At 40.3% G+C, this 72089-nt stretch overlaps 1 protein-coding gene across 1 annotated transcript; it reads left to right on the top strand.

The window, feature by feature from the left end:
- Window positions 1-19305: 19305 nt before the first annotated feature.
- LOC134620313 (zinc finger protein GLI2-like) lies at window positions 19306-48576 on the top strand. Its single transcript, XM_063466416.1, has 11 exons — window positions 19306-19402; window positions 21836-22018; window positions 31472-31673; window positions 32094-32286; window positions 34503-34613; window positions 36470-36610; window positions 40104-40253; window positions 40828-40992; window positions 41774-42052; window positions 45232-45583; window positions 46547-48576. The coding sequence occupies exons 1-11, from the start codon at window positions 19321-19323 to the stop codon at window positions 48574-48576; spliced, it is 3888 nt and encodes a 1295-aa protein (XP_063322486.1). The 5' UTR covers window positions 19306-19320.
- Window positions 48577-72089: the final 23513 nt, after the last annotated feature.

Genomic DNA, 72089 nt, shown 5'->3' with positions numbered 1-72089 from the left:
TATACCGGAGCGAGCCAAATTACAGCCAGGGATGTCTGGGACAGTCAGAGAGGGCGGTCACAGAAAGCAGGGAGACGAGGAGGGAGAGAAATAGTAAAGAAAAAGTAGAATAAAGATGAGAAAGGCAAAGCAGAAGTCCACAGAAAAATTGGAGGAATTTCTCTCTGAATTGTGACAGAAATACATTTATATAAAGAAATAACAGTACAGATAGAGACGGGAAAGGAAAGGTGTCGACACAGAGATGGCTATAGAGGTGTAGGACTTATAGAGAGAGACAGAAATAGAGAAAGAGAGCAGAGAGGAAGGGAGAGCTCTGGAGGCAGATAGGAGAAATACAGAAATAGAGACATAAACAAAAATAAACAAGTTTACAGGTAACATAAAGACAAGAAAATTAAATACAGTAATGATTAAGGTGACAAGAAAAGGCAACAAAGTGACAGACTGACACATGAACAGATAATACAGATTGTAATAGAAAAAATCAATGAAAGAAGGAAAACCCAGTGAGAGAAATAAAAATACAATCAAGAAATAGAGACAAATGCAGGGAGAAATGTGGGTCGGAATACCAGAGATAGGAAAAGACAGCATAGCAATGTAAACATTATCTGAGGTTACAGCATAAGGGAGGAAAATGCAGGACACACAGAGACAGATAAAGATTAAAATAGGAATAGAGAGAGAAAAAATGATAACAGAGGAAGATATATAAATATTTCAAAATAAATGTTCAGGCAGATGTTAGGATTTATGTGAGGAGCTGACTATAGAAACAAGTAAGAGTTTAAGGCATTTACAGATAGGAAGGCTGGGATATATAAAGGCACAGCAGGTTGTATTGAGAGCTATGCAGAGCCATCGAGGTAGATAATAAGTGACAGAAAATAAAGAATTAAAAGAGAAATTAGGTCAAGAAATAAAAATGGATTCAAATGTTACAAGTCAGAATAGAGATAAATGGCACTAACAGCAGGATGGATGTAATAGAAATAAACACTAATGTGTGTGTGTATATATATATATATATATATATATATAGATAGATAGATAGATAGATAGATATGTAAAATATCAACAAAGTCAAAGAAACAAAAGATACAGTTATAGGAATTAATCTGATTAAGTAAAGAGGAAAGACATGACAGAGCAGGACTGATGGGAACATGTAAAACAATAAAGAACAGAGATCATCATGAGAGAGGGAGAAAGCTGTGAAGTTAATAACAGAAGTGGAGATAAAAAGACAAATAAGATAAATTAGTATCAGCATCTGTTTATAACAAAGAGGAGGAAGATACTGAAAGCAATAGAAAAATGCATAGAAACAGGGCTGATGGATTAAAAAAAAATAATTACAGATGAAACAGACAAATTTGTCAGAGAGACTGATGTCACAGAGATGGATGGAGTGATTCAGGACTCCATTTTTAGAACTGACTTTTGAAAAGTCAAATCAAATTCTCTGATTAATATACATCTGAGGATTTGGAGAGTTATTTATCTCTTTTTTGTGTGCGATAGAAATAGAAAAGTAGAGATGGGGTTAGGGAGAGGTGGAGACGTAGCTGTGGAGATGCATAACAGGAAGGAGATAAACAAATAAAACAGGCCGAGGTGAACAGAGACATAACAGAAAACTTAGCCAGGAAAATTAAACTTCAGCCGGATGGATAGAAGAAGAAAGAAGAGAGATGTGACAGAGAGTTTTACAGAGAGAACAGATTAGAAATAGAGACTGAAATGGAGCTAAACGAGATTAGAAGGGACATGAAGAATATAAAATTAATATATCATCAAACTGGCAATATGAACAGAGATAATGGAAGGATAAAATGATGTTAATTAAAGACTAAATAGAGATAAATACAGGAAGAGGGGTGTCCCTAAATAACAACGATCTAATGAGACATCATTAGATAATATAACAGAAATAGAAGAAGATGATTACCACAGGAATGGAAGACTGGGTTATGTTGACAGGAGGTAGACAAATAAAAATAAAGGATCAAAAAAAGAAGAGTTTATAATGTCGTGAACGGAGATAAAAATGACAAGAAAAGAGATAACCTGTGATTGAAAAACTGATACAGAGGAATTGTAGAGATACAAAGACATAAGAGAAGGCCAAATGAAAAAGAAGAAAATGAAATAAATAAACATGGAGATATATTTGGATATAGAGATGGCTGGAAATAGCTGTAGAGTCAAGATATAGAGCGAGTTAAACAGCGACATAAATAACAACAGCAGATGGAAGTAAATTTAGGCAGAAGGATGATTAAAGAAGTTGATTAGGGGCTGTGGTGGCTGCAAATGGTAACAGAAAATAGAAACAGAAATTCAAAACAGACATAAGACTTAAAAACATAAATACAGATAACATTTGTGGAAGGATTTCAGTGTTTTTGAAGAGCTCCAGAGTTCCTTTAAATAGAGATCAGTAGAAATCAATAAAGGTATCGATAAAGCATGAACAAAGACACTGACAGTTTCCTCTCCGCTCCACCACGTGCTGCCAGGGATCGGTCTATTCACTGGTGTAACCTCTCTGCAGCACTTCGCTGCTCGTCCTCTTCACAGCTGCTGCTGTCTGACTTTTGAATGTCACGTTTGGAGCCTTTAATTAATGTGAAGCACTCCAATAAAAACACGCGACCGCGGGGCTTTTTCCACGACAAACAGCGAGGAAGAGGAGGGGGCGGCTTCGCCCTTAGCACGAGTCAGTCATGACTGGAACTCACAGGAACAGAGACAAGCGTCTTCACTGCTAACCACAGATCAGTTTCACCCATTTAAAGACATTTTTTGTTTTGCAGATTTGGTGCTAAAATGATCCAAAAGGAAAGCAGGACAGATTCTAATGAGAAGAATATTTGAGAAATGTGGATTTCTATTTGATAAAGTATAAATCCTGTCCACTTCTTCTTATTTTCTAGCAAAATCCAACTTTTAAACCAATCAATAAAAAACTAATAACCATCAGAACTTTTTCAGAAGAGGAGGAAAAGTAGGACTCTCCCACCTGTAGTTCATTAGATTTGGCTTGTTTGTTGAGCTCTGCTTCATCTTCATCATCACATGAAATATTAGGTAAACACAGGTGTTACTGACCACATTATCAAACTGCACTTAAATCCCACAGAAACATCTTTAACACTGTGAGTAAAACCTGTTTGTCTATTTCATGCCACACTGAAGCAGAACTTTGTTCCTGATGTTCCTTCATCTTCTCTGGTGTATATCATAAAGACCTCGGTCTTGTTTGGTCACACTCTCTCTTTGTTAATAAAAGGTAGGAACAGTCAGTGCCTCGCCATGTTGGAGTTTCACATAATGCTGTTTTATTTCTTTTCACTTCAAAATGCCCGTTTAGTGTCTATGCCTCCATGTGCACCACAGATACGGGTCCTAGACCTCCAAAGTCTGTGTTAGGGGGTTGGTAGGACAGCAGTGGTATATGTTGGATTGTAGCTCCTGGTTGGGTTTAGAAACTAAGATGTCTTTATTAAATTTGTGTTCGGTAGGTTTAGGCAATATAAATGAGTTTGGCTAGGTTTCGGCATGGAAAACTACCAGTTTGATTTAGGAAGAAGTCTTGGTTTGAGTAATTAAGGATGGGAATTGATAAGAATTCAGAAAATACGGTTCCATTATTGATATCACTTATCGATTTGATTCCTCATTAAATTGGAAAACATTTTTCCGTCCATTACTGTCTCATACTCCAGAAATATGATACCTTAAGTTTTAAAAATGTTTTAAAAATGTTAAAATATTCAAGTTTGCTTGTTCTGTTTATAAAAGCTTATATGACCTTGCCCCGCACACATTGGGTGAGTTCATCATGTTTAAATCCAATATCAGTAGAAGAGTAACCACAGCTTCTAATACACTGTAAATTCTAATAAAAAAACAAAGTAAAGCTTATTTAAGATAACCACGTTAGGACAACTTATTCATTGCAAGCACACAGTACTAAGAATAAGTTGATTTTTCTGAGTGAGCAATACTAATTGTTTACCCACTGACAAACATTTCAATTTCTACTAAATTAAAAAAAGATTTGTGGTAACTTATTATTTTTAATTTTGCTTACATAGGAATTGAATGCAACTAAATCACTTTATGTTTTATCATCCTTCAACTTGAGAGATTTCTAGTGCAAAACTTAATATAAACACTGTATGTGAGTGTGATTCACAAAGAATAATAATAAAAAGCCTCTGGTAATGGAGTTCAAATCAGAAAATTGCTGCTTTCGATTCATTCCTCTTCACTGCCATTTGAGTCTCTTTGGTTTTTGGTCTCTTGGTTGAACAAAGAGGCATCACCTCAGATTTTGGATAGTTGTGGTGGACTTTATTTTGCTGTATTTTGTCGTATCAGAGACTAAACCAGCTCTCCTCTGAGTTTTGAAGCCAGCGTTTGATTAAACTCTCTGTGTTTATAATGTCTCAGCTCAGCTGATGGTTTATACTGGTACATGCTGTCATTTTTGTGGCATTTGCATTTATTAATACCAGATGTGTTTGTCAATGTCAGGAAGCAGGGTTTAGTCTTCCGTGATGACTACAACAGAGTTTAAATGAAAGAGAAATGCTTTCTTGTTTTTTTCTGCGCTGTTTTATCGTAATGAGACACTGCTGAACTAAAAGCTGCTCTTCGAGAACCCTGGGACTCGATTAAGGGAATAAAGAAAAGTTATTTGCCAGAAAACCATATTCCAAAGTTTAATGTTGCTCCTCCATGATTCACGTCCAGGAGATGGATTTGAATCAGAGTTTCAGTCGCATGAAGCCATATCACAGTCCACCTCCTTCTCACCATATAACCAGAGTTCACACTCGCCTAAATCAACTGAACTGAGTTTATTTAAACCCAACAAACGGGTCAGTTGCGAAAGCACCAAAAAAAAACATTTAGCGTCTTTCTTAATTCCCCCTCCTGCTCTGATGAGTGACAGCGATGACCCAAGCACTTCATTCAGAGACATTTCCACACTGACAAAGTGAAAGTGGTCACTCGTTCCAACTGTCGGCGACAGGAAACCGGCTCCCTCCTCAGCAGAGCCTCTGAATCGCGTCTTCCTCCAAAGCAAACACAGCCCAGACGATGGTGTGACAAGGCTGAGCTGGTCGCCTGAAGGAATCCAGCCCCCGTCCCAACGGGCCCCCCGCGGCTGGCCCAAAATGAAGTAAAGTGGGCTATTTCTGCAGGCGTTCAGGGACCCGGGCTGTCCGTCACGCTGTCAGGGGCAGAGTGAGAGGAATGGACCTGGAATGCTGACTCACTCAGGTCTGAGGCCCCCAGAGGCCCCAGGAGGCCACGTTATCCCCTCCCGCCGCTCGGTGGAGAGCAGATAATGATCCGTGGCCCTGACCCCGCCGCTCCCAAATCCCAGGTCACCCTGAGAGATTCCCGCAAGAGCACCCGCGCGTGTGTGTGTGTGTGTGTGTCTGACACAGGAAGAATTTTAATGCAATCCAGAGATCAGCTGGCTCACCTCCTCCTCGCTCTCTGTCTTCTTCGTCTCTGATCAGGCAGCCCGGAGTCGAGACACACCAGGATGCAATTAGCAGGACGTGAAAACTGCAGCGAGGACGAGCGAGGAGACGATGAGAGAACCATGTAGAGAGAGAGTCAGGCAATGCCCTCGTGGAGCTTTTCCAGATTAAAAACCTGAGAAAAATGTTAACAAGAAACATAACTCCATAAAGCTGAGCGAGCCGCCCCCAAAAGGCTCTGTTTATGTGGTGGTAAAATGAAGACACGACATCTTCTGTGGTTTCGTGTTATCGCAACAGCTAATTAGTTCTGATGTTTTGGGTAAACTTCCCAGATCCGAGAAGAACCCATGAAAGGAAAACAGCGCCTTAATGAAAAATAAAAAGGGCCATTAAAAGGATGCTCAGAGCTTGTAAAAACAGACGGCTGGGTAAATGAGAAGCAGGAATGCACCTTTATTAAACACAACCTGGGCTTTGTCTTCATGCTTATCTGACACAAACAGTTTTTATCTAATGTAAGAGGAATCTGAGTTTACAGGAAAAAGTTAGATGCGTTTGGAAATTCTGCTTGTATTAAAACAAAACGACATCTGTTGCTACAGTTATTAGCTTAGCGTTGCATAAAGGCTGGAAATGTGGAACCATTAGCATGGCTCTGCTAGAATGCAACTAAACACCAATCAGCAGCTGGTTTGTAACTTATCTTTTGTGGGCAAAGTCAACATTTTGTGACTTTCTGTGACATCAAAATTAGATTTTCTGTTAGCTAGTCATTGTTTGTAGCTTAGCTACAATTGTGGATAGCTTTAGAGATTTTAGCTAATGCCTTTCTTTGTTCTTTCACAGCCAAAGCTTGCTACAAAATGACTTTGTCAGCTCAGGCTGTCTTGCTTACTAACAGTTTCAAATCTCTCCTGAATCCTTTAGCTTTAAAAAAAAAAATACCTCTAACTCACAGCTGTATCTTTCTGTGATAGGTATAGGTTGTTACTTTTAATTGTGCAACACTTTGGTCAACGTCCATTGTACTTAAATGTGATATAAAAACAGACTGACCTGGCTTTGTGTTGTGAGAAAATGATAGCAAAAAACAAAAACAAATTATGAATAAAGGTTGTGAAAGAAACCAGAACTATGTTTTTCAAAGTGAACAGCAATTACACAGAGAGCTAAAATAATCCTGACGTAGTGAAATATGTTTTTATCTCCTCTTTCCTCTGATGACCCCTCCCCTAAGCCTGGATAGAGCAAATATGAGTTCTTCCTCACCACAATCAGCAAATGCTCCTTCGAGGGGATTGTTTGATTGTTCAAGTATTGTAGGGTCTTTATCTTCACTTTAAAGGGCGCATTATAGCAACGATAGCACATGCTTAAAGTGACGTCACATTAGCTGGCCCAAGTCACACTTTGGTGTTGTTTCGGCATTCACTTCTCAATTTTTTCAACCTCAAGCATGCAGCATGGCCAGGTTGAAGACACCAGTCTATTGTCATTTTAATGATAAACCAGTGGAATGATACAGAGGTCCTTAGATTATACAAAGGGAGATGTTGCAAGAGCTTGAGAAACAGGTTTTGTCTTAATGGCAACTACTGTCATTCAGGTTGGTTTCTCGCACTGGACCATGAAAGATGATCAGGAAACTGCAGGAGTACAACATTTATTGTATTGCAGTTTGAAGTGAGATGGGTGGGTTGGATTTGTGGCTGAGATGAGGATGTTTCATCACTTTGTGTTGTTGCACAATTTAGCATGTTCACTCAGGTGTCTTCCCATATGGACAGCTGAATGTTGTTTCCTTTCCCTGGATGATAGCAGGTATTCATCCATCATGTACTATAGAATCAAGGGCCCCAAAGCTTTAATTGCATTATGGGAAATGTAGGATCCAGCGTTTTTGAAGCTTGACTCATGCCTTGGATGAAAAAAAGTCCAGATACTCTGGTCTTTGTTGTTTTAAGTTTTTGGAATTACACCTCAGTAATTTATCCCAACACTGAGCCGACAAACACAGATCAGGAACCATGCATCTGGCTCTTCAATCCCAGAAACAGAAAGCACAGTCACACAATTTCCTCCTCCAGTAATTATGTCCTGAAAAACAACCAATAATCAGTCAGACACATGCGCTTGTGTTTACACCCGACACAGGGGGAGTGTGTGGACTCTGTGTTGAGTCAGTTAAGGGCTTTAGCTGTGTTTTATGAGCCTGTTTGGAGCTCCAGAGGAGACTCAGGCTGTTTGGATGGAAAGAGCGTGAGCAGAAGAAAGCATTTTCCCAGCGCTGTCAGTCCCAGTTTGAGTCGGGGCTGCAGCTTCCCTCCACACAGTCCATCATCCCGTCTAGTTCAAAGACCGTCTAGCTGCAGGTCTTTGTCAAAAGCCCAGTTGGATATCTTTTATGTTCAAGATGTAGGATTTCTTAGGACAACTTTGATTATTTATTTATTCCACTTCTCTTGTGTGATAGTGCCAATACTTTACACGAAAGTGCTCAGCTTGCTCTGAAATTCATGTTGCTTTATTGTAGCCCTTTTGCCTTTGAAATTTCTCTCTTCTTTTTTTGAAGTCTCCTCTCTCCCTCTCTGCCTTCCTCGGCTAACTCTCTTCTTCTTCTTTGCCTCTCTGTTGTTGCAGCCCCCCACCACATCTTCCCAACCTTCCACACGCCGATCCCAATTGACATGCGCCATCACGAGGGGCGATACCACTACGAGCCTCATGCACTCCACACCATGCACAGGTAAGTGACCGCCTTCTTCTTCTTCTTTCTGGGTAATTATCTCCAAAGAGGCTTCTTCACTAAACTGGCTTCAAGTCATCAGATCTTCTTGATGCAAATAGTTATTTCATATTCAGTTACTCCAGAACAGTACAGAGGTTGTTTTTTCTTTTTTTTAACTCTGGAGGATTTGCTGTGATAGCACGCTAGCTGATGAGAGCTGAACGTTTGCCAAGTTCAATATCAAAAGCAGATGACAACATGCTGACTTCCAAAGTGAATAATCAATGCTAGTTCCTAAATTTCCCCTCTACAGCCCTTGTTTCCGATACAGTTTGATTATGTGGGCAAGCTTTGCTCTTCTGGCTCCAGCCGTCTGGGGATGAAACACTCTGATGCTTGAGAAGTCTGAAGTTCAGCTGCTCGGATCCAAACTGGTAAAAATCTCACTGAGAAGAGAGGAAAATATTCTCCTTTAATAGCTGAGGTGCCACTAAGCAAGGCATTTTACCAGCAGGAGGAAGATTTCCAGCTTTAACTGAAGTTCCCTGTTTTCAGTGGTGTTGAAAGTATTAAAGTTTTACTACACTGGAAGTTTATGTCCTCAGTTTGGTACAAGATTTACGGACTTCTTATGTAAATGCAAAGCTCTTTAAAGATTGTTGTTTTCCTTTTAAGAAGTAAGTTATATCAGATCAGGTCTACCAGTGAAAAATAAGAATAAATAAGCCCACAGTGTCTGAGTGGATATACTAGTTACATTTATGGCTACTACTAGCTATATTTATTTCCCTTTCTGTTTCTGACTAAGTGAAAAGTTAAATAAAATAAGTTGGATGGTATCAATCTGCAGCTCGCTCCATTAGCAGCAATAGGCAGGGCCGGATCCATCACTGATGACATAATACACCCCACCTCCGCCCAGCACCTCTTTATATTCATTAATGGCTTGTTGTGGAGCTAATCTGTGTGGTGCAGGCCGTGTTGCCCCCGAGCTAGCACCGTAATTAAACTCCTGGAGTATAGAGGTCACAAAACAGGCTTCAGTGCTGGTGGTGAGTCCGACTTCTGGGTTGCAGTGAGGTTCAGTCACAGATGAAATCCCATTTATTTTCTCTAGGGAAATTCACTTTGTTGAGAAAACACAGTGTCGGTTTTGTTCTTGCTTTTATTTAAAAGTCAAACCAGAATTTTTCCCCTGAATTCTCCAAAACCTATAACCGTGCAACAGACTGAATGAGACTTTGGTTTCACTTCATTTCACAGTTTGAAAGACTCTGAAAATGTGTCTGGTTTAAAGTTGGTTCTCAAAACAGCGGTTAGGAAAGTCACTCCTTACGTTTTCAACTTTTATGGAGAGCTTTTGATCAAAATACATGAGTTTCATCAGCAGCTGGAGTCATTTGCAAGGTCAGGAATGAACTTCACAACAGCCTTGCAAACTCAATCTGCTGATGAGGTCCATTTAGCACAATTCAAAACTCCAAAAAGACTTCTAAAGAAACTTTACAATAAAGCCATTATCCCACAGGAACTGGAGCCATGAATTTTATCGGAATCTTAAACCTCCCAGCTATTTGGGAAAAGTCATTGAGATGTCAGGTTAACCCCAATGGGGAACAGAACTCTTTCAAGTGGTGAAGTCTACCATCATCCATGTCCAAACCGCCTTTGACTCAACATACTTTATATGTAGATACATACTTCACTGATCTAGGTTTTAGCTTTGTTTCTGTTTCTGATTTTTATTAGATTTTCCTCTAAAAGGATGATGGGTCCACAAGAGGGTTGGACCATGTGGCTAACATGTTCCATTGATTCTGTCCATAGATGTCTTGGTCTGTTGAGGTGGTTGTGGTCTGTTGAAGTGATATCTGATTAGGATGCTTCTAGGTGAGGGATTTTGGGTATGTCCTCCTGGGCAGACCCTGGAAATGCTGGAGAGACTATATCTCTTGCCTGGCTTGGGGATGGAGAGAGGGAGGTCTGGGCTTCTCTGCTTAGACTGCTATCCCTGTATCTTGACCCAGATAAGTGTACTTGGATGGATGGATTTTTATTTGTTAAAATTAAATTCACTTTTATTTATTTAACATCAATTCACAACAACAGTCATTTCCAGGTACTCTAGTATCTAGTATAGTAAGGTAGAGAGAAAACCCCACCGACCATAAGATCATCTGTAAGCAACACTATGATGATTCACTCTTATTGGTAATTACTTTAATTGCTGGATTTGAAGTTTAACTCGGGACCTGCCCACTACCCTTTAGGAAGGGTCTGGTGATAGATGGCAATATCTGAGATTAGTGACATTCAGGTGGTTCTGCAGGTTGTTTCCCCATTATTGCATTAAATTTCATAATTATTGGAAGATTTATGTTTGATTTAATCCATCACTATAATTTCATGTTGGTCTCTTCGAATGAATTTGTATGTAAGGAGCAGCTACACTGGCAATCCTAATTAAAACAAGAGAGAAACCAGGAGGAGGGTATTTGTTTTATTGACTTTAAACTAGAGCAGAAACATTATGCACAGTCTATGGGACAATCTTGAAACACTAAAGATGGTTTTCCTACCCCTGCCCCCAAAGAGCTAATAAAAAAGCCAAAATCCGAAACCAATCCTGAAACATTAGAGGTTTACACTTGTTGCAGAAGTAGCTGTAATGTGGAGCTGTGCGCATGAACAAAAGTATAACACGTAGGGTTGAAAAGCACTTCATGGAAGATAAATTTCTCTGTATGTCTCTTTTTACTGTGTAACACTTCTGAGAACACATGCACACAGTGTATATTACACAGGGTGGACATCGCTGCCTTCTCAAGAGCGTGGCAGCAAAGGTTTCCGTTATTGGCGACCTCACAGGGAAATGATCAGACTGCAATGAAGATCACCCAACACTACCACAATCAGAAGGAAAAAAAGCATAAACTACAGAATAGAAACAAAAGTTAATCATCAATGGGCTGATCAGTTATTGGATTGTTTAGTAACAAAAACTCTGTAGCTCTCATTTGGTTGCTCTCAATTTCATTGGGGCACTGTTATTATACGGTTCTTATTAGCCATGTCAATTTTTTTTTACTTGTTTGAACGTGTTTTCTGTTTTATGGGTGTGTGTTTTCTTTATTGTATTTAGTTTTAATTATTGGATGTTGAATCATTTTAAATTTCACTGATCTGCATGAAACATGCTAAAGAAACAGAGTTTGATTATTGATTACTTGACTGGTTTGTGCTGCCTCTTGAAGACTGAAGTGGAGTATTCCTGCTGTGTCCCATATTAGAATAAGGACAAATGTCTTCTCCCAAAAAAATACATCATTAGCAGGAGTGAAGGCCTGCCAGTGTTAGAAAACTTGTAGTGAAATAATAAAACTTAAAGTATTTTAACAAAAACAGCAAACAGAAACTGCACATCTTAATTGTAAACTCTTAAAAAAGTGAGCTATATAAAATCAGGCAGAGGGCTGCCGCATTCGTGGCACACTTTGAACAACGAGAAGACTTCAGAGTTACTTTATCACCGAAGAAAAACTGGCGGCGGGACAAAAAAAGTCAATAGAATCCTCCAAATAGTACTCTTACATTTAAATTCACAGATTTGATGGTGATGCATACTTCGCGCCTGGCGGAAGCAGGGCTATTCATCACGCCGGCTGGGAGAAGGGAGGGAGGGGGTAGGGAGGGGATGGCTGTCCGCGGACTCGGCCACCTTGATTAATGTGATTTGATCTTGACAGTGGACCCCTAATTCATCAAGACCTTGATCTAGCTGTCGCTCCCCCCTGCCTGTGCCAAATTCACCTAATTACAGGAACATTGCGCAGCAAATTAAGTGCGGTGTCATTTGTCGCCTGCCGCGGCACTTTATTACACACTCGTGGCAGCGTGTCAGAGGTCCCCTCCTTGATTGTCTAACATGACATCTCGCCGCCATCCCCTTTATCATTGTTTGCATATACCGTAATGAGAGGGCTGGTTATTTTGTCAGGCCTGTCATAAAAAGCAGCCGAGGGAAAGCTTCTTCTTTTTTTCCCTCCACCGGATGCACAGGACGCTTTTTCTTCCCTCGCCGTTGCCGGCAGATGACAGTAAGGCAAGAAGGTTGCAGATGAGGAACACTTCCTCCTCCGTGATGGTGTCTCTGCGGACGGAGCGAGTCTGCAAACAGCATCATGTATAAGGCAGGGATCAGATCTACATATTGAAACTTTTAGTGGAACGAAGTAACTTTTCTGAGAAGACATTTTTAGTTCTGTAGATGGGGCAATGAAGGACACTTTCCTCCTGCTTTACAGTTTACCTGCTTGTGCGGCACTTTGACAAGTCCACATTACAAAGTGATTCACAGGGGCAAGAAAATAAAAATCAAGAAAGATATAACAAAGACTAAAACTCAAGCAAAATCAGGAAAGTCTTTACCCTAGAAGTTGCTCTTAAGATCAACTTTCCTTTAACTTTAAAGTAAGTTATTGATACTACCAATCAGAGTTCGTGGAGATCGTTCCAGACGTTAGGGTCCTGTTAGTTTTCTGCTGGTCTCTTGAATCAAACTACAAACCTCTCAGAGATGTAGCTAGAAAACAGCCCATTTAAGGCCTTAGAAATAATTAACATCTTGCCATTTCCAGACCATCCAGGCTAAAGATGGGACTTTTTTCCAGTTTAAATGAAGAAAATCTCCACTTGATGGACATGCATCAGTATGTATGAGACTGGACAAATGAAAAGCCTTCTTCAGGGGAGCCAAAGTAAAAGAAGGGGAAATTGATCTCAGACAACTTGGAAAAAAAGAACAGAATTCTTGTTCCAAGACATTCGTTAATAGATTTTTTCTGCAGTAATGGAGAGTAATGACAGTGTTGTAAAATCCTAAACTCAGTTCTTTCTGTCCTGGTTAAAAGCCCAGCATCTCAGTTCTGTTCGATTAGATGTTTTTTTTAGATGTGTTTGTGTCTGTAGATGCTAAACTCATGATGTGCTGGACAAAACTGAAGTTAATATTGAAGCTGATACCAAGATTTCCAAAAGTCATAATTTTATCAGAGAACCAGCTAATGACAGAAATTTTCAAGTTAGGACCCAACATGAAATTTCACTTCTATACCTTATACATTGGAAAAAGATAAGCGAGGAGTTACAGCAGCTCATGAGTCATGGACTTTGTGTTAACTTAAGCTAAATGCTTCCTGTTGCTTTTAGTGTCTTCTTGATGAGCTAACAGTATGTTTGTGTTAAAATTTTGACTCAGATTTTTTCCCCTTCATTTATGATCAGTTGTAGTGAGGTAATAGCCTGCTCTTTGCTAAGCTAGTAGTACCATTGTTCCAACAGATACTTGTTGAAAACCTTTCACCATCTGAGATAACAGTTTGTAATTAGTAGTTAAACCCAGTATTTTTTAGCAAGTTTCAGCTAGTTTCAGGTGACTTATTTCATTTTGATGATTCAGTCGGTTCATTTGGAAAAAAAATACTGTCCATCCAGCTTAGAACTTCATAAAGGCAGCCGCTTAGAGTGTGAGATGATCTAAAGAGTGAGTATATTATGGGCTCAAATTGTAGTCATAAATATTTTGTACTTGTAAATCAAATGTGTAGTTATGAACTGAGTTTTGTAAATTTGTCAAATTTGTGATTGACATGACATTGACCAATCAGCTGAGAGGAAGAAAAATTGGGTCAAAATTCGTACTCATAAGTTGAAACTCACACACAGCCAGGGAAGCGCAGAATAGTTTTTTGCTTTGTCTGTAACAAGACCTTAACAAAAAAAAATTGTAACTTGTGCAAATATTTTTCACAAACAAATCTTTTTTACACACACACAAATTCTCATCTATAGATGCACAAACATAAAATTTTCAGATATTTTGGTTTACAAGGTTACAAAACTCAGTTCACAACTAAGCATTTGATTTACAAGTACAAAATATTTATGACCACAATTTGAGCCCAAATTATATCAGTGTGTCTTCAGCAGTAACTCAAATTACTTGAAAGCACAACATATATAAAGAAAATAAATGTGGCCCAAAAACAGACTCCTGTGGCACACCATAACTAACAGATACCTAAGAGACACACACAGTTTCACAGCTATATGACAAAAATGAATACAATGTTCATGTTAAAACAGTACCTCTGTCCATACAATTTTTCAGCTCAGAAAAAACCTTCTCAAAGTTTTTTTTTTTTCAATTTCAATTTAAAGCTAGGCTTACATCTGCTTGTTAATATGGATTTCTATTATTTATTTGTCATTGCCTGACATGTCAAATGGAAAACACAGTTTTATATTAATATTTAATAGAAAGGCATCCAGAAAGATGTTATTTAACAATAAACACAACTTCTACACATCAGTGTGTAGACTGAATTTCTAAACTTATCCATACTTCATTAAAATTCCATACTTCATTTTAAAATTTGACGCTCATAAATAAAATAAATCTCCTCAAAGCTTTAAAGAGAAAACAAACTGAGGATGAAATGATGAATTGACTTCTGAAGCAGGCCATGATTTGCAGCCCCATCTTCTGTTTGTTTGTATCTAGGTCATTTCTTTTACCTCATGAGGCGTTTGGGGGTTTCAGGTTGGCGATGGTGGAGGAGGTGGAGGGGGCGTTGTTGCCTGTTAAGTTTGAGAGGTCTGCTTCATGCAGCAGACTCATAAACCTACAGTGGAAGTTTATTCAGTGGCGCGCTGCTGCACGGCGTGATTTATCTAAATCAGAGAGCTCGCCGGGCCCGACACCAGAGACGAGAGTCACTGTCACACTGTAATTCATCTCTGGTGTCATCCATGTATATGTGCACGCACACACTCACAAATAAAACAAAAATAAACAGAAGGATGCAGAAGAGTCCATATAGCTCAGATGCAACTTTTACTGCACAGGAGTTTTTGAGGACCAAAAGACAAGACATGAAGGTATGCTGTTCATGTGGAGGTTTAACTGCGAAAAATCAAGCAGATTTGAGTCATAATAGCATTAGAGATCAACTCAGTGAAACTGCTGTTTCAGAGTCTGTCTGCCAGTCTGTTACCTCCGGTTTAAAAGCTTTGTAAAACACAGGAACAATCACGGCTTGGCTGTTTTTTATTGTCTAACTTCATGATCCATCAGCAGCACTAACAACTTGGGAACCAGACGAATCCAAGTACTTATGTACAGAATGCCTCTGGCCCTCCTCTTGTTCAAACCGGGCCAATCACAGCCGTTTATCTAATATAGAGTAGGCCTAAAAAACAACCAAGATGGCTGCTGCTGATATGGAACGGCCTTTTGAATTTGCCGTTGTCCGGTAAAAGAACTTGTTGGTAGATTTCCTCTAAGAGAGCATTTAAATGGACCTGATGTCTTTGTTGATAAGAAAAACATGCTGGTTGCACTGTGTCCTACATCCTGCTATACTTCTGTTCTTTAGCTAGGTAAGGATTAATGTGTATAATAATGCATAATAGTGCACTGTAGGCTAAAAAGAAAGCAGAAGGGGTGATATTCAGAGAAAAAGTCATTAATTTGTACTAAAAGTAAAATTAGATTATTTTTACATAGAAAGCATTAGATTTGCAAAAACAGTCTCAGAAATCATCAGACATAAAAGTCAAATTTATGAACTTTGCCAGGTTAAAATAACACTGCACTGTATTTTGCCTGCAGTTAATAGCCTGATTGCTTCTACTGTGAAATTTAGCATTTTAATATGGGAGTCTGTGAGCACTGACTTACCTTTAAAGCCGGTTTCAAGTGGCCATTAGAGGAACTGCACTTCTTTGCAGTGCTGCAATTTTCAGTAAAAGAAGTTGCCGCTTTATTGTGTGCAGTGATGTAAAAACTTTTGAAAGTTCAGAAATGTGTGTTGTACATTTAAGTTGCATTAGATCAGATTTGAATGCTTGCAGATAGAAAAGCAGCTGTAAAAGAAGTAACAGTAGATGGAAAAAAGTCTCCCGATGCATAAAACAAATTGTGCTCATTATAATTTGAAGAACTGAGATGTATACCATAAGATTACATTTTTTTCTCAAGAGACAGAAGACAGGGTTCCTCTTTGTAACCACCACCTATTTCCGCCTCTCCCGGGCGGCTCCTTCCTGTCTCAGCCTGCTGCATGGCGCCAAACCAGGACACGCTTCGAAGGTCGAGCATTGTGCTCAACCTGCAGCCTGCTGGCACCTTCTGAACATCTGAATATTACATGACTAGCTCTTAGTGTACTTAAACAAAGCTTTCAGGTTAGATTTAAAGAGAGAAATATTTATATTCTCATCTGATTCAGACTGTGATTGTTGGAGGAGCTTGTTATCACGGTAAACAACCCAACTTAGGCTGGATTCAAAGACAGACAGGCCTCAGGCTGTTACATGACGAGAGTGTTAATATTTCAAACTGACCGAGGGGCTGATTATGTTTTTGGATGGAAAATCAGATCTTTATCGTGTGCATGGGGAGACAGAAAAACATTGCCTCAGTCGTGATGCAATCCAACGCTCTGGCTGTGAGGCAGTCGAGTCTTTGTTGGATGGACGGACAAGGGAGAGAGTGTATTTTTAATGAAGCAGCCAGGTGAGAGATAGAAAAGATTTGGTGAACGTTAAGCAGAGGTCGTCGCACAGATGTGGAGATGACTGACTGAAACATCAGCTGTGGGTTCAGATTCAAACTACTTGAATGAATAATGATAAGAACTTTTTCATTTTGATTAAATGTTCAGTAGTTTTATTGACATTTCTAACTTTGAAATTGGTCAAAACCCCGAAAGGTCTTTCAAGCCTGTGGTTAATAAGAAATAAAAGAATTCTTTTCATCTAGCTGAGAAACTTTCCTCCTTCACGAGAGGTTTTTGCTGACACCGATGATTGACTTTGGCAGCGACTCTTTGAAATTCCGCTGTCGTGGTGAAACATGAGATCAGCACATTTTAGTTCAATTAATACTTGATGATAGAACTTTTATTTTCTCTTCCTGCATCATGTTCTCCATTAACCATTGGTTTTCAGGATAAAATTTCTATTTTTTTTTAAACACATACTATGGTTTAATCAAAAAGTGCACCTTCAAACTATGAACTCTCTCTTTCTCTTGAATTACTCATTGATTTTTACCACTTTGACAAAGCCCCTCTGGACTTCCAAGCTCTTTGGAAACCTGGTATATTTTATTTTATAGATATGTTTAATACTATCACTGGGGACATAGCCAAGATAGACCAGGGGCAGCCACACCTAGCAGAGAAAAAAGCCTGGCAACTCAACACAGTGAAGCCCGTTACAGAGCTATACATGTACTGACAGAACTGGAAGTACATCCAGTGAGTTCTGTTTTCTGATTGTTCGAGGCAGTTCTGCTTCAACAAATCCATACAACTTTTGCTCTAACTTATACAAAATGCTCCAGAACCAGTGGGATTCTAATGAGCCCAAACCTGAGTCACAATCCAAAGACAAAGTGAAGAATAAAGTGAAATCAAGCCAAAAGCCAGTCCTAAAACTAAGAAGTTCAAAACTAAATCTGCAGTCAAGTCCTAAACCAAATACAAAGTCAAAAATAAAATTATAAGATAACCAACTCCAAAATGAGTCTAAAACCCAACTCTAAACTGGAGCAAAACCAGGCTAAAAGTATGTGAGGACCAAAGACACGTCAAGAAACTAGTCTAAAACAGCTGAAAAATCCAGCTGTTTTAGCCAAACCCAGCAATAATCTCCAAAGCCATGTCCCAAATGGCCCAAAGGTGAGCTGAAAAACCTAAAATAAAAGTCAGTATGTAATCCAAAACCATGTGCATAGAGGTTCGAAATGAAGTGCAAAGCCATGTTAGAAATCATATAAAAAGGAAGAATAAAATAAGATAAACAAATTAGTCCAACACCTGATCTAAAGCCAAGTTCAAACCGCAGTGTAAAACAAAGTCCAAATTAGAATGAACCTAGTCAAAAATGTATGAAACTAAGACCAAAGACAAGGCAACAGTGAGAGTGAAAAAACCTCAAATAATGTCAAAAACAGTCTAAACTATGCACAAAGCAGTCTGAAGCCAAGTTAACACCTAAATATGAAATCAAGAATAAAACATGGCATTACAAAGTCTGAAACGTATCTTAAATCAAAGACAAAGTGGAAGCTTGTCTAACACCAAATGCAAAAGCAGTGTATGGCATGTGTAAAACCAAGTACAGACATGCAATCCAAAAATCGTGCCCTGATCTGAACCTCATGGTGTGACAAGTAAATCTGACAGAAGAACTCTGAGAACATCTCCAGTTTTTCAAAGCTTGCTTACTTCACATTTAGTACAAATATACTTTTGTGCATATATTTGTGTGACTCTGAAGTTCACAGATTCAGGACAAAGGTGTCAGCTTTGCATTCTTTTATCAGGCTCATCTTCCCAAAACCGCAGCATCAGCCATCTTCCAGATAACCTTACACAGGTGAAAGACGCCCACAAAATGCCCCGTGGACACAAGTGTAATCTGTAGAGGCTGTTCTCCTCGCCATGCAGCTCTTCCTCCCCCACTGTCTGCGCGTCCCATGACCCTGATCTCACCCCTTCCCCCTCCTCTCCCAGATCAAAAGCTCGATAGAGTAACCGCGTTAGATGTGATATCACTCTCAACACTCTGTGTACACTGAGGTGGCTGCAGGGAGGATTGGGTTCGCAGATGGATTACTCATCATCACCGCAGGAGTTTGTGGAGTGTGAGGGCGCTTCAGGTGGTCGTGTCAAAGCGTGCTTCATGTTGATGGCACGCAGCTTTTAAAGGGGGAGATCCTAAATGTGGAAGCTAACAAGTATTATGTTTGTATATCCAGTTCCTCTTTGCTCCATTGTTACAAAAGTGTGAACATAACCTCTGGAGCTGGTTGCTGATTGGGTTAAAGAAGTGTAAAGATCAACTGCAGTATGCAGCAGTTTGCATATAATTTGTCTTTTCTGTTCCAGCCCTGCAGGTTTGGCCGGCAGCCCCGTCATCTCAGACATCTCCCTGATTCGCCTCTCGCCAGCTGCAGTGGCCACGGGTGACTCTCCCTTCAGCCCGCCTCACCCCTATGTCAGCCCTCACATGGAGCACTACCTGCGCTCTATGCACAGCAGCCCCACCCTATCCATGATCTCAGCGGCCCGAGGACTCAGCCCTGCGGACTGTAAGTTCACCCATCTTCTCTTTTTTATCTATGAGACAAAGAATTATTTCTCTGTCTGCTTTTACTCTTCCACATTGTCCAATCATTTTTCAGGGGACAAATTCAACCTATATTGTTGTAAAATGCAACATTATTTCAATGGATTTTCAAGCTTTATACATCATTTACACATTTTACCATCTTTGGCTTAGTTTATCTTCAGGACCTTAAAATCCTTATTTACTTTTATATAACTGTATGTTACTGCCATCTTCCCAAGCTGGCAGACAAAACCAATACGAGTCAGTTAATATTTTTATTGTGCATTTTCATAATTCATTCACGCTTTGGACAAATCACTTATTGGAGGATCTCTGCAGATTATTAGGTATTGGAGAAGGATATTTGCTTTGTCTCCTTCTAATTATGCATACATGTAACCATTTTAATTAACTAGTCTTTAAGCTAAAATCAAAAACAAATCCCAGCTAAACTGAAGCTTATCTAATCCAAGTGTGAAACCAACTCCAAAATCCAGTCAAATGCCATTCAAAACCATGGACAAAACCAGTCTGAAAGCCAAATATAAAAACAAATAATACTTTTTTAATTGGTTTCTTTCTAAGAAACCAAACTGCAGGTTCTTAACATTACAATATAAGTGCCTTGAGGTGACTTTTGATGTGAGCTGGAGCTATATGAATAAAAGTATACCAATTTAATGTATCATAACCAAGCCAAAAACTAGTGTATGAGAAGTATCTTTTTAAATATGTAGATATTTTAAATTCTTTTGAATAAATCCAAAAATATGAAGCCATTGTAGAAAATAAATGACCTCCAAGCATGTTAGGCTAGTTATATTTTGTATTTATCATAAAACTTTATGGTTTTATTTCCACTGGTTGAAAACTGCTTTGGAGCATCGTTAAGTAATATTGTGATTTTAGAAGGAACTACTTATGACTCAGTCGGCAGTTTGGGTTTGAAGTGTTTGGTGACATGTTTTGGGGTCTTTCTGCAGGGAAACCTTGACCTCCTCATCCTTCCACATTGATACTGAGAGGATCTTTTTAGAAACACTAAGTTGAAATTGATAAAACAGTGCTGGCAAACCCTCAACAACCCCCCACCCCTCCTCAAAATCTACCCGGACAACTCTTTCCTCAGCGCTGAATTACAATAACAGATTGGAGCGCGGTGGTGGGACGGGGTATAAATCTTCTTTTACAGTCTGTCAGTGGTAATGTGGCAAAGCTTTTAAAGTGAAATAAGCAGCCGCGCCTGAGGTCGGCCCGTGATAAAGCTGCACCAAAAGAGAAAAGATGGCGAGGGAACATGAAAAGATTGTTGAAAGACAAGGTGTTGAGTTTGGAAATGAAGACCGCTAGCCTTCCAGGTGACCTCTTTATTCACCTCAGCATGGAGATGTGACTTCCTATTATTTTCACATCGCTGTTAAAGGACACTTTGGCAACAAAAAAATTTAATATGTGAAAAAAAGTCAAGTGGAGCCCGTTTAAATAAGCATTTTTTTGTTTTTTGGAGGTTCTGCAGTTTTTAACCTGCCGGCTCTCTTCCTGCACTGCGTCTCTTTTCCCACAGCTTCATCTGATTAACTAGCTCTCTGGTCATCATTCAGAAGTTTTTAAGGTGGAAATGTGATCCTGTGAGGGCGAATTAAGGGCAGCTACTTCAGCTATGAAGTCAGCACGAGCACGGCGTCTGCTCTTTTTTACGCCCAGAGGCCTGATGTCGTCTGAAAGATCGATTAGGACTCGAGCAGGAGGTAGAGACCCTGAAAAAAGGGAGCAAGACACAATGTGAGGACGTGGAGGAGGAAAAACAGATTCATAATTCAGACTTTGAGGTGCTGACACATTTAAAAGGATCTTACTATGTGGAGATGTTAATACCAATACGATTCACGTCTTGAGTTTGCATCATAAAGTAGCTGTAGGCTGCCTTAAAAATCAACAAACTAGATTAATTGGCAGATTAATTAAGTGGCTGCAACCACCTTAAAAACTGAAGAAAAAGTAGTGAAATTAGGTAACTAAACTCATGATGGGAAAGTTCCTCCACTGTCCATCAAAAATAATCAGTAAATCAGAACTAATATTTACACTCCGGAGTCTTTGACCTTAACATACACCAACACCATAAAGACTTGTTTTCCTTGTGTGACTGAAGAAATGGGGGGTTGGTGGGTGGGAGCACCTACACGGGCTGTTGCACATCAGCGATCCAGCTCCACCCCACTGGCCCCTCGCACCATTCAGAGATCCCCTCAGTGTGAGGCACCAGGAATTTACCCCTCTCCCCCTTCCCTCCCTCCTCCTGTTTAGCCATTCATTCCATCCCTGCATCCATCTATCCTCCCTGTCCTAATTTCCTGTTCTCATAGCTTTCTTTAACTCTGCTCATTCGCACCCTCTCTGCTTGCTCCTGCAGTGGCCCATGAGCATTTGAAAGATCGTGGGCTGTTTGGACTTCCTCCTCCTCCACCTGGAGCCAGTCCGGCTGAGTATTATCACCTAATGGCGAGCCACCGGAGCCCCTATAGCGAGCTGCTCATGCAAGGGGCCGGGGCCACGGCGGGGGCCCACCTGTCTGACTACATCGCTCCCATTGATGGTGAGTACCTCTGAGATTTGACTTGAAAGGTTTCCAGCTGCAGTTTCAAAGAAATATTTCCTAACTTCTCTAAGCCCCTAGTTTTGGTTTTCTGGATTCCTGTGATTTTTAGGCTAAGAAGTTCAGACATAGTACGATGACAATAAATGAAAAAATGTGAATCTGCAGTTCCTCTCATTACCAGTGGAAGGTGCCTCCAAAACTGAGTCGGTCCCCATAGACTGCCATGTTACAATGTCCAGCTTTACAGCAGTGATGCACCCATACATTCTATTTAACTTCGTCCTTTTGCCCCAAACAGGTCACCTGGTTGTAGCAAAAAAAAAAAAGAAAGGAAAAGGGGCTTTAAAATATCAAGGATATGAGTGACAATGTACGCCACCATATGCTATACGCAAATGGTGAAAATATGTGGAAACAGTTTTAAAGTTAAAATAAAACCTACATTTGAACCTCTTTTGGCTTTTCATATTGTTGATTTTGACTTTCCTATCCAATGTATAGAAAAAACAAAACAAAACAAACATTTCAGTTAAGTTTTTATAAGTTTATCTTATTTGTTTTGTCTTTTCTTTGGGAGATGAATCACAAACTACAAGTGTATCTAATCTGGTTATAAGAGTTGTATATACTACTGATAGCAAGCAGTGTATCTGTGTATCTTATGTGTTTTTATAGGTTATTTGGGGTGTTACTGTGTTGTGAGCGTTATTTCAGGTGGCAAATCCTGTATCACGTAAAAAGTCAGTTCATCCAGCTGACTAAAGCTGACTGTAGAAAGGTCTCTTTTCCCACCAGCCCACCCGGCTCTACCCAATGAGCTGCTTTGACCCCGATTAGGGAGATGAAATTCGTATCACGTTGGAGATGAAACAGAGATCACAGGAGAGGTGTATAAATAAAGAAGCCCTGTGTACATTTTTCATGTCAAACATCTTCAAACATCTGAAGGGCTTCAGGTATTGGACATGTGCTGAGCAGCTCGCCTCCACACCAGGCCTCCACCAGCACTTTTCCGTAAACATGGAGGACTTATTGTGGTGCTGTGATATTTCCACTGTGGGGCACATTTGGCTGCAGTAGGTATATTTAATGTAATGGATGCCTGCTTTGATCCGGCGCTTTGCTCTGCACCTTAAAAGGGTACCCGTGTCTGAGAGTGAGACTAATGGTGGAGGGGAAGTCCTGGTGATGAACACCAGAAAACTTCATCTGTCTGAGTCATTGTGATAATACCTGCCAGCTTAACGCCTCTGCACTTGCACAGATGTGACATTTCCTGTTAGTGTTTCTCATACAGTAAATTTCTAACTGGGTTGTAGGATATTTATGGCCATCTTCCTGCTCATCCTTTACTCACCTTTGCTTTTCTAGGTGCTTTACATAACTACTGTGTGCCACAAGACTCATATAAAAACACAGCAGGGAGAGAATTAGGTTCCTCTGGAAAAAAAAAATATTTATAAGAGATGACTTTTTCTAGAATTGTGAGGCGAAAGATAGAATTCTGGTTGTTTTCCTCATAAATCTGACTTTTTCTGTCAGAAATCTAAAATTTTCTAGTAGAAATCTGACTTTAATCTCAGAATTCTGAAAAAAAAGTTATGAGTACCCATCAATATATATTTTTTATTGTTCATAATCCTGAGCAGGTGTGCTGGAAGTGTTACACTAAAAGACAAAACTGGAGTGTGAGAGTATGAGAGCTGTTGATTTTTTTTTTAATATTATTGTTGGCCTGTTTTTGACTCTCACGTCTGGTGTGGATGCACATATATATTTATTTTTTTGCTTTTTTATTGGGTTTTGTTCTAGGCACATGCTTAATAAGCAAACCTTGAGAAACTAGTTGATGTTACGCTTCAGAAAAGTCTCAGTTATTCCAATGCTACTCATGGATTCAGATTGATTTATCTGAAGTGCAATTATGGATAACATTTGTAAACTGCCAAGGGACTGCATATATAAATTGTCTTTAAGCTAACTTTGCAGCAATGCATCAAAAGGCAGCATTTGTTAATATTGCACATGTTCCCTTTCAATTAAAGTTTAAATAACAAACAAAACAAAACAAAAGCAGCTTACTCTATACTCACCAAAGCAATAAGCTTATGCATTGCTTTTCAGCTGGCAGCTGGTTTCCAGTACTTATTTCAGGCCAGTGGTTGCCTTGGTAACCCAGTCACATGTGCATGTGCCATTGGAAGTTGCTTTAATTTATTGTTAATTTGTTGCCTCAGTGATGGGACTGATAATTCCAACAGCTATGTGGCGAAGTTGGTGACCTTCATTGACATTGGATAGTCTCTCATTGCTGCATAGCTGTTCATACACTCTTTAGTAATATTCTATACAGCACTAGTTACACATTTTAACCATCCACCACGTTTTACTCAAAAGGGTTTTGAAGGACACATTCTTCAGGACCTCGTGTTTTTCATGACTTACCTGGTTAAGTAAAGGTTATACTTACTCGCTGCAACATCTTGTGCTACTAACTGGTTTTACATAAAAGTAAAGATTGGCACCAGTTTAGCTTCCAATTGATATCTCGTCAACACATAGATGTCTTTCATTAATTTTGGATGATTTGGATTTTAAAGTATTTTGAAACAGTAAACACACTTATGTTAAAAGTCTACCTTTAAGTAACCAGGTCTTGTGTGACTGCTGCATATATTTGCTGTCTGCTTGGAACAATCATTCTCACCTTCTTCTTTACAGTAATATATGTAAATTCCAAAGCAGCTCAGGAAGTCTGAACTCATAGAAGAAAGCACAGTCATGTTTCCTGCAGTACTCATATCCTCTATAAATGAACTATAATGAGCTTAAAGGACAGAACAACACATTTGGTTGGAATTTTAGGTCTTTGCATTTCTAAAACCTTTACATGTGGTTTCTTGCTGGAGTATCCTGAGGCTGTAAAATGAAAAGGAGAACTCCAGGTTGTAACTTGCAACCAATCTATGAGGTCCACAATGACACTGAAAACATAGAGCACATCTGAAATTAGATATAAAAATACAATATATAAATGTACAAATGACTGGTGACTTTAGGCCTCACCCCAAGTTTTACAGTGAGTGATACGGTTGCCTGCTGAGCCGCTGAACGAGCCGTCAGTGTGGGTTAAACTCTTCCCCACAGGCTTGTGAATGAGCTCGCTGTGTTATGGTGTCGGAGGCCAAAGTTGTGCTGCTGAGAGCTAAGGCAGGCTGCCAGCAGCGTGAAGCCGGCCAGCCGCGCTCACTAAAGCTGTCATAACTCAGTTTCCAGCCGTCCCGAAACACTGTGCAGGCACAGGAGCCAAAGCAAACGGAAAGCACGTTTGGCTCCGTCTCGCCAAAATGTCATTGTTAAGATATTCACTGAAACTGTGAGCAGGGAGCAGCAAGATCACTCTACCTGCCAAACGCGGTGAAATATTTCCATTCTTAGAAACGAGGGGAGGAAAGCTGGTGATGTTTGAGAAAAACTACTCAAAAGAAGCAACACAGCAGGTATCTGTCTAACAGGAATGCTGTCTAAGATGCTTTCTTCATATTCATCTTCTGTGGTTGCACTCAGTCCGACAAATATTTAGTTTTCTGCAAATCTGTTACCAGGCTTTTGGTATCAGAAGGTTTTGATTGGTTTGTTTTGGGGCTTTGTTAAAGCTGAGTAAAGATTCAAGGTGGAGATATTCAACACATGCAGCAGATCTACTAATTTCTGTTTTAAGATCTTTAAATCATTTTTGTGTGTGTGGGGGTGAACAATTCCTCTCGTGTCTCCCTATCTTTGACACCATCTGTGGTAGTTTCATGTTGAATAAGTAACCTCAAAGTTTGTTGTTTTTGAACGTAATCTTTCACACCATCAGATCAGTTTTGTCTTCAGTTTGACTTGTTTATATTATAATGATTTAAAAACTTTCTGTTACAAATAAAACAGTCTCACGCTCCAGGTGAAAGAACAGAAACTTGGCAAAGTCATAACATGAGATTTTATTTTATAGAGATTACATCTTTATTTTCATGAGAAAAGGTCTTTTTTTTAGGCATCGAATTTACTCATCTGTTACACGTTTTCTTGGTCGATGGTCTGGTGTCTTTTTATTAGCTCCAGAATGAGAGATGTGCAAAGTGCAATCATGTAAAGTTAACCCAGAGAGCCGACACATCTGGGCCTAATCCGGGCTTCTTTTGGCACTTGGCGCGCTGGCGAGTGTCGTTTCTCAAAAACAGAACATCCTTGACCTCTGGCTGCGTTGTGGCAGCCATGCTAACCCCATGTTTATGCCGTCATTCAAGGCCAAAGAAAACTGCAGATGTGGGCCACATCTGGGCCAAACATTCACTTCTATCTGGGAAGCATCTTTGAGTGGTTTTCCTCCTATTTATTGCTCACATAAGGAAAATATTTTTGGCTATCATTTAGTCACTTTTGCTTAAATGTTTATTTAAAATTAACAGATGTCATAGTTGACAGACTCCTTGTGAGTTTTTTTAAGTGCTTATGTCAAAGTTTGACCCCAGAATAATCAAAAGTGTAAGCAGCTTATTGAATTTTATCTAAAGTTTATGACTTTCCTTTAATTGAGAGCCCCCGTCTTCCCAAAATGTTTTCAACACACTTCACCCCCCCTCCCCAAAGCAGCTTCTAATATAAATCACAATGGAGAAGTGGGGGAGGCGGCAGTGGCAGCGGCGAGCGAGTCGAGCCGGGGTTTTCCATTGGTCCATTTATCAGTGGAAGTGGCACATTAATAAACACATCTCCCCAGAGGTGAGAGGAAGTAACAGAGATGAATATGGCTGCCAGTCCTGAACGGCGTCGTACGAGCCGCTGCCGCCATCACCGATAACAGTAGGGAAAAAAAAGAAAACCTCACCCCCACCACCACCACCATCAGCATCAACCTGGGCTTTATCTGAGCTTCATCTGGTTAAATGTCCAAATTAGCATCCAGCAACACCGGCCGCCCCTCAAACAGTAACAAACCTCCAGAGCTAAGATGTCCCTCGAGAATCGAGGAAATATTTTTCCTCTTCTGTGGATTTGTTAGATCATCATTCAAATTCCATATGTCCCAGCATAAAGATGCCTCCTCCTCCTCCTCAAGTCTTTAAACAGATAACATATGCTGCAGGACATACTTGGAAAGACCCTCCGAGCCCCATCGTTAATAAGCACGGCAGTGAAAGCAAACAAAGCAGAATTAATTGCTTGCTGAGCTCCTTGCTGTCGCAGGAAAAGCTCAACGTCAGAGCCTCTAGTTTCTGAGCCTTGGTGACAGGAAGTGAACCAGATGTGCTCCAGGAGTCCCCCCAACTGTTTCTTTGTAAGGAACAAGGACAGATTTTAAAATTTATCTTAACAGCCCTTTTCCAGTCAGCATTTAGTGTCAGGTGTCCAATACAATCCTTTAATGTGCTTTAATTAGCTCAGTTTTTGAGAACATTAGAGCCACCGTCAGTGGTGGAAAACTAATAGATAAACTCTATCTTTAAATGTAAATTTTTTTAAACGTTCCCATCTTTGAGGAAGATACCAGCTTCTTTCACTGTTATTATTTGGTAATTTGATGTGCAAAAATAAAGGGCAGCTTTTAAGGCTTCCATTTATTTTTGAGTAGCAAACAGATATGGCTGTGTGCACTATGTAGACTAGCCTAAAAACAGCATGTTGCAGATTAAGACCAGATTAACCTGCCACATTGTAGTCATTACCAGGGTTTCAGAAAACGTATTTGAATCTTCCCAGAGGCTTAGCTCTATACATGGTAATACCCACCATGATGTCACCCATGAGCTTGTTAACTCATGAAGTATTGTTTCAGCATTGGGCTTTTTTTTTGTTTGTTTTTTAAAATCCAATTCACAGGGAAACGAGAGGGTAAAGCCCTACATTATCAGCTAATAGTGCATATCTGAGTTTACCACCATTTCATTGACAGAGCTCAGAGATTCCAAGATTGCAGAGAGGGAGACACTGATACAAGATTTTTTAGGGAAAAAAAGAATTGAAAAGTTTATGAGCGGTAACAGATGTCATTCAGGATAATAGTGCTAATTATAAATATTGCTAATACCGTAATTTGTCAAATAAGTGTGCTAATCTATGTGATGCACCGTTACAGTTTATGGGTGCTGCTTGCTAACCAAGCTATACCAACCAGCATTAGCTCATAACTTCTTTCCATCCTTTCATTCAAATGTGGTCTGACCCAGAAACCCAACATGGAGATTGTTCAGTCTGCTCACTTTAAGGGTTCACCATGCCAGAAATACATGGGTGACATCATAGTGGCTACTTACATCTTTTATATACAGTTTGTGGGGATTGACTCACTCTGACTTCATAGGAAAAAAATATCTATAGTCTCAGACTGAATCTTTTAAAATCTGTTTATTTACTTATGTCACATTAAACATTATTATTTAACCATAACACCTAAATACAGTCAGTGTGCTTCTCATTGTCTTCTGGACTAGCTGGTTAGGAAAAAAATTACAATTAAGCATGCAATGAGTTCTGTATGTCCGCCCAGTGTTACAACTTAAAGAAAAAGGAAGTTTGGAGCCTGTTTTACCTGCTTGAAGAAGAGTTTTGTTGTCTGAATTTACATGTCAGAGCTGAGATCGATCAGATGGTTCTGCATACATTTCCTTGCAGTTGAAATCAATTCTTTGTAAATTGCCCTCATTTAGCATCGTGAAGTCCAACCCGGACTGGGTGATGTTTATCTGGAGTAATTACGAGGAATTATTGCGGGAAGATTGATTGGTCGTGTCTGAATCTTAATGAGGTCGCCACATGTGGGCAGATGTGAGAGCTGCATTGGATTTCATGCAGACACATGTTTGGACTAAAGACTAAAGTTGTGAAATGTAATGATCAGAGAGCTGCAGAGGAGGCTAATTCCCTGCTTCACTCTAAGGCCTGTGAGAATTGAAATGAGGGTTTTTCTCCAAAAGAAAACTTGGGAAAAAAACATGTATTTGTCTGTAATTTAAGCCCTTCTCATGTAAATTTTTTAAAACAATAAACAGCCAGTACATGTTGACCTCTGTCAAACTCCCAAATCCAACCAAGAAACACACTGATAAAAAATTTCCCTAATTTTTCTGATTTACGCAGAAGTCAGTTTTATTGATTACTGTTTAAACAGCACCAAATACATGTCAGCGCTGTGATGCTGGGGATATGTTTCCCTCATTTTTCACCTTTATGGCAGCCCATTAAGGACCCATTTCATTGCAGTGCATTTGTATAAAATACAACCCCTTACAGATGGTAAAATGACCTGCCTGTGAGTATTAGGGTGTCTCAGTAGGATGAGGCACTTTGGGTACCCAAAGATTACACACATCAGCCGAGCAACCCCATTCACCTTTCAACCACCAAATAAACAGTTTCATATAGATGCATGTAAATTATGGTTTAACTACAGTTCTAAATGTGCCATCAAGGGAGTAAGTACTGTTGTTAGCATATTAGCTTCCTTGTAAGAAAAAAAATATTTACTGATGCTTCTTATCTACATGGACATAATAAATGTGGGGTCCATTCGCTCAAATTGATTGAGTGCCATTGTGATGACAGCTGTTTTTAGATTAAAGGCATTGACAGGAACTGGAGTGGCTCTTGGTAGATTTGTTTTGCAAACTGATCACCTGATGCAGCCAACAGGTGATTAGTTTTGCACAGATGGTGAAAAACACTTCCTCCTGTTGTAGTGACATAATTCTGTTAAACCCAAACTATCATAGAGTAGATAGAAAACAAAATCATAATGGAAATAGCCATTGTGATGCTAGCATTGGCTTCTGAACTTCAAGTTCTGAAGGGTCAGTGTCAGTGTTTTAGTCTCTGTGTTGGCTTTTTCAAGACAGAAATGAACATATCAGAATGACAGGGTAAGTTATCAGCTAACACAGACACCGATTCTTGCTAATTAAAAGCCAAATAAAATCAGAATTTTACTAAAACTGGAGGGATGGTCTGTTAGTACAATAACCACACAATAAGCCATATTATCTGTCAGATGATCGTACGAAAAGTGCACCAGAAGGAAGAAACTGATCGCAACCTATAACTCTATGCTGATGATCTTATTTTATTTATTACCAAAATTAAACAAATCCTTTTAAACTTGATCTAGAGGTCCATTCAGGAACTCCAATTAGCTGAGGTGAAGCCTGGCAGACAGTTAGCAGCTAAAGCCCCTGTCAGTCAAGGCGGCACGACCTCTAATAATGCCTTAATGCAATTTAAATAGGTGAATTATAAAAAAAAATATTCCCCCGTATAGTTGTCATGAGGGGAAATTAACTATATAGGCTAAAAAAAAATTTTGTATTAAGCTGTAAACACATTTATTTCTGCTGGAACTAAAGAAGTTAAGTTGGACATTTTAACTTTTGGAGCCCACCTCTAGTGGACATTAGCAGACCGGTTTATGTCCGGCAATATTTTCACGGACCGGCCTTTAAGGTGTTGCGGATAAATAAAACAAAATAAAGCCAGTATCGGTACCAAAAAAACAGAAGATTTAGTCATAGCACACGGGAAAAGACCCAGGGAAACCAAGTTAATGATAAAAATGATTAAAAAAAATAACGATAAAAACCGATAAAACCCCTGAAAACCATACATTTCATACCCGAGCCTCAACTCTCGCGGCCCAGTACCAAACGACTCACGGACCGGTACCGGTCCCCTGGGGTTGGGGACTGCTGACTTAGACTGTACAGTAAAGACAGTTTTCATATAATGTTATGCAAATCAGCATCAGCATGCATAACTGTTAAAGCCAGGTGTCATCAGTGTTATACTCTATTCCCTATGTAAAGACAAACTGAAACCTAACCTGCAACTATTTGAATTCTCCCTCCACTCAAAGTGTTCTTTACTTATTTTAGGAAAGTAGGGAAAACATGGTGATTCTTCTCAGTGTTGTGCAATCAAACAACAACTAACCCCCTCGACCCTTCTCCATTTAAAATTTGTGTCACTGGGACAGATCCAGTCGGATGTAGGTCACTTATTCCAGAAGATTGCTTCTACAGTGCAATTCCTGCATCCTTGAGGCTTGAGTTTATTGTCTAATATCTACAGTAATATCTGCCAGGCTCTGTTTGTGTCAGTGAAGAGATAGTTTACTATATTCGCTGTGAGCACTTATTGATAGGGCTGTTGTGAGTCCGCGGGGTTTTGGGTGTCACAGCGATGCTGCAGCAGCATCCATCACAGCAAGCATGCACTTCCACCCTCACCACTTTAATGCCTCCACCCCAAAATAGCACAAGCAGCAGACACAGGCTGATTCTAAGTAGACTGCATTCAGGTGGAGAGTGACTCGTTAGATTTAAGAGTCTTTCCTTTAGACTCCTCTCACTGCTAACCTACATGTTACCAGTGTGATGGATAATATCACCTGTTCACCCACCTGTGTGTCATCCACAGTGTCGCGGTTCTCAAGCCCCAGACTGACGCCGCGGCTCAGCAGGAAAAGGGCGCTGTCTATCTCGCCGCTGTCCGACGCCAGCATCGACCTCCAGACGATGATCCGCACCTCGCCCAATTCCCTGGTGGCATACATCAACAATTCACGTTCCAGCTCGGCCGCCAGCAGCTCCTACGGACACCTGTCGGTCGGCGGGCTCAGGTATCCGCACCCACACTGATGTCAGATAACGTAACACCTGGATCTGTCACTCAAAGGTTTAGATCCACTGAACTTAAACCTTCTCATGAGACAAGTTTTGATTCTTTATCTCAATCACTGAACCCTTGCAGTGTTTGATCGCCTTCTCAGACTGAACAGGTTTATTCCAGCTCAGGTGTCTGATTTTCTCTCTCTCTCTCTCCTGATTGGTTGATATGTTGCAGAAGGGAAAAGCCACAAAGTTTTTTCTTCTTTCTTTCTGATTTTTGTTTTTAATTTGATTTCCTCAAATTATTAAAGAATGGAGGTTAACTGCACAGTAAACCAAAGTTTAATTTATTCATTGTAAATATAAGTATCAAGTTTTATGTTTAGCGCTGAGATTCTCTTTTATACAAAAATCTGTTTTTCCTCTTGCAGCCCGTCCTTCCCCTTCCCTCACCCCATCAATCCCATGGCCTACCAGCAGCTCCTCTCCCAGCAGCGAGGCCTCAGCGCCTTCGGCCACACTCCGCCCCTCATCCAGCCGCCGCCCACCTTCGCCACCCGCCAGGGGGCCCTCGGCCTCTCCTCGCTGCCCGCCTCCACCCAAAACAGCAACCTGGTATCTAAGGTACAAAATATATAAAGGGGCAAGGGTTTGATTCCACTTCGCATCATTTTCTCCATTTCATTGCCCCTCGCCGTCCTGCTTTCCTGTGTGCTCTGTCATGTTCTCTCCAGTACAGGAGAAAAAAACTAATTTACAGAAATGAAAGAGGAGTTTGTGCTAAAGGAAGCTGTTCTGTACCTTTAAAACCATCAAATATGGTATCACACAGGGATAAATGTAAGGACCGGTGCGCTTTATTTTAGAAGTACTGCAAGTGATTTTATTAATTCATTTAGTTTCTACACAAAGTCATATTTGCTGATAATTTTAGGTTCAGGTTAATATCAGGATGCAGGTTATTATTTTTCCATAGACACATATACATAGACAGAATTTAGCAGCAGTTTCTGTTAGAAACAAGTTCAAATAATCTTAAAGTGAATGAAGAGCTTTTGGTTTTCCACCTCTTTTAAAGACAAAATGCTTTTTAAAGAGTTTTTTAAATATTTTTTTTGCTAAACAAGCCCTACTTGTTCTTTTTTGTTTAACTTGTCACATAGGACCTGGTTCTGGATTCATTTTTCAGAAGTAATAATCCAATTTTATCTATTTTTTGTTGATTTTCTTTTTACTATGTAATGCTCAGGGGCTACGCATTGTTTTCTTTTTAGTTGTTGCTAGTAAGGATTATTATTTTTTCATTTTTGTACTCGCTGCATTTTCCTTCTATAAAAGTCATTTTTTAAGCACATTTTCACTGGTTCAGTAACATCAGCTCTGTTGACACATTCTTATAAGGCTGTTGTTAATTTTCTATTTTAACTAAGCAGAAGTAAAATGTTTATTCTTACAATATGACAGCTTTTTAGGTGGAAGTCATATACACACCGACATCTGAATACTGTCATTACTGGATATTGTAGTTTTCTTATACATTTTTATTTCTTTTGTTGTTTTAAAAAACAAGACTGTAAACATCTGCCTCGTATATTTGAATCAGTATTTAAAGTTCTTCAAACAAAAGACAGTTTTGACTGGTTTGATTTTAAATAAACAGAGAAAATAATATAAGTTTAAGACAGCTGTAAGCTGACAGAGTTTTGTGTACTCGAAGCTTTCTGGATGATTGAAGCCTCTGATTTCTGTGCGGTTGCAGGAAATTCCCTCTTTTTGTTCCCCAGGTATTTTTCTCCATGCCAGCTGCTGAAACAACTGTTTAGCCAAACCCTGAATTTTGCAGCTCCGGTTTCCAGCTGTTTGTTCTCACTGTAGATTTTGTTTGTCATCATCCCGCCCTCCGCTCGCTCACCGGGTCACGGCGCTCGCAGTGTTTTGATTTGCGGTGTCAGCCTCCGCACATGCTCGCTGTGCGCAGTGTCCCCCTCGGAGGTAAACTCTCGGGGGGAAACCCATCATTTCTCTACTCCAACACTTGGTTTCTCTGTCTAATCTGGTCGTCTAATCTCAGAGTCTGGCTCAGATTACAGATGTTTGTGTGAGAGGTTAGGAAGGGCATCGTGTAGATCCTGCAGAAGGGAACAGGGGCAGGTGATTTGCCTTGTGTTATATTTTGAATTGTATTTGCCTTTTTTAGAGACTTTTTCAGCTGAGAATATGAATTATTCTGTGATAAATATAGAAATGTTTGCATAGTTTAATTTTTGTTCTAGTGGGGTTTTGTCTTGGTTGCTGGTTGTTGTTGTTGTTGTTGTTGTTGTTGTTGTTGTTATTATTATTATTATTATTATTATTATTATTATTACCACTATTTCATTTAAATAATCTTAAATCTACTCCACAGGGTGACACCATATTAATGCAAAAATTGTTAAATTTCAAGTTAAATGCATTTAAAGTAAGTTAGTGTTATTTATATAACTCAGTATCACATGTAAAGCAGCATAAAAACAATAAATAAATACAGTAAGAAAAAGTATTAAGTTAGAAAGTAAGAAGATTACTTACATATTAAAACAAGCAAAAAATAAATAAGTAAATAACAATAAATATATACACAAACAGAAGGAGAACAGCAGATAAATCACTCAAAATAGTAATATTGTCCTCCATGGGCTTCCGTACATTTGAACTTTAGGTTACAGTAACCCTCCTGTAAAAATATGATTATCGTGCAGGAGTAACAGGATTTTTATTTTACTTCAATTCATTTAAATCTGTTCTAGATGTTCTTGCATAACATCTAAAGGTGTCTGATCCTGAATCTTTCCCCTCCTCAGAACCACGGAGGTGACTCGGCCGTCAGCAGCACAGTTGACCCCATGAACACCAAAAGGTCAAAGGTCAAGCCTGAAGCAGAAGGACTGAGGCCATCGTCTCCCTGTTCACCGGTACGAAAGATTAAGAGAAAAATGTGTTTTACTGCTTTAAGTTTGCTTCAGGGTTATATGGAGTAAAATGACCTTTGAGTTAACTGAGACTTGAACTGTAAATCGAGAACAATTTGCTCAACAGCACAAAAAATGTGAGAATATTTCGGAAAGTCTGAACGTAGTTTCAGGAGTGAGGACTCTTTGGAAAGAGGCATTGTGTGGAAAGACGGGACTTAGTTTTGAAAGAAACTTTGGCCCCATTCATTAAAAATGCTTTTAAAAAAGTCACGACCTTTTTAGTGAGTAATTAGATGTTTGTAAAATCAGGACCTTTTTTGGATCATGAGGTGACGTTTTTGGACCGTTGTGAGAAGCGTGGGAGTTTGGACAGGAAAGTGGGAACATTTGTTTGCCTTCACTCTCTGTGTCCTGATCCGTGGCCCCTGATGCGCCACAGCCTCCTGTGACCTTCTTGTAAATCGCATCTCGGATACAGAAAAACTCCACATGATAAGAGCTTTGCATCCATTCGTTTGGCTCCCCCTCCCTCTCCCTCCGCGGCCACTGTAAACTGTGCCAGAGCACTTCATTTTCATGAAATATTGGCCGGGCTTTATTGTCATGTGAAGAGCCTTTTCCTCTTCCTTTTGACAAATTTGCGGCTTCTCTCCGATAGCGAGGCAGGTTTGGGCGTGATGCATGGGGACGGCGGTGCGCGCAGTCGTCTTGGGGCCACCAGAATTGATGAAGATAGCGTGCGTGGGGCAGAGACAAACATGCTGCAGTCAGCACCTTGTGTGTCAGTGTGTGTGTGCGTCTTTGTGTTGGTGGAAGTGTACGGGAGCCACGTGGGACAAACTACGTGTCAGTTTGTGTCTCAGACATGTGTGAGCGTCCCTGTACATTTGTCTTGGTGAGGACACTGAGCAGGAGAACATTTTAAACAGTGACACTTCCAGGAAGTGGGGACATCTGAGGAAAGTTTCAATTTACAAAGTTGTGAACTGGAAAGTCTGGGAATTTTTTGGAACGCGAAGATATACATACATACATACATATATATATATATATATATATATATATATATATATATATATATATATATATATATATATATATATATATATTTCTATTTTTTTTTTTTTTTTTTTTTTTTTTTAGGAAAGTGAAAATGTTTTTGGTTGGAATGGTTGATCACAACTCTTTGATTTTTTTGATTTTTTTTTAGAAAGTTGTGAAAGGAAAAGTGGGAACAATTTTGGAAATTCTGGAAGTTTTTTAGACAATGAAAACTGGGGAAAGTGGGGTCGATATTTAGAAAACTGGGGAAGCTTTTATCAAACTGAAAGAACTGTTTGAGAAACACAGTTTCTCAGCAGGTTTACCAGAAGATTTGCCGCTGTTGAAGACGAGCCCGGACGCCTGATCACACACTCAGAAACACAAAGCTGATGATGTGAGATTTCAGTGTTTGGTTCATTTACGTTCACGCTGCTGAATTACAAGCTAACGTGGAGTTGTAAACAGAAGTCACGCGTGTGTGTTTGTGGTTGAGGTTGTCAAAACAAATCTGATGCCAACCTCTTTAACTTCAGTGAAGCATGATGGAGCGGTGCGAGCTTTAATCTGTAATTTACCATCTCTGGTGTTCGTGGCAGGTAAAACATATGAACAAACAGCTGAATGTGACCCCTAACAGCTGGGCAGTAAACGCTTCCACATGTGCTTGGTGCAAACAAGCCCTCAGATGAAGGCGAGAAAACGTACTTATTTCAGTTCAACGTAAATAACTCTCTGTGTTTTTCATTTATATTGAGAAAAATAAAGGACAGCTTGACATGTGTTTAACAGTGTTCGGTCTGGATTCTCTACAGAACCATCACAGTGGGTTGTTGGACCTGAAGGATGACGTGGATCGGGACGATTGTAAGCAGGAGCCCGAGGCTGTTTACGAAACCAACTGCCACTGGGAAGGCTGCACCAAAGAGTACGACACGCAGGACCAGCTGGTCCACGTAAGTGTGCGACTGCAAAAAAACAGTGAAACTGAAAAATATTCTGACATCTCAACACCTTTGCTAACCTAAAACAAATGAAGCTGACAGAAAGATTTGTCCTGAAACCATGAAAATCAGGCCAATGAAAACCCTATCTGCCTGTTAAATAAATACCATATGATCAACGTAGCTTCTGAAAACTCAGATAAAGATATTAAATCTAGATTATTTGAGTTTGGTTTGGCTCAGTTGTGGTTAAAAATCAATCAGTTTGAATTCCAACAATGAGAATGTCAAATCTGAATGTTATTAGTCATTTTTTCTTGCATCATTCACACATCATGCACCAAGCACTCATTTAAAACAAAAGTAAAATATGAAGGTCCCAGAAAGTTGATTCTGTTCATCTGGACATAGCGTTTTCAGTGGGGGAAGATAGATGTGATAGATAACTGCGACTCAAACTGTATTCTATATGAAACTCTGTTGTTGCTTAACAGGTTAAAATGACTCCTGTTTAGACTGGTGACCTCGGTTGGGTTCCTCTTGTGGCAGCCAAACTACGGTCTCCTTAAACCTGACCAACCAGCAACTGCAAACAAAAATTAGAACCATAAAAATTATGATCGTCACATATTATGTACAAACCTCAGTTTCCCTGTGAACGTCCAACACATTCTGATCCCACAGCATGAACTACTGCCATTCTGGCAGATACTGCTGCTGACAAAGAGAGAAGTACTGCCCATGATTCAATAGCTTGTTGAACCACCTTCAGCAGCAATAACTTGAGATAATGGTTTGCTGTATGACTTTATCGGTCTTTCACATCATCGTGGAGTTTTGGGCCAATCTTCTTTGCAACATTACTTCAGTACATTGACTTTTGCCACTGAAACACCTTTATCATTTTCTTTTTCAGTCATTCTGTTGTATATTTGATGCTGTTCTCGGGATCATTGTATGCTTTACCTGTCAAACAAAAGGCTCACATTTGACTCTAGAATACTTTGGTATACAGAAGAGTTCATAGTTGACTTGATGACTGCAGGGTGTGCAGACTTCTGTGTTTAGTTTTGTGCATTACGACCAAACGTCTCCATTATGGTCTGACCTATCCAAAGGACATTGTTGCTGAACTCTTTTGTTTTGTTCAATGCAACATTATAAACCTAAGCTGTGCTACCACAAAGAAGCATGAGCAGCACCAACCCTTCCAAACATGCCACACTTGTTCAGTCTTTTTCTAAGTGTGCTGTCATGAGCTTTAACATTCAACATGCTAACTGAGGCCTGTAGAGTCTGAGATGTACCTCTTCGGTTTCTCTGAGTATTGCACGTCTGATCATGCTGGGATTCCCACTCCTGGATTGATTGTAGTATTGTGTTAATACACACCTGAATGCTGCACATCAGAAAACTGACAAAACCTCTGCTTTTGTAGAGGTGCTCTAGCTTGATGATGATCAGTTAATCGAGCTAATTTACTTTCTCGCATAATTTCAGTGGAAGCAGTGAGCTTGTTCTTAGTTTTTCACAGGACAGCAGAGAGTCTCCAGTTTTGCAGATGATAAATCATTTGAAATTTGGCCTGCTAAGTTACCAGATGGTTTGGATGGCTAGCTGACCTTTTCCACTCAAGAGCTGGAATGCTAGTGTTAGCTTTATGGCTGTAAAAACAATCTGCATTAGTTGTGTTCTCCTACCTAGAGAAATAAGTTGACTAAATATAACAGCAACATTACTTCTATAAAAATAAGAGATGAATGTAGGTGCTGTAACGTCTCCTATTTGGTCTTGACATTATGAAGCTTCAAGTTTAATGCCGACCTTGCTGGAAGACAACTTAGGATCAGATTTGATACTGAAAATGAGAAAATCTGCCCTGAAACAAGGGAAATAAAATCTTTTAATTCATAAAAATGTTGACTAAATGTTGACTTTCTCTTCCAAAGGTCAGGAATGAGCTCTTTGATCATCTACGTGAACATCTACCTGGACACTGAAAACAACCTCTGTGTTCATTCAGTTCTTGTACATGCTTGTTTTGAGTTTTTCCTCTGGCTGACGAGCTGACCTCCAAACCATCATCGCTTTCATTTTTTCCCATCGCAGCACGCAGAGTCTTGGCTGAAAAGGTCTTAGGCATTCCTCAGTTGCAGTGAAGCAGAGAGAGAAAAGAGGCAGCAGAGTGAGGAGGATTAGTGAGGGTCCTGCAGGGCTGGGAGGCTGCTGTCCATCATTCATTAAACCCCGATTCTTCTGTCCGTCTGAGGAAAGTCTCACATAAACCAGCTCTGTGACTGTTTACAGACTTTTAAAGCTGCTATGTGTGGCATTTTCAAACACCGGAGCTTCGGATTCAACATGATTCTGATGCTTTGATCGCAGCGCTGTAAACAAATGAGTCCGTGGTCGAGGTAATTGTCAGCTGTGCCCTTGTTTTTTACAAATCGAGACCACATTTCCTGTAAACTTCATTAGATCCTATCCTCTCCCTGGCAGAGCTCCGCTCATTTTTTTTCTTTAGATTCAAGGGTAAACATGTGAGGAATCATTTTCCCATTGATCAGTAATGTGATCAAAACCTGTGCTCACTGGCTGTATCTGCATACAAAGACACAGCACGGAGGTGGAAAGTGGATGGATACACTAGTCTTTACCACGAGATATCAGCAGGTGACTCATCCTAACACCACTAATATCAATCCTGTGGCTTCTCTGAGGAATTTGGTTAAATCAGTACTTTATGTAATTGAAGGAAGTTTTTTGGGGGACTTGTCTGAAATAAATCATGTAAGCATATTTCCCAACATTGCTGGCAGCTTATTTAAAGGAAGAATTCATCCCAAAATCCATTTTACATATTTTTCTTCTGATCTGTAGTGATGCTCGTCCATCTAGATAGTTTAGGCGTGAGTCGTCCAGTTTTTGGGACATCAGCAATCTTGGCTTTTTGAAACCAGACGCTTGACTTTAATTTGGGATCATAGTTTACATCATCAAATCACCAACCTTCTGATTAGCAGATGACCCAATGTATCACCTGAAGCACAGCCACCCCAAAGAAACCTACTTTAGTCATAAATACATCAACCCTCAGACCAGTAAACACAGTGATATACATTTTTTTCTCTCAAAAATCTGTTAAAGCAGGAATAAATTTGAGGTTTCAAAGACACATAAGAGAGAAAAAGGTGAATTTTGAAAACACTCACAATAAAAGGATGAAGCTTGTCGAAAATGCTAAGAAAAAATGTGATTTATTTTAAGAGGAAATGATTTTTACTGAGCTGTCTGATTTCGCTCTTTAACCCATGTTCATTTCCACTGTCGCAGACAGTCTACGTATTCCCAATTAAACTTTCCTCTGCTGCAGCCTTCCTTTGAGATTTCCGCTGATAAGACGGATTTCCACAGAAACATTAAACTGGGAACAACGTGAGAGCCTCTTAGTGGACAGCTCTCCCCAGAAAACCCTCTCATTTCTCTGTGTGTGTGTGTCCCACAGCACATCAATAACGACCACATCCACGGAGAGAAGAAGGAGTTCGTGTGCCGCTGGGAGGACTGTTCGCGGGAGCAGAAGCCCTTCAAAGCTCAGTACATGCTGGTGGTTCACATGCGCCGACACACGGGGGAGAAACCACACAAGTGTACGGTGGGTAACGGATGGCCTCTGCGCCCTCTTCAGGCTCCCACAGGGCCTCTCATGCTCTCTAAACACCACCAACTGCACATATGTACACATCTGGATTTTTTTCTTAACACAGATAAAACACACAGATTTTTTTTCCTCTTACTGAAGCATTCATCATTTTACTGTCAGATTAAAAGAATTAATACCCCACACAACATCTGTAAACCCCTGGTTTTGACCCAAACCCCAGTGGATGGATTTATAAGCTGTAACAGTATATTTAAGTTTTGTTCCAAAGAAATCGCTAAACTGCTGCTTTGCAACCAACTGGTCTCCAACTGGTTTTTCTGCCTGTGTGACTGAAGGTTTAATCATAATTATGATGCCAGTCTCACGATATGATTTAAAGTCTTTACTTGCATAAATAGAAGTGAATATCTACTTTTGAAGTGCCACACAAACTTTAGGATGTCCACTGTGTTACCCTGTTGGTTATTTAACTGTTTATCCAGACAGTTATCTGTGTTTTGTCTTTATTTTTTTGCTGCCATTTGTTTGTTAGAGTCACTTAATTATTTCCTGTTTTCCTGTGCAGTTTGAGGGATGCTCTAAGGCCTACTCCCGCCTGGAGAATCTAAAAACCCACCTGCGCTCGCACACCGGCGAGAAGCCATACGTCTGCGAGCACGAAGGATGCAACAAAGCCTTTTCAAACGCCTCGGACCGGGCCAAGCACCAGAACCGGACGCACTCGAACGAGGTACAAAAGACTTCTCCGCTCACTGAAACTTCACACAGACTCTCTTATGGAGCTGCATAACAAATTCTCTCAGAGCGCTGCGATTGAAGTGGTGGAGATGTGAGGCTGCAGGTAGTGACAGCAGTTCACCTCCACCTCAGGTGAGCTGAAGGCTTCGTGTTGGGCAGCAGGTTTGTTCCTTTGTGTCTGTACGAATTGGTGCCGGCAGCCTTTGTGTCCCCCTGTGCAAGTCTTGCAGACATTTGTGAGTAAATAATGAGGTGGAGGCATAATGAGCTCCACGCCCCACAATGCATTAGGGCGAATCATGCTTGCCGCCCCTGCAGGAGCCAGACCACCTGCAGGAGCAGAAAATGAATCCTGGCAGTGTTTCAGAGCGCTCAGTGGGACTGCAGAGTGGGAATTCAGCATCGCTGCAACAGCCCACAGTCACACTGAGCTGCTCACATGCAGCTCAGATACAACTCAATAAAAACAGGTCCGCAGCATTAGAGAGGGAGTTAAAACCTGCAGGTTGCCTCTGACTGCTGAGAAATCCCAAAGTCACTGATTGTTTCTGCTGATTTCCTCATTAAACGTTCAGTGCTAACAGCTGTTGACAGCAGATCCGCACAGCCTGCTGGAGTCACAGTTCACTACGTACCCTCACAGTAAATATGCAGGCTCTAATGACTGTATATACAAAGATGGATGTGGCCACCATAACATTTGGGAACTGCAGTTTTCGGTAGTTTTCAGTCTTTTATTTCGGCATTGAATAATTTTTTCTCTGCACCTACAGAAACCTTACGTATGTAAGATCCCCGGGTGCACCAAGCGCTACACCGATCCCAGCTCTCTCAGGAAGCACGTGAAGACAGTGCACGGCCCTGAGGCCCACGTCACCAAGAAACAGCGCAGCGACCTGCCACCCAGGCCACCGCCACCCAGGGAGAACAGCGAGAATGAGACGGGTCCAAGAGAGCGAATCCACAGGGAAGACAAAATATTGGATAACAGCTCCCCCAGAGGTGTGGAGGACTACCTGCAGGTCAAATCCATCAAGACAGAAAACTCTGTGGTAAGACCGCTCAAATCTGCACACACACACAGGGGCACAAAGTAAGACGACTTATGTACTGCATGCTGACTTTACTACACAGCGTTTGATTCTAACAACTCTAGTATAAACCTCTTTTGTTTAATGAAGTATTTCTCTTATTTCTCTTCTTTTAATCCAGCATGCCTCTTTGTTCTAACCTTTCTTCAGCTTCCTGCCTCATTGTTTTCATTTCTCTCTCCTTTCTGACTTTCCTTATGGACAGACCTTACTGAGGTGAGCTCATCTGTGGCTTATAACTATTGTACATCATTTAAAGTCATTTTTATTTACCATCTTTCAACTTCCTTCCTTTACATTACACTGATTCACTTCCAAAATTACATTATGACCAGAGAACAGCAGCTTCAAAGTCCCAAACACCTCCAGATTTATTCTCCCCACTCTTGTTGTAAAGCCATCTTGAGTTATGCCTCATTACCCTCTCCCATTCCTTTCCTCATTTTCATTCCAAGGTGCCAGATTTTCTTGTAATGTTTTAAAGTGGCCGTGAGCAATATTTGTTCAGGCTCTTTGAAGGTCTTTCAATTTTTTTTAAGCACTGGCTACTTTTTCATTAATTTTCATTCCATTCCTTGTACCTGTCCATTTCCAGAGGATTGTTAACTCTCAACAGAAGAAACAGTGTTGTGTCCTTGATCCAACACAGCTGATTTAAATGGCTAAATGACGTCAACATGTCTTGAAGTTCTCCAGAGGGCTGGTAATGAACTAATCATTTGATTCAGGTGTGCTGACACCCTGTGTCAACACACCTGAATCAAACAAGTTAGCAAATAACACATTTTGAATTGCATCTTTGGCCACTTTATTACGAGCTGCCTGTCACATAAACACATAATTTATGTGCCAAAGACGACGCAATTTGACAGACCAAAAATAGAATTTTTGCACCAAGATGATTCCCAAAGAGCTATTAGCTGAAAACTTGTCATAACTCATCATGGTGTGCAGTGTGTCCTTGAAAATATTAAGATGTATCTGGCCCTTCACTGAAGCCTCATCAGAAATGGTCTCAGTGGAAGTTTGGCTGATAAGAAGCCATTTTTAATGAAGGGAACCAAGGAGAAAAGACTGAGGCTGGATTATACAAGAACTGGACCGAAAATCAGCAGCAGCTCTGATAGAGTGATGAATCCAAATAAAAAAATCTGTGGTGAAAATCATTATCAGTATGTACAGATGTGGTCAGGAGAGAAGCACAACAGTGAGTGTCTACAGACATCTGTAAAACACAGTGGAGGCTCTGTCATGGTTTTGGGCTGCATATAACTCAGTGGTGTTGGAGATCTTGTCAAAATTGATGAGATATGAACAGAGAAAAGTACCATCAAACTGTGATCCACCATGCAATATTTTTTGAAAAGCATCTGATTGTTATAAGCACCTTTTTCAGCATGATAATGATCCCAAACACACTGCCAGTGCAGTAAAAGAAACCCACGGTGCAGCACTATCAATCATTAATGAAATGACAAGAAACCTGCCTTTCTTTCCAGCTCATTTGAATTGCCGTATGCTTTATTTCCATTTATGAGTCCAGTTGTTCCCCTTTTCCTAGCTAAGTCTAAAGAAATGATGTGAGGCTCAAGACTTTTGCACAGTACTGTATAATCCAAAAATGGTCACATTTAATAAACCGTTGATTTATGCAAGTGTGTAATACACTTGTGTGTAATCACGTTGAGTCAGGTTCAGAAGTTTAGTTTTTAGCAACTGCAGTATAATCTAAACAACTTGAAATACTGCTAGAAATACTTTAAGTCTCATGCTTTTCTTTTTAATGCTGGTATTCCAGCAAGACAAACTGAGCATTTTACTGATAAAACTGCAGTTTTTTTTCACTGTAATTTGCTTGATGAGACTTTGTAACTTGCCATATATTTGCCACCATTGCCATAGGCTATATATACAAAATGGATGAAGCCACTACCCAAAAAATAATCTCTGTAATTTCATTCATCAAAACAGCCAAATATGTCAGATAATTGCATCTAAAACATGCCAAAAGGCACACAAAACACAACATGGTGCAAAGGTCAATTTCATTGACTCCAAAGCACTAGGCTTAACCTCAGGCATGGGGGCTGCTCCTTGATTAACGTCTGAGAAGCACTGCCCTATTTCAGTAACAGCTGTTTAAAGTACCAAAAGTCAAGAAGGACTTTAATCATTTTCAGGGTAGAATATTAAAAACAACTCTACATTGCCTAAACTCTTATTGAAGTAGCTTTTCTTGTTTGTTTTTTTTTAATGGGGTTTGTTTAATTTGTGTAATTAAATTGGAATTAATTGCATCCAGTTAGTTTCTGAGATATTAGTCATCTGAAACAAGCAGGCAGTTGTTTATACATGACGTTGTTATCTCGTAATGGTACTACGGTGTACATTTTTCCATTACACAGGATTACATTCACATCAGAGACCTATCAAACACCCATCACAGACCATGATAAAAGTCACTCCTGGATGAATATTCAAACACTGGGAATTGGTTGTGCAAACTGAGCCAACCAGCAAGCTGTGATCAAGACAGCTTTTTTAGCAGCGAATATATTAGAGACTGCAAGGAAACAGGCCAGGCAGTGGATATACACCGTCTAATCATTGCTGTCCTTAGTCCGACTGGAGAGGTTTGTCATCATGTTAAACCCTATGTTAACTCGAATTTGACGTAAACAAAACTAACATTGAAAGATATAGTTGTGAAGGTAAGAGAACAACAAGCTTCACCTAAATGCTTGAGCAGCCTCCACCCTGACAGTTGATTTTTTGGAGAGGGAAATGTGATCACATGTTGTGATGATTGGCCCGGCGCTCTGGCTCAGGCTCAAGCAGCCTTTCATCCTGCCCATTTCTAATTCACAGACAGACTAAGACAGTCTGTAATCTGTGGTGCGCCCCCACCTCTTCACCCCCATCCCCAAAAAACACACTCATTATTTACAATTAAGCTGGGGGAGGATAAAAGACTCACTGATTCACTGTTTTTCATGCCATGTTAACCACTGTCCCACTTTTGTTCTACTACAGAAAAACTGTTTTTAGGACAAACTATTGTGTCTCTTTCTGTTTTGCTCATGTTCTTTTTTTAAAATCTCGTTTTCTGCATTCCTTCTCTTTCTCTTCTTTCTTCATAGATGTATCAGTCCAGCCCTGGCGGTCAGTCATCATGTAGCAGCGAACCATCACCACTTGGCAGTGCCACCAACAATGACAGTGGAGTAGAGATGGCGGCGCACAGCGGGGGGAGCCTCGGGGACCTCAGCACCCTGGACGACCTGCCGTTTGTGGAGTCCTTGGGCTTTGAAGATTCCACCAGTGGGGTCGCAGCGGTGGGTCTTCGCTTTAGAAAGCAATTCAGCACCAGCCAGCACCTGGAGCATCTCAAGAAGGAGAAACTGAAGACAGTGAGGGACTCCTGCCGGTGGACCAACAACCCAACACCACCTGTGGTCCTCGGGACGAAGCTCCCACCCATACTGGCAGGCGGTGAGTTGATAGAAAGTCTAGATTAAAGCTGCTTTGACAGCTATTCACTTCACTTCAACCTTTCACTAAAAATATAGAAACTTTTCCATAGTTAACACTTTTCTTAGGTGATTTGGTTTCCAATCCAAGAACTAATTAGTAAGCAGGTGGATACTTTACTTCAATGTTTCCCTCACATGAATAGACTTGGACAGGACTTTACTTGGACAATCCTCCTATAACCGTGCAGAAGAACTGAGTGTGAAGGTTGAAACTGTCAGTTTACTAGATCCATCTTTGTTCCTATCCTCATCCATGGCCATAAGCTGTAGGTAGAAACAATAGGATCATGGATACGTGCTGAGCTTCCTTAGCACTTTATCTGAGACCAGCTTTGGAGGTGATGAGCTCAGTCATTTAGGAGAAGATTAATAAAATGAACATGATTACATGGTGTCCTTCCCTGGTACCCAAAGTATCTGACTGGACACCTGAGAGAGATGTTTCAAGTATGTCCAACCAAGGCAGACCCAGGGATCCTTCACATTATTCAGGTGCTTTTCCAGTTCTGAGTGGTAGTCCTTCTACTCTGGAGGATGGAGGTTTATGCTGCTGTGCTGAACTCATTGAAGCTGCAGAGCACAACAAAGGACTTTCATCAAGACCATCGACTAGAATGAGAAACTGCCCAGTGAGCTATCTGAATATTGATGTTTTTTATTGCGGAAAAAGTATATGTGGTATTACTTGTGGCATTAATTGACGTAGAAAGAGCAGGTGCGCCTTCTTTCATATGAACACATACACCCACTGCCCCCTCAGATAGAATCTAATTCAATGAAACACACTACATTTGGTCCACTAGCAAGTTCCTAGTATTTTATGTTTGTTCGATTGAGTTTAAAAATACCTGAAAAAAAGCTCCACAAGCTTGACAAAGTAGCTCAGATCTAGAGTTTCTCATTCTCATCTGTTTGTTCACAGGTTCCCTCCTGGAGAGCCAAAATATGGGTGGGGGTCCGGCGTCCTTCCCTGGTTCTAGCTTTGGTGAACTGAGCTCTAGTAAAATGACTGTGCTAGAAAACCTTTCCGAGAGACGTGACAGCACTTCCAGCACCTTGAGCTCAGTCTACACCCTCAGTCGCCGCTCCTCAGGCATCTCCCCTTGTTTCTCCAGTCGGCGCTCCAGCCAGGCCTCACAATTTGGTGCCAACCGCCCCAGCAACATCAGCTCTGCAGACTCCTACGACCCCATCTCTGCCGACATCTCACGGCGCTCAAGTCAGGCCAGCCAGTGTGGTGGGAGTGGCGGAGGAGCAGGAGTGTTTGGAGCAGTGGGTCTTCCCAGCCCTCTGAGCCTGACCCCAGCCCAGCACTACCGTCTCAAGGCAAAATATGCAGCTGCCACTGGGGGCGCACCACCTACACCTCTTCCATATATGGACCAAATGTGTCTGAAATCCCATGCAGCCCTGTATGAGGACTCCCAGAAACCCTCCACCAACAAAGGCCTACCTTTCAGACAGTACAGCAGCTATGCCACAAGAAGTTTGATGCCCCACGAAGTCCCATCTAACATCCCCCGTCGAGCCAGTGACCCTGTGAGACAGGTTGCCCCAGAAACTTTAAACCAGTCGCAGCTGCACCGCTACAACAGCATGGGCACGCTGAGTGGAAGGTTGACAATCCAGCCTTGTCCACCTCCTGCAGCAGATCACCGACGTTTATCTCAGCAAGACTGTCATCGATCAGATGGAGGTCTTCACCGCTACCCTTATAGTCTGCGACCACCAAGCATTTCAGAGAATGCTACCATGGAGACAACAACAAGTCACATCCCTGATAATGGAGACAAGACAAATGAAGATTTCCAAGGAGCCTCGGCTACCCAGCAGCAGCACTTCAGTCAGAGAAGGATGGCTGTTGTGAATCTACTCTCACAGATTTTACCCGCTTCGAGGAATAGTCCAGGTCAACAGCAACAGATGTGTCCATCTTTGCCATCCAATGTTCCAGCACGTTCAGGACTCATGGATGCCTCCCAGCAGTACTCCAGACTACAGGTCCGAGGGAACCTGGCTGTGCTCCAGCAAAACCACAATTTTGGATCTCTTAGCAACCATTTCAGCTCCAACCAGCAGTTGAATCAGAACCTCACAATGCAGCAGAGGTACATTCAGCTGAACTCCGAGCCAGGAGCAAACTGCCTCCAGCAACAAGGATTCCAGCAGCCATCGAATCTCAATGAAGCCCTGTTAAATGAAGGCATCCAGCCCTATGACAGGAATGGTAACACCACCTATAAGCCTTGCATTAACACCATTAGTGGGAGCAACTGCAAACAGGAGTCATGTGACATGGAGACCTTTGACTTGCACTTTGCTGATGCTGGATTTCAGCCTGTGCAGATAAAAATTGAACACACTGACACATCAATATGTAACATGAACTCCCAAAATCCCTCACAAGTTGGAAATCAGAACAATTTTCAGCCAAGGCCACCAACCGAACCAAGATCTCTGAACAAGAACCCTTCAGTTCCAAAAGTGACGCAGCAAATGATGCAAGCTGCTAATGCTAACTCCGAATTATCCACTGCTGGAGTTTTAGGACTTCACCGCAGCGATAATGCTAATGACAATGTCTTGTACTACACAGGGCAGATTCAAGTATATGAGCCTAATGGTAATGTAAACAGTAACATGGTGGTGCCTCCCACTTCAAGTGCCAATCAGACGGCAAGAACCAGTGACTGTACCACAGCACTGGAGCAGGCACAAATAGACTTTGATAGCATGCTGGATGATGGGGATCACTCTAGCCTCATGTCGGGAACGCTAAGTCCAGGTCTGCTCCAGAGTTTGTCCCAGAGCTCCTCTCGCCTCACGACGCCCAGGAACTCGGTCACGTTGCCGTCGGTGCCTGCGGGGACAGGGAACATGGCCATCGGGGACATGAGCTCACTGCTGACTGCTCTAGCAGAGGAGAGCAAGTTCCTCAACTTGATGTCTTAGCCTCAAACTGTGTGCAGACATTTTGAACCCCTGATGCAGAATAACCCTTCAACCCTGCAGTTGGAATTGATGTGATTGTGAGCTGAAAGCTTCTGCAGCCTGCCTGTTGTTTCCTTGTACAGTCTTGTTTATGAATTATTTAAAATGGCAGTTTTTTTAATCTTTTCAAAAAGCCATATCATTCTTTGTTTTTTTTGCCTTAGGTAGCAAAAATGATGAACAAGGGAGTTTATTCAGTTGTTGTACAGGTCTGCAGTAAGATCAGTTTACTAAGTGCCTGCCTCAGATACAACAAACACATGTTGTGCGTATAGTTATATTCAAAAAACGTGCAAATTCAACCAGGTAATTATCTGTGTACTCAATTAAAACCTTTCACACTGTAAATTACTTGAGTTCAACTTTAATATTTGTCAAGGAGAAAACAGTTCACTATTCTTTTTTTTCCATCTATCATCAAGTTTACGGCCACTTCCCTCAGTGAGCTGTGATTTGATTGCTGCATTGCTGCTGAGATTAACTGTGGCGTCTCAGATTTGGGCATCAGAGACTTGATTTGTGACTGGAATTATTGATAACTTGGCCGTGCTCTCACAGAGAGAAGAGGAGAAGACTTCAGAGCAGAGACTCAAGCTTTCTTCTTTTTTACACTGTTGAAAACAGTTTGTTGTGCTCATTATATGTAAATATCCTTTGTATATTTCTAAGAAATACAGTATTGACTTTGATTTTTTTAAATGCATGTGTTTTGTGTTGTCCTTCCAGCCCAGATTATCCACAGCGGAATCAGAAATACATTTTTTTTCAGTATATAAAAAAACTATTTGGCTGTAGTTTAGGAAACACCATGCAATGCCATGCAAAGAGCAATATTAATGTTTAAAATGCACCTACTTAGCCAATTTCAAGCATTTTTTCTTTCCTGGGCCCAACAGAAGGCTTTGAAAGCAGGCAGATTGAGCTTGTATGTCTATAATTGCCTGGGTTACTGACATCCACTCTCTCTAACATCATAAAGATCTAAGAGTAGAAAAATAGTGTATGAAACAGAGTATTTGGAGCAATCTGAAGCCTCAGCCTTTGGCTGGCTGGGATTACTTTAGCCATGATTAACTTAAGCATCCAATATTCCAACAAAATTTAAATGACAGGTCTAAAAATGTAGTTTTAATGTGTATTGTACGGCTTAAGGACCATTTTTGTAACAATTAAAGAAACCAACTGAGCCCAACCAGCTCTTTATGATGTCTGCAGAGCTATACAATGTCAAACTTTTATTCTCATCAGGGCTCACAAAATTTCAAAATCCCTGGTAGCCCTTCGGGCAGGCACTCGTCAGTTTTTGGTAGCCCAAAATAAATTTAAGTAGCCCGAATAAAAAAAAGAGGACAATTTTTTGATTGATGTTTTGTTTCCTTTACAATATTATACTTTAATGTATAATATTGTAAAGGAAACAAAACATCAGTCTAAAAATATTTAAAACACAAATTACAACAACAAATTACAATCATCAACTCAAATATTTGGTTCTAATTGAACAGAAATTTCTATGAACTTGCAAGAACTGTGTAGAACATGAATCAGTCTGTGTCAGATCCTGAATTTGAAATTTCCACTGAAATCACGGGTAAGAGGCAAGTGGAACCAAGATCTAGGCCATTTGCTTTTTGAAGTTTGCAAAGACTGCTAAATTTTGCCAATGGTAGTTCACTCTTTGCAACATAGCACGCTGTTCTAAACAGCTTTTTCAGGACTTCTTGTTATGCTTGGTTTATTTTTAGTATGTTTTTTGCAATTGGTGTTTGTTCTGGGAAAGATACTGCAGACTGAGCAATAATGCATTTCTTGCATTTCTCATGGGTTCTGATGGGGTCTTTCTTAAAATGACTGGTCCCAGTAACAAAGGCGCTTGTCGACTCAGAAATCGAGGGAAACTCACAACACACCCGGCAGAACATTATGTTATTTAGCTCGTCATATTCCAGCCACATAAATTCTTTTGTCCATGAAACCAAAAAAGCTGCGCTTTCCTTTTGCCTCATAGTCTGATTTGTCATAACTTTTCCGTTTTGTGGTAGGCTTTTCTTTGGCTGCCCCTTCTTCACCCTGACCTGTCTTGTTTGGCTCTGCAGAACTAAAATACCTGCGTAAATCCATCTGCTTTTACACACGTACTTACATAACGATCAGCAATTCTCTGCGCAATCAACCTCTATCACATGTTTAAGCTTGCTGCAGGAGATTTCACTTGTCATGTTTGATAGTAAGCTAACGATTGATAAGACGATGCCAGAGGAATTGGTGCGCAATTAATCTGTGACTTACCAATCAGTGCTGCTGCTCTCTATACACAGTTCGCGCAATCGCAAAGTGAAAGTGAAAGCAAAAAACAAGCGCAAGTTCAAACGCGATTTCAATGTGTCACATATTGACAGTGGCTCATCGATGCCGATGACATAATTACTCAGCTACATTTGCGAAAGAATGCAAAAGCATTGACATATCTTTCCTTCCTATGATAGCCCGACAGGCAGGGCTGAAATGGATTTTGGTAGCCCGACTGGAAAAATCGCTAGCCCCGGGACGTCGGGCTAGCGATTTTGCGAGCCCTGCTCATAAATGTGATTGTCACAAGCCATTCCAACAAGATATTTATTTTATAAATAAATATATAGATATATAGATATAAATCCAAGATATCTCTAGAAAATACCAAAGGCTTGTATCCAGCTCAGTTTGTATTTAGCTCAAAGTGTGCCTGATTTAAGCTGTTTCCACACTTGATGGTGTGGGGAGAAGTTACATGTAGCACAAAATAATCAACTTCAGACCTATTCTCACTGCTGAAAGAACTCTGGTTTGGTCAAGGTAGCTATCATGACAGCATGCAAGGTGCAGCACACATTATCAGTACCACTGAGCGAACTGGTCTCTTACCTGCGCATTGATCACATTCTCAAACAAGACTGGCTAATGTAAACTGTGACTCCTTTGGACATTTGCATTTTCACAATCTCTAATCTCTAGAGATGTTCAGGGCTGGAGTGTTTAAGATGTTTTAAAATGGTTCCGCTTTAATGTAAGAGTTTGTTTTTGTTTTTTGCAGGATGGTCTCTATAGTTGGTTTGTACCACAGTCCTGAACTTTGCAAGGCATTACAATTATTTGGCAGGGGTGGGCAACTCATTTCTTCAAGGGGTCACATGAGAAACTGGGACTCTTGTGAAGGGGCTCTACTGGTGGACCTATTAGTCCTCCTAAACAGTCCCAGTTTTTCATGTGGCTCCTTGGGAAAATGAATTGCCCACCCCTGAAGTTCAACACAATAGGACTAGACAGTCTTTAACCTTTTCGCTTTCACATAATTAAGACCATATAAAGTCCCACACGCCCATGTGAGATAAAGCAAGTCTAGAGCATTAGCACCAAGCAAGTGGCCAAGTTATTTTTTACAACTCACTTGTTTAAATGTTATTGAGGCTTAAAAGTATTATTCACTCACAAATGGTTGGTGACACAGGTGGCCAGGCTTCACCTTAACTAATTGGAGTCCCTGAACTGGACCTCTGGACCTTGTTTGTGCTGTTGGAACATTTCAATAGAATTATCTGACCAATAATATACCTCCTGTGCCATTAACTGTACTTACAGACCATCTAAGAAGTCTGTGCTCTATTTTTTGTAAATAAATTTCTAGGATTTTATTTGAATATTACTTAATTACCAGTTATCTGTGTCTATGTGAGGCATATATACAGTTTGTCAATACATCCTGCTAACCAAGCCAGCTGATAACTTAACAGCCACTCATCCATATACAGTCACTTCTAGGACCCTCAAACCAACATGACTCTGGCCTAAAACCAACATAGTGATGTCCACAGTGACTTTTATGCACAGATTATGATCTGGACCTGATTCTCTCAAAATCTTATGTAGTTTGTAATTTATGAACATGGTTAAAGTATGTTAGGAAGATTCTTTGTAGTCAGGTGTTTTGGTATTCCTTCGCAGTGATTCTCAAGTGTTGAGATCTACTAGAGGGATGATCCCTGTTCCTCCAACACTTATACTATACCCTCCTTTAGTGCTTTAACAATGATGCTGGAAGGTCCAGCATCTACCATGTGGGGTGGGGCTCAGGAGGTAGAGCAGGTCATCTACTAATCAGAAGATTGGTGGTCATTCTTTGGGTGCTCCAGTCTCCAGTTTTAAGTATCTAACGGCAACATACTGAGTCCAAAATTGCTTTTCAGTGAGTCCATTGGAGTGTAAATGTTAGATAGAAAACACTTAGGAGGAGAAAAAAGTGTTTGTACAAGTGCGTGCTCAAGTAGAGTTGAAAAGTGCTATAAAAGAAACAGTCCATTTACTTTTCACCATAGCTATTCAGTCAAGTTGAGATCTGGTAAGCATGAAGGCCACAGTTCTGTAGTCCCATAGATGGATGGTACTGTCATCCCAAATCCCAAAATATGGCAGACAAATGTAGGGTCAAAGGTTCAGGTTCAGGGTTTTCCTTGAATCGATCACCTGTCAAACTCTGAAGCAGCAAGAGGACGGCTATCAATTTCATTCCACCTTTTTGCTAACAACTGCTCTGGTAATGAGCCCAGCCCAAAAACATAAAGCCTACTCTCATGTAAATCAAATAAAGCGTCAACTCAGTCTGTTTTCCAGCAGGTTCTGTCGTCTCCTGGTTCTCGCTGTGGCTGAGTAAATATTATTATTCATCAGTCCGCCCCTTGATCATTTCCTGCAGGAGGAGGAGGAGTGTTGATCGCTTCAATAATTCAACAACAAAACTTTCGTCTTTGAAGCCATGTTCCCACACCCCGTGCCGACAACGCACTTTCTTCACTCCTTCCTTGTTGAATGTCAGGCGGAGGCGCCAACACATTCTTAAGACGACCTCTTTCAGGGCGGCTTTGAAATAACTTCCCCTGACCTCGTCTTGCCTTGCCGGCGAGAACAGGCTTGACATAATGTAAATCCTCACTGGTAAGCTGATGAAAAAGGACGCTAACAAGAGGCGAAAGGGCTCGATGAGTGCAGAGCGGCGGCTGCTGCTGCAGTTAGCCTGTGTGTATTCCAATATTGGCTCTGACAGAGCGGCCCAGAGGACTCGGCTGCTGAAACCACATAAAACAAACCAGCTGAGAGGAGCGAGCGATGCCGGGGACGCAGCGCTGAGCGTTAGCGAGAGGAACAAATGATTTTAGTCTGTCAAGGAATTCAGCCGAGGATACGTTTGATCTGGAGCTTGTGATTGCTTCTGCCACTGGAATTCCTTCTCCTCTCAGAGATGTGAAGTGAGAAAGAAAATAGCCCCGGGCTGTGAAATACAACCAGGGCCCGAACAAGAGGTGGAGATAAGACTCGCAAAGATGGTGCATTAACAGCACCTTCATTTATTGATGGCGATAACTGAGTGAGGAAGATGAAAGACGGGTTTCAGCACTCATGAAGTATGACTGTACTGTAACTTTGTTAGTGAAAAAACAATGACTGGGGATGTTTTGCAGCAGAGAACCTGCCGTAACCTGGCTTTAAATTCTTATTTGGTTTTTAATTTAAACCTTAATGAGTTATTTAAGATTTGCATACAACTCGTTCTGATTAATCTAATGTTTCCAAGTTCTTTGTTTTCTAAGCTGCATAATCTGATCACTTTTGCAAGGTGACAGCCCCATTTTAACTTTGTTAAAGTCGTTATCTTTGCAATCTAATACATACAGCTGTGGGCATAAAGGTCACGGCAATTTTTGGCTTTTAATGCTTTTTTTGAATTCTTTTACAGGAGTGTAATGATCGTACAGCAAACATCTTTAATGTCTTTAATAAACAATACCTGGGTTCGAATTTATTTTGAATTTTCTCTGATCTTTTTGGGTCAAAAGGCTCTACAATATCTTTTAACCTGACAATGCTAAAGTCTATTAACTTCTCATTAGTCATTATGATTGACCACACTTGCTAGTTTCTCTTGCAGCATAAGAAGGATTTGTTTGACGGCACTCACTGGACTGATCAATACTTAGAACAATGAGAGAGTCCAAGAAAGTCAATGAAGATCTAATGTAGATCCAGTGTAGATTTACACAAGCTGGGAAGGTTGGGAAGCCATTTCTAAACAACTGCAGATTCCAAGATCATGAGTTCAAAACAACTGTATTTAAATACAAGTTATTGTGATGCGTCATCGCTTTGCCAAGGTCTGCAAGAAGACCCAAACAGTCACCCTGAGATGAGAGGAAATTGGTTAATATGTTCAGGAACAACCCAGGAAACACCAAGACTCAAGGCTGCCATTAACTGGAAAGTGCTGGAACACCAGCATCACTGGGCTGTACAATCATCCCAGTCTGGAAAAAGAACAGTTTGAAGAAATCATTAAAAGCCCAAAATTACCATGACAATCGTATATATAAACTTCTGTTCACAACCGTTGGTGTCTTGGACATAAAGTTATGATTTCATTGACTTGTCACATTATGTTGGTAAAGTTTAGTCAGCTGTTGGAAGGTTTTAAGCTCTTTCTGAATAAAAGGAGAAAAGTACATCAAAAGCTTAAAATTAAAGACAATTTAACTAACTGAAAGCCACATTATTTATGAAATAATTGTATTAGAAATGTTCCAAAAGGCTCCATCAGCACAAACACATTCCAGAGGCCCAGTTCAGGGACTCCAATTAGCTGCTACCTGTCAGTGAGAGAGGCCACATCCCCAATTTTAAGCCTTGCAAAATCCAAATGGGTTAGTTTGTTTCCTTTTACAGTTGTTATGAAGGGTACTATCTATAGAGGCTAAAACTGTTTTTATATCAGGCTATAAATATGTTTATTTCTGTAAAGTTGGACATTTTAATATGGAAGTCAATAGGGACTGACTCACTTTTGGAGCCACCACTACATCTCTAACAAAGTCATGCAACAACAGAAGTCTATAATTGGTTAATCTGACACACACTAGATATCCTATAGATACAGTTACTACAAAATTGTTAAAGATCAGAGAAATTCTAGATAATTCTCCACAAATTCCTCCAGTATTTCGCTGCTTTGCTACATTCATTACAGTCTTTGAGTCTTCATTTTAAAGACTTGATCAGGTGTATCTGCAGTTTTCCCAGGATGAGGTCAATCACAGACTTATTTCCCTTCATGTGTCTGTTTTTTTAATCCATCTATCTAAAATATTATACTGCAGAAACACAAAGCTCGGACAAACACAGTTTGAGATTGGACAGAATGAAGATGATTACATGAGTCTGGCAGCTTCACTTAAATCTGCCATTCAGAAGTTTAGCAAAACTGTTGGAAATTCTTGAAGTGACATCTGCTCCTCCTCCCTCATAAAGAAACCCAGAATCTATGTATATAGGAGCATTTTTCATTTTTAAACTTTAGCTGCTGCATACCAGATGTCTCCTACATCACTGGACGTCCAGGCTCATGTTTCCACTTCACTTCACTTCACTTCACTGTGTGTGTTTATGTTGGCTGCTGGAGCAGGATGGACTTCAAACTACAGCTGTGAGGTCACAAATTCTGCTTCAGGTTCGTGCCTCAAACTCATATTTTAGGTGTTAGCAGAAACATGAACTTGCATCATTCTCCAGAGTGACGTTAACACTTCCATCCAGTAACAGCCAAAGTACATTGTTGTGCTTGAAGGTGGGTTAAAAAAAGCCAGAATAACTTCAAATGTATCTTTCAGAGATTGTAAGTAGAGCAAAAGCTGGAAAGAGATTTTGTCCAAACTACGGCGAGCCCCAAAAGTGCCCAAGTGTCACCTCCAATCAGCACCATCAGCGGGTGGACGTTTTACAGCCTGAGCTCATGGCGGGGCGACAAACAGGCCTGTCTGCAGAGAGTTTAAAGACCTTCGGAGGAATGTTTTTTACAGTGAATACTACATTCTCAGGCGTCTCTCAGGGCTCCAAGTTTGACAGGCTCTTTATGACCGACAAGCTTTTGCGAACACTCAAACCTTAGCAAAGCTGCCTGCAGCTGAAGATGGCATCAGTAATTCCCAACCAGGGGTACAAAACCCCCACGTGGTACTAACCAGTTGATAATTCGGAGAGAGTATGTCAAGTAACCTGAAAAAAAAGCTTTAATTTAAGAAATGAGAAGACCTGAAGACTTGAGCAACGAGTTAGCAGCTAACTAAAAGTAATGGAAGTGGAAACAGCTAAAATCAATGCTGTACGGTGCATTTCACAGCAGAGTACAGCTCATTTTGAAATCTTACACAGGGCCTCAATTCATGCACTGACTGAAAAAAGTCATTTTTAAATTGGTCGAGGTCCATTTACAGTTTAATGGCCAGTACAAGCAGAGACATCCAAACAGCTTCTTGCCAGGCAAATCTTCAGCAAACCACTTCAGGTTTTAAATCGAGGGGGTCCCATGATGCGAGCTGAAGAATAGAATCTCTCCTGTCATGACCAAAGCACCTTACCTAACAGGCAATCAGTAGGAGAAGTCACCCCAGTACCATTCAGACCATATATTTTAAATAAATATTTAGATATGGTATATTTTGAGTATTTTATTAAAAAATTGCAGGTTATTCTAAGGTTTGGAAACTGAGTTTTATTTAAAAAACAAAACAAAAATCCTATATGCTGTAGGTCATTGGTCTGTTGGTTAGTTAATTTCCTGATTTCTAGTTATTAATTTACGTTTGCTTTACTGTTGATTAGTTTGTTAGTTTGTTTTCATTCTATTTGTTAATTTGTTGGCTTTTTATTGGTTGTTTTTGTTTTTTTTCTGTAGGTTTTCTGGTTGGTTATTTTTTTTAATTTAATTTGTTGCTGTATGTGATTGTTGGTAAGTTTGCTTGTTGTTTTGATGGTTGGTTTTGTTAGTTTGTTTTTTGGCCTTTTTGTTTTTACTTTTTTGTTTTATTATTGCTGCTTGTGTTGCTCTGTCATATGAGTTAATGGTAAGTTTATTAATTTAGTAAAGTTGTTTCATAGTTTGTAGGTTGTTTTGTATGTCGGTTAGTTTATTTGTTGGTTCTGGTTGTTTTGTTTGTATATTCAATAGTAGGTTTATTTGTTATTTTGTTGGTCGGATGGTGGGTTGGTAATGTTGGGTAATTCGGTTGGTTTGCTGGCTCTTTTATTATTATTTTTTGGCAAGTTTGTTTGCTTTATGTGATAGCTAGTTTACTGGTTTGTTGGTTGATTAACATTTTAGTTTGTAGGTTAGTTTGTTGGTTGATTTGTTGGCGATTCTGTTGTTATGTAGGTTGGCTTGTCTGTAAATTGGTTATGTTTTGGTTTATAGATAGTTTTTTTGGGTAGTCCTTGGTTAGTTTGGTTGTTGGCTCATTGATTTGTTGTTTAGTTGGTTGCTGGGTTTGTCGGTATGATTTGTTGATGGTTTATTGGTTTGTAGGTTGGTTTATCTGTAAGTTGATCAGTTTACGTGTCTATTACAATAGTTGGGCAGTTTGTTTGGTTTATTTTTGGTTTTCAGGTTAATTTGTTGTTTGGTTGGTGGGTTTGTTAGCTTACTGATTGGTTGTTTTCGTAGTTGGTTAAATTGATTTCATGGTTTGTTTATTGTTTGTTGATTATTTATTGTTTTGTCTTTGGTATGTCAGTTGGTTTTTCTAGGTTTATTTTTCATTGGCTTGTTGGCCGATTCATTCATTTAAACTAACTTTTCTTAGTTTCCTCAAATCCTGAAAATCCTGCACAGGAAATTCTTTCAGCATGCACCACCAGTGACACCACCCACCATCATAAGAATGTGAGAGTCCCCGCATTCTGTGCGGTCAGACACTGAGTCAAAGTGATAATATTGTAAATGACTACCAGCTCCATCACAGTGGTGATACTCATTCCAGCAGACTCACTCTGATGTGAAGGAGACTGTTCTTCTGCTCTGACCTCCACCGCCCCTCTTCTTGTCTTTTTCCTTGCGATGACACCACATCACATCTCCACAGCTCTGCATTATTTCGTTATTATTACACATGTGACAGTCTAACAAGGCCGACTCTCTCCTCCTGCGCCTGGTGTCAGAGCAGATGATGGATAGTGCTCTGCACTCACTGATGCCTCATTCATTTCTATTAGACTAATATGTAAATTCCCTCCAGATTTCAGTCTCTGCCTGCTGAGGCTGGAAGACAATATTAATTTACGAATCAATTTCAGAAGCTTGTGGTCAAACTTGCAGCTGAGGAGTCTGTCTGTCTCCATTTGTATCTGCCCACAGATGATCAGACGTCAGTAAGGAGTCAGCCACAAGCAGACACTCAGTAAAGTAAACACCAAAAAAAAGAACAAGCCTAGAAATTTCCTACAGAGAGCCTTTTTCTATGGAAACTGCTTGCAGTTCACATAGAGAACAATAATTAGATACGGCTAATCCTTTACACTTGCTTCAAAACAGAAAAACCCCAAATTTTAATTTACTGTTTGCAAATATAATACTAAGTTGTTATTGTTGTTGTTTTGTTTGTTTTTACAAACAGACAACACTATTTTGTCTAACATATGCTAATCAATCAGTTAAGAGTTTACAACAATCCATCTTCTGTTCATGGTAACTTCTTCAATGAAAACTGCCATGTTTAAGCTACACCTCCATAGGGCCCTTTATATTCTGAACTCTCCTGAGTGCCCTCTAAGAAACTGAGGAGCTTTTTCTGTTTTCCCAGAACCTCAAATATTATAGTTTTCTCAAAGCCAATTTCTTGTCACATTTATGCACAAGGAGTTCTTCAGTGATGGAGATTTGTTTCATTAATAAAACCCTAATTAATAAGTAACTAATTACTAATTAATAAGACTTAGTCCTTAGACCTTAGACCTAGTTAATAAGACTAATAACTAATCATAAAATTATCTCTAATACCACAACCGTCATCAGCATTTCAACATGCAGTGTTAATAACAAGTTTCCATCAGAGGGCAGGACATAATGACATTTTATGAGATGTCTCCTGTGTTTGCCCATTACATACAGGTTGCACTTCACCATAACGCGCTGAAGCCAGTTACAGATAATGTTCACATTCTGGAAAACCAACGAACATGCAAACTACTGAGTTATTTACCTCTCAACTCTCAGCTGTTCAGTGCTTAATTGAACAAATAACGTGTTGAGAGATTTCATTACGTCAAAGCTGACTCTCAGCTTTAATGCGTGAGGGTCTTAATGTGTTAACATTTATGAATTTTTGTTGCAGATCTTGTAATAAATCAAGATCACAGACTCCTGGATGACAAGCCTGCAACTTAAAGATCTGCATTAAAATGTAAGGGGTTCATTCTCTGGGGAGAATGATATCTACCTTTTGTTTTTTTTGCTACTTGGACCATATTTGTTGTTGTCAAGATATCCGTCTCTGGGACAATGACTGGGAAGATCGATGATGCTAACAACTATGATAACAAAAAATTACTTTATAATTGCATCAAACTATTTACTTAGGCATCACCATTAGCAATTAACAGAACAATGGAATAATAAATTTGCCTTACAATTTTTCATTTTTATTTGTCCTAAATTAAAGACTATTAAATAAAGATCACTTTGTTTTTAAATCTTGATTTTAAATACATTAAATTTAATTGGATGCTGGAAACTGGCTCAAATCAAGTAGCTGTTGTAAGTCAAATACTAAGTAAATATGAAAAAAAATCCAATCTGACTCTTGGACGGGGAATGAGCAATGTAAGTTCTGCCAGGTTGACTGGGTTTATGAAAAGACAGGAAAAGCACGGATGTATCCAGAGCAGCAGAGGCTCTCTCTGGTATCCCCACAAAGCTTCACCATTCTTTGACTGTGAAGCCAGTAAACCAACTCTAGGCGATTAAGATTCAAGAGATGACCTTCCAGCCTCAGACCTGAACGTGTTGAGATTTGAAGCACCTTGCAGTTCCTGAAATGTCTTAGCATGGGTGGCCCCTGTGGGACAAATGTATTATTAAGGCGCGGCTCCTCATTTCAATAGGGCCAACTCCCTGCCGAGAGCGAGCACAGGGGCCCCCCGTGTCATCGCCTGCTTAATATTAACTAAGGCCGCGTGAATAATCCTCAGAAACTGAGGTCAGTGCCACAATAAAGTCTGAAAGGACAAAAACACCGGTATGGTCCTTTAACGAGGCCTGTCTTAAAATTTTTATAGAGAAAGTGAAAGAATCTGCAGAACCAAACCAGCTCTGTGAGGGTTTCAGACACTTTTCTGGGTTTTCCTGAATGAAGTGACACGCTGACCTGCTGGAGCGCAGCGCTGTCTGGGAATGTTGCTGAGGTGTTTCCAAAGTAAAAGCCCCTTGAGCTTTTTTCTAAACTGAAAGCATTGAAACCCAACAGGAAAATTATAGTTGGTAATTTATGCAGCATTCCTGAGCTTGTTTTATTCCTTGGACTTCTTTCCAAGATAAAAGGTCAAATGTAAGAAATGGGATTTTGCTTCCAACAGTTCTAGACTTGAAAAGCCTCAGTGGCCCAACATGATTTTTGGTGATATCACAAAAATCACCTATTTGATATCTTTAACTTGAATTAAATCTGGAAACAGAGCTTAAAGCAAGCAAAGAGATTAAAAAGAAACCCTGGTTATTACAAAAAGAGGCCAAAGTACTCTCAAATCAATTTGTCATAAATCAAAACATTGTACTGTCATTACAAACTGCCTTTATGGTCCAATAAAACAACTCTGGTTCGATGGACACCCTGATATTACTGTGAATGACTTCTTTTGAGTGTTGTGTGGAGTGTCCAAACTGCAAAGTCTGAGGCAGGCAGAGCTGAACTTAGTAGATAGTTTGCAATAGTAAAAAAAGGTCAAACATAAGTCCAAAAAGGGGGAACAGTGAAAACTGTGAAAAAATAAATTCTCTGCAGTCAAGAGAAAATCCACATTGACAATTAGAAACGCTAGACCACTAGACACTCTAACAAAGGACCAGAGGTGACAGCACCTGTTTAGAAGGGCAATAAGGGAAAGTGGAGACAGTTGAGGAGAATGGCACAAAGCTGAACTAAATCACAGAAGACAAGAAAAGGGAAGCAAAACTAAAAGCAAAGCATAAGGAACTCTCAAAATAAGGCAGGAAGTGAAATAACTGAATGGGGACACATGAATAAACTTAACACAGGAGACTTGACCCAAGAGGGCAGAACACTTAGGGAAGAACTAAACTCTTAAACAACTGTACACTAAGAGGACAAATATACACAAAACAACAAAAACACTAAGAAAACCACAAATCACATAAAACATTTAAATCAAAAAAAAATTTAAGTCCAAAAACACTCAAAAAAGGCTGAGCAAGCTGATCCAGGGTCATGATCCCAGCTGTCTTAGGGCGAGAGGTAGGGTACTCCCTAACACACTGAAACAACCATTTGCACTCACATTCATACCCGCATTCACACCTATGGGCAATCTAGGGTTTCCAAATAACCTATGCCCACTAACTCCATTTAAATATTGCAACTGTAAGCTTTAAAATACCAGAATCAGGTAAGGAGAACCAGAAGTCTTCATGTTTTCACTCCACACCTTCCATCCTTCTGGCTCTAAAGCACAATCGTAGCGGCATTATTCACTGTCATCGGAATGTGAGCTGATAAAAGTCAGGTAGGAACTGCTAACTTTTTAAATATGTGCAGACTTCAGAGCAGAATCACTTGAAGATGTTTATCAAACTTCCAGATTTCTTTATACACGGACTGAACACCTGTAAAATCATTGGTCCTGTCTGGCACTCAGGTTGGTATTGCATATGGCTGCAGTGAAGAGGTTACAACAAACCATGACCATTGTCCATTTTTTTTTCTCCCACGTCAGAGGTCTAAAGATGCTACAGTTAAAAGATTTCCTTTACTGCTAAGGAACAAAGAGCGGGCCAATCATCGGCGAGGCCTTTGGTGTCATGAACTAATACAGTATGCATATTCATGATATGTTGCTATGCAAAATAACATCTGTTTTCCAACAACGTGCCATCTGTCTGAGGCGCTCTGTGATATTAACGGCTCATCCCGACACCGAGAGCTTTCACACAAACAATTGTGGTGGTCATTATCTGGGCTACCTCATGCAGGCAGAGTCTCCACTGTCATTTACATGTAATGACAGACACACACACACACACACACACACACACACACACACACACACACACACCGCTGTGAGGACATCCGGCAGGAAGTTGGTGTTTCTGTACAGGTTAGGGTTTTGTTCAAGGACACTCTGCAACAGGAAGTCGGGTTTACTTGTCAATCATTATCGATCATCACACCTTTTTAGAGAAAACTTGCAAAACTTCCAGAATCATCAGCTGGTATGAGATTTGTCTCTGACTTAAATAAAAAGGAAATTAGTCATGAGGAACACTCCAGGTATTTACATTTACTTTAAACACAAAGGTTTGAAGTAACCAGAGAGCCCCAGATAAGGGTTGAGCGCCTTCTTTGCATTAGGAATGAGTTGATGCCTCAAGTGGATGACTTTAAGGATCCCAGGTTCTTGAGACAAAGGGCAAAATGTACTAACACGCTGTGCCAGTATAAACTGGGTTTGGCTTGAAAACCGTACTGGTGTGTAGTGTAGTGATTGTTTGTAAGAGGTGTGAATGCTTGTGAGTGATGCTTTTGAGTCCTTATATGTCTTATATGCATTTCAGGGAGTTCATTTTTCAAGGAGCAATATAGGGTGGGAAGAGCTGGGTGACAGACCCAGAATATGCTGGAGAGGTGAAGTATCTCAGCTTGTTTTTTTGGAACTGCTGATATAAATAATGAATAGAAAACCAGTAAATGCTAAATATTATATTTTATAATGAGAGATAATGTTTTTTATTTTCCAGAAGGCAAATTTTGACATTTTTCAGCCTCTCATTTCACACCATTAATCACTGTGAACGAAATCTGCGACGATCTGATGTATTGCCATAACATGAGACGCAATAAGTTAAAAATGCTGAGTACAAAAATAAGAAATGTTCCTTATTAAATAGTTGTAACAAACTAATTGTAAGGTTTAAAAATGTACATTTTGTTGTGTAAAGTTGCTCAACTTTTCTGTGAATGGATGGCTCAAACTCTCCAGGAAGTGGTGGATGGCAGAGGCAGCTGAGGGAGGTCAGCGCCGCCACCTCACAGCCAGCGGGGCCCTGCAGGTCTTGGCTCTCTGGAGGTTTAAGGATGGAGGTCCTCATTAAAACCTCCTATCACTGTGCCCTCTCCCCCTCCTCCTCACCCAGTCCACCCACTCTGAGGATTCGCAGCACTAAACGTATGCTGGGCCCATCCAGGTGTCATCCAGCAGGTGTGTGCTGACAGCTGGAGGATCCTGATGAGAACACACAGAAAGACTGAAAAGCTCAGTGCTCGCTAGAAAGTCCCAAAAGTCCTAAAGGTTATTTAACATTTGCCTAATATCAACATGTTTCCCACTTTAGTCAGGTTTGAAGAAACTTCGGTAACACTTTATAAACAGGGCCCATGACTAAAAGTGTTATTCCCCTGTAATTAAATTGAATTTCATTAAATTTATTTGAAATTACAAAGTAATTATATTTACTTACAAATACTTAATGGCAACCAAACTAGAATAAAGGGGTAACAAGTCAGGTTTTTACAGGGAAGAAACAATATTCCCCTATCTTACATCATAAGCATGCTGTACTTTAAAACAGCGGTCCCCAACCCCCGGGCCTCGGACCGGTACCGGTCCGTGAGTCGTTTGGTACCGGGCCGCGAGAGTTGAGGCTCAGGTGTGAAATGTATGGTTTTCAGGGTTTTTATCGGTTTTCAGCGTTATTTTGTTATCGTTTTTATCGTTAACTCGCTTTTCCTGGGTCTTTTCACGTGTGTTATGAATAAATCTTCTTTTTTTCGGTACTGGTACTAGTTTTATTTTGTTGTATTTATCCGCGACACCTTAAAGGCCGGTCCTTGAAAATATTGTCGGGCATAAACCGGTCCGTGGCGCAAAAAAGGTTGGGGACCGCTGCTTTAAAAGACACGGGCCATATTATGGAGTGGCTTAAGCTAATTATTTCTTTGTTTCCTAAAGTTGAAAGGTGGGCTGAAAGAAACGGACAGTGGAGTTCAACCAGGAATGAGAGAACTGCAAGAAAATCAGCAAATATCTAAAATACAGCATGAAAAGCACAGACAGTGGCTTCAGTGGACAATCAGTTTCACTTCAGCTCTTCGCTCTTCTCCACAGCTGATGATCCAACAACAACAGCACAAACAAGAATGGTTCACAGACCAGTTGCACCACTTGTTTTGCATGCCTCCTCTATCAGCAGCGGACACTGTCTGCAGTTAGACGCACTGCCAGTGCACAACCACTGCTGAATCATAATTTCAGCTTAACACTGAGAAGTATCCCAGTTCGAGACTGGAAGGAGGCACAGATCCTGGTAGGGCTGCTGCAGGAAGAGCACATGGCAGTAAAATCTTTCAGATCAAATATTTGGATCCATGTCCTGTTGTGGATGGTTGTAAATAAGGGAGCAGCTGAAAGAAGCTTATGGAGGTTTCTCTCATGTCCACCTGAGTTTGACTCCAAAGTTAAAATGTGTAGCTTTAAAGCAGTAATAAAGACATTTAGACCTGGACACAAAAAACTGTTTTGGTCTCTAATGCTAATTTCCTCCTTCATAACAACCGTACGGAGGGCGAAGTGCAACTTTTGGCACTTCCTGGCAGTTCTGGAGGCCAACTGAGCCATTCCCAAACTGCATATTTTGCTTGCTTGCTCATTGTAGCCGGTCATATTTTCTCACAGAAAGGCCAAACTTACCTGTAGGTCAGAGGTGTGCAAGGAAGCGACTCTCAGGTCAGACGAGTGGAGAGAAAAGAAAATTGTGAATCTGTCCTAAAAACCAACTTTAGCTCAAATCAGCTCTCATGCCCACTAAAGTTTGCCTCGTTCACTTTTGTTGTGCCTCTCAGCTGTCCCCCTGTCATATGACATGCGTGTCATCATGACATGATGGCACGCTGAGGATCCGTAGGGGGGGGTGCCAAGGGCAGAGGGAGCTTTTGAAGGTGGACTCTCTAACAAGCTAGAGCTGGGCTTCTGTCAAACATCCCAACCCCATCACCACCACCACCACCACCCCTCTGCATCCCTGCAGCCGGCATTAATGCAAATTATAGTCTGATAATTTAATAACTCTGCCGGCTTGATCTGTCCTTTTTATTACAATTATCATCAGGCAGGGGGTTGCGTTCCATCATCAGAAAATAAACACCATCGATCATCCTTGTAATGATTAGCCGCTGACAGGCCGAGCTACGCTTTGCATAAATGGGCTCTAATGTGGAGCTGGAAGAAGAGGAAGAGGTCGTTTTTAGATGTTCTCCGCTAACTTTGGCCTCGCGTCGGGGATATTAACCGCGCTGATAGTCACAGCAAGCCTCCCTTTTATGCGAGGAGAGCCGTTTCTTAAAGGATTACGTCAGGGGAGGCCGACTCCAGCTCAAATCTCCGAGCCAAGACATGCAGCCGGGGCCTGTTAAGTCTTTCCAGAAAAAGGCTGGAAGGTGCCAGAGCCATACACAGAGCTGGCACCTCAGCATCAGGGCCTCCCTGTTAATTGCAGTGGAAAATGATGCTGCATTTCCCGCCTGTTGAAGCAGCTTGTAAAGAAAACAAGGCCCCTACCCCCTCCGTCCGAGGAGAAAAGCTTGATTTATAAACTCGGAGTCTTAAATACAAGAAAGAATAATCAGGCTTTGGAGGGTTCTTGGCACCAAGTGAGCTCATTTTCACCACGGGGAGAAAAACATTAACCAACTTAAATCACCGTTGCATCAGGTGCTGAATGTTTTATGCCGCCTGTGTTCTCTTTGTGTGCTCTTCTTGGCAAAGCCCCGCAGCGTGAAAATAATAAAGAATAAGCCTTTCTGAACAAGGTGTATCACGTTGCTCCTGCTCTGATTACTCTTCTGACAGGTTTGAGGAGAAATCAGGTATTTATGATTTGTGGTTAAAATTTACGCGCGCTTCGTTTCTCCGTTTTCACGGGCTATGAAATAATAGCTCCCCGCCAAAGCCTCGTCTTTGCCAGCGATGAAGGAGGAGGAGGAGGAGGAAGAGGTGGGGGTAAAAATTGAGACACAAACACTCGGTGAGCAGCCGGCCTAAACACACAGAGCTGCTTTGTTCTCTGCCTTTTGCTGTTTTGGCTTTGAAACGGCGAGAAAGGATGAACTCCCCTCTAGGATAACATGTTTTTTTTTTACTGCCTGACCACAACGGGATAACATCCTCAAAAAAAAAAAAAAAAAAAAAAATCCCCCCCAAAAAACAACACCTTTCATGTGAAGACTCGGAGAAGAAATTTTCAAAACACACTCCACCGTTACACTGTCGACCAGATCAAAAGTGGCTGCGCCTCAGGTCGAGGACTCCTGAGTGACGGTAACGTGGTGTCGTGGGGGCTCGAGGGCCATGAAACATTCGTGTTGGCAGGATCTCATCTCCCCATGTGGGGCTTTAGTTGTCTCTGGAGCGCAAGACAATATTTAAAAGTTTTAAAACCTTCAGCAAGCACAAAATCAGAGGTCACTGTGTTAATGCAAGTGAAACAAAGCAACTTTATTTAGAGCTGCAGCCTTTAAGTTTGAGCAGATTTAACAGTTTTTATTTAAATTTCTGTTTTTCTACAGATTGCATATCAAATATGGCTGCAGCCACCATGCTGTCACCCCTTCATTTTGGTCTCACCTTTTCAAAGATATGACAGTAGTGTTTTGCATACCACTATCTGTTTAAGCCAAAAGTTACCACATTTGGATGACAGGAGACGTTATCAGCTAATGCTAGCTATCTTAGTTGTGCAAACTGCTAAATAATGCTAGGTAACAGCCATAAAGTTATATTATAAAATTGCACCACAACTAGTGCAGAGATTTCTTGGGTTGCCTGCAATTAACCGCACAGCAACCATATCAGGCTGATAATGTCATTAAAGATGCTTCACAAGGCAGCAACACCACAAACTCAGTCTAAAGGTTCACTTCAGAGCCCCCCAGCTAGCTGAGGTGAAGCCTAGTAGACTGCTAGTGTAACCCGTTCATGTGTTACGCCTGTTGTTGCGTTGTGTTCTGGCGTGAAAGTAAGAGGCTGGAGACAGTACTGGGTCTTTGGCTCTTTACTGCACATCTGCAACACAGAAATAAGGGTCTGATCTGTGTGTGTCACGCGCCTGCCAGTACACCTCTCCTCCGGCCATGCTGAAAGGAGCTGTGCCTGCAGCTTCATTAACACTACAATAATATAATAAATCAAATACATCAAATTGTTTTAAAACACTAACTTAAGCTCTCCAAAACAAAAGCACAAAATAAATAATATGTCACTGAAAAATCATCAAAAACAACTTATAAGAACAATAAACAAAATAATTCAAAAAGAAATAAACAGTCAGATAAATACAATTCAATAACCAGGACCCAATATTCTAGTGCTTATAGTTCAAACATTATACTTAAGTACAATCATATTAATAACCGCCATCCAACGGGCAATACAACACTATACTTATATAAACAATGAATGAAAGACTGCATCTCCAAAACATGAGAACATCTCCATACCTGCAACACAGAAATAAGTGTCTGATCTGTGTGTGTCACGCGCCTGCCAGTACACCTCTCCAGACGAAGGAAAAAAAAGAGTGCACGCTGTTAAAAAAAACTGCAGCGAATACGCTCACAAGCCGCTAGCGACCAGGCTAACTTAGCATGCTAGCATTTCAGCTGCGTTCTCGGCTAAAACTCATTAAAAACGTATATTAGCAAACTCCGCCCTCCACAAAACTTATCCCGAACGAATCTCTTAATGACAAACAACAACGCTGCGGTTCGGCTGTATTCACATTGCAGCTTGGGGTCTGAACAAACTTTAATTAGCTGAGAGCAACGTGGCAGTGACTTACCTCCGGCCATCATATGATTGTTGAACTAGATCTGTTAGAAAACCCCTAAGGTATAACTTATTTTATGTTTTTTTAATTATCTGTCTTTTTTTGTTCATTTGTTTGCTTATTTGTTTACTTTGATTCTGTTTGGGGTTTGTTTTTATTTTATTTATTTATTTGTTGTTGTTTGTACTTCCTGTTCATTATCCTTCTTCTATATGTTGGAATTTAGCCTGTTCTGATACTATTTCATGTTGGAAAAACTGAATCTTTGTAGAGATTGCCATAATTGTTGTACATTATATTTTGTGCAAAAAAAAAAAAAAAAAAAAACTTACCTCCGGCCATGCTGAAAGGAGCTGTGACCGGGGCACACATGCACGCGCCTACGTCACCACGCAGTGCACACACACACGAACGCACACAGACTCAGATCACACAGGTAGGAGACTGAGATGCAAAATGAAATATTTAATTTAAAAAAAGGGGTGTTTTGGGTGAAATTCACAAGTATTTAACACATATGTTACACTAGCATCTACACCTGCCTGTGGGATGTAAGAAGCATGCCTGTCAGTGAAAGAAGTCAAGTCAGTAATAATGCAAACTTTAAGGCTTCAAAAGGTTTAAACAGGTAAGTTGTAAATAAATTTCCCTCCTGTTAGAGTTGTTTTGTTGTTTCTGTTTCCTACACATTTATACCAAAAAGCTTGCATCATCACAAACTGCTAGGCATAAGGTTTGAACCACTGTCACTGGTTGTGGGAGGGGCAAAAATTCACCGGTAACTGGAAAATTCATCATAAACATTTGGTCTGCTAGGACTTTCGTTCTCACTGAAAAGTAGTGCATCATAATCCATGGCCATCAAACCTGTCAAAAGAGGGTGTTATTTTTGAATCTAGTTTCAGTTACAAAGTTAAATCCTCAAGATCCACTTTTTTTTTTCTCACAGATGTGTAGAGCTGTCTGATTTCCCTCAGTGACCAACACTAGTATTTACATTTCATTCATTTTTCTGTTATTTGTTTTTTCTTTGAAAATAAGATGCTGTTTTTGTTCATACAGAAATTTCTTGCAGATGTATTTGCGCAAATATATTCACTTGAGTGAACAGACTGAAAATCCAAACAGAGGACAATTTAATATGGACCTTTTTCCTCCACAGTCTTTGTACACATTGGGATCTCCACATTTCTTTCTTGGTATCCAGATGATGTTCAAGAAGAGGATGTTGAGTTAAAGTCACGTGTTGTGCTCGAACGTGCTCCTCTGCCACTCGCTCACACATGTGAGTCACAGTCTGAAGCCTCTCTGTGTTGTTTGGTTTTGAAGTCCTTCTGCTGTGATTTGGGGGAAAACGGGGAATTCTCTACATTCATCTATTCCTCTGGCACGTTGTACTTAAAAGCAGCAGAGCCCCATTAGCTGCTGCCCTCTTTTCTTTATTTTCTTTTTCCCCCTCTGCTGGATCTTTTCTGTCCAGCTGGCTCCCAACCAGAAGCTCCCGTTCCCTCCGAGACCTGTTTCAAACACTTTAAAAAAACAAAGATAGAAAGAGGGAAAGGACAACAGACAGAACAGAATTGAAGTCCTCAGCCTGCTTAATGATCACTCGCCTGTGATGTTCAAGGGCCCGTCTGGATTCGACTTCTGGTCTAAGAGTGTTTTTCACTCAGATGCTGGAGTGTATTTGGGTAATCGGCCCTTTATGTTTCATTCAGATTTTATCTTTGCATAGATTCTGATCGAGATATATGACCTACACTCTTTTCTTGAGGATGGATTTTGGCTGTTTCTGCAGTTCTTACTGATGTTCCTGGTGAAATTACATGTAATCGATTTATTTGGATACTTTGATGTGAAATTCTTTAAAACTATTTGAACTTTTTTAAAAATGTTGTGCATTACAAAAACCTCTCACAAGTTATGTTGCCTCTGAAATCAGAAATGTAGTTCTTTGACTAGTTAAATTACTAGTTAATTACTGAATAAAGCAACAAGGACAGTTTGTTCACATCTGACATTTTTTACTTAATGATTATAGTTTGAACAACAAAAGAATGAAAGAAAGAATGAGGAGTCTTCTTTTAGGTTTAGTTGAATTTAGTGTTTTGTGGACTCCGTGGCTGTGTATATCAACAAACACAACATTTTTTTAATAATTCATCTGTGGCAGCATAGGGACATGGAGGCTAGCAGAGTCCTGGGTTAGAATCCATCATCTAGGTGGGGCCTTTCTGTGTGGAGTTCACATGTTCTCCTTGTATTTGCATGGGTTCTATGTGGGTCCTTGACTCCCCCCCCAGTCCAAAATCAGGCACTTAGTGAGGTTAGATTTATTGGTGTTTCTAAATTGACCTAGGCGTGAATGTGAGTGTGAATGGTTCTGCATCTTTCTGTGTTGGCACTGTGACAGGCTGGCGACCTGTCCAGGGAGTAAGCCCTTGGTAGCTGGGATAGCCCCCTTGTGACCCTGAACTGGATAAATGGAAGAAAATGGATAATTCACCTGTTTAGATTGTATTGAAGCTTTGCTCTATTAGGGGTCTTTTGACTGTCAGGTGGATGGTGACACAGGCAACTCTAGGTTTCACCACAGCTAACTGAAGTCACTGTACTAGACGATGTTTGCATTGATTTGTAATGAATTTAAACACATCATCATCATAGAATAATTGTGTATAATCTATAAATTTTAACATTTTTATCCATTTTGATGCAAGTTATAAAAGCGTCACACTGTGATATGATTCCTAGAACAACAACTTATGCTTTGTGCACTGGATATAATGCTTTTAATGTTACTACTATTGAACTTTGAATAGATTCAAACGTTGAATTAGGAAGTGTGTCATCAGTCACAGCAACTAATTGGAAAAAGAAGGATAGAAGAAGAAAAATGAAGAAAATGTCCTTTTGCAAACACTGATAAAGTGTTGTTAAGTTTTTTTTTTTCTATATTGCCGTAACTATCCATCCATAAACTCTGGACAGTTCACCAGACTGTCATGTCATAAATATTATCACAATTTTTCTTGAAATATTGTGATATAATTTGGAGGCTCTATCGGTCACGTCTAGTTGTTGGTCTGTTTTTGTTTGTTTTGTTTTGTGTGTGTGTGTGTGTGTGTGTGTGTGTATGTGTGTGTGTGTTTTAACAAGAATCTGTCAGAATCTGACCTTTAAAACAGATTGTTGACAAAGTGAATGATGGTCTCAGACATCGGAGGACTTTGGAAAAAGACTAATATGTTTTTCAGTCCAGCGTCTGGACTTTAATTTTTTCAATATTCATAAGTTTTCTAACTTGTGCATTTACAATGACAAGTGAATTTACTGTTAAGTAGGTCTGTTAAGTTTTGACTTGCACATTTGTATTTTCAGTGAAATCTTTCCAAAGTGTTTTCTTTTTTATCATTTATAACAAGTAATACTCAACACGCCAGCTGTTTTTGTGTGCCTCTCAGCAACATCACACACACTATAACCAGCTAATGTAACAAAGTGATCTCTACATAAAATCCTGTAGTCATGACTGAATCTCATAATCTGAGAGCTTGCTGCTATATCAGTGGTACAA

This window comes from Pelmatolapia mariae, linkage group LG23 (assembly GCF_036321145.2).
Source record: "Pelmatolapia mariae isolate MD_Pm_ZW linkage group LG23, Pm_UMD_F_2, whole genome shotgun sequence".
NCBI lineage: Eukaryota > Metazoa > Chordata > Actinopteri > Cichliformes > Cichlidae > Pelmatolapia > Pelmatolapia mariae.
Note: the sequence above shows the minus strand (reverse complement) of the source record. Positions and strands in the feature narration are given on the sequence as shown.

Bases quoted from the DNA above. Each gene is read 5' to 3' on its own strand.
- LOC134620313 (XM_063466416.1), top strand. From the start codon at position 19,321: ATGGAGCACTACCTGCGCTCTATGCACAGCAGCCCCACCCTATCCATG. The intron at 31,674-32,093 runs GTATCCGCACCC...TTCCTCTTGCAG, and splicing joins CTGTCGGTCGGCGGGCTCAG to CCCGTCCTTCCCCTTCCCTC. The intron at 36,611-40,103 runs GTAAGTGTGCGA...TGTGTCCCACAG, and splicing joins CGCAGGACCAGCTGGTCCAC to CACATCAATAACGACCACAT.